This window comes from Beta vulgaris, chromosome 6 (assembly GCF_026745355.1).
Source record: "Beta vulgaris subsp. vulgaris cultivar EL10 chromosome 6, EL10.2, whole genome shotgun sequence".
Classification (NCBI taxonomy): domain Eukaryota; kingdom Viridiplantae; phylum Streptophyta; class Magnoliopsida; order Caryophyllales; family Amaranthaceae; genus Beta; species Beta vulgaris.
The window spans coordinates 11,703,850-11,764,284 of record NC_079207.1 but is presented as its reverse complement, the minus strand read 5'-3'; the positions used below and the strand labels follow the sequence as shown (position 1 = coordinate 11,764,284).

General features: G+C 36.2%; 6 protein-coding genes and 1 long non-coding RNA gene across 9 annotated transcripts; 4 read left to right on the top strand and 3 right to left on the bottom strand.

Annotated features, from left to right (window-relative positions):
* The first annotated feature begins 1,538 nt into the window (after positions 1 to 1,538).
* Positions 1,539 to 12,225, top strand: LOC104895717 (protein CELLULOSE SYNTHASE INTERACTIVE 1). 2 transcript variants are annotated; one of them, XM_010682289.4, is made up of 8 exons: positions 1,539 to 1,857; positions 2,281 to 2,459; positions 3,367 to 3,440; positions 4,021 to 7,069; positions 7,268 to 9,812; positions 10,027 to 10,481; positions 11,454 to 11,570; positions 11,662 to 12,225. In XM_010682289.4, the coding sequence occupies exons 2-8, from the start codon at positions 2,457 to 2,459 to the stop codon at positions 11,800 to 11,802; spliced, it is 6,384 nt and encodes a 2,127-aa protein (XP_010680591.2). In that variant the 5' UTR covers positions 1,539 to 1,857; positions 2,281 to 2,456; the 3' UTR covers positions 11,803 to 12,225. The 2 variants fall into 2 exon arrangements, with proteins under 2 accessions (XP_010680591.2, XP_048502491.1); XM_048646534.2 differs by having other exon boundaries at positions 2,276 to 2,459.
* Positions 12,226 to 15,683: 3,458 nt separating this feature from the next.
* On the top strand, positions 15,684 to 22,819 carry LOC104895716 (aspartic proteinase-like protein 1). Of its 2 annotated transcripts, none has more exons than XM_010682287.4 (10): positions 15,684 to 16,121; positions 17,177 to 17,315; positions 17,892 to 18,127; positions 18,247 to 18,477; positions 18,594 to 18,735; positions 18,820 to 18,890; positions 18,985 to 19,084; positions 21,694 to 21,757; positions 21,846 to 21,917; positions 22,307 to 22,819. In XM_010682287.4, exons 1-10 carry the CDS (start codon positions 15,838 to 15,840, stop codon positions 22,564 to 22,566), a joined length of 1,599 nt encoding a protein of 532 aa, XP_010680589.2. In that variant the 5' UTR covers positions 15,684 to 15,837; the 3' UTR covers positions 22,567 to 22,819. The 2 variants fall into 2 exon arrangements, with proteins under 2 accessions (XP_010680589.2, XP_010680590.2); XM_010682288.4 differs by having other exon boundaries at positions 15,983 to 16,121; positions 17,858 to 18,127.
* A 3,631-nt stretch (positions 22,820 to 26,450) lies between these two features.
* Positions 26,451 to 27,952, top strand: LOC104895715 (heavy metal-associated isoprenylated plant protein 23). The gene is made up of 2 exons (XM_010682286.4): positions 26,451 to 27,408; positions 27,531 to 27,952. The coding sequence occupies exons 1-2, from the start codon at positions 27,249 to 27,251 to the stop codon at positions 27,836 to 27,838; spliced, it is 468 nt and encodes a 155-aa protein (XP_010680588.2). The 5' UTR covers positions 26,451 to 27,248; the 3' UTR covers positions 27,839 to 27,952.
* Positions 27,953 to 28,138: 186 nt separating this feature from the next.
* Positions 28,139 to 30,773, bottom strand: LOC104895714 (photosynthetic NDH subunit of lumenal location 4, chloroplastic). The gene is made up of 6 exons (XM_010682284.4): positions 30,298 to 30,773; positions 30,093 to 30,185; positions 29,790 to 29,850; positions 29,556 to 29,624; positions 29,286 to 29,430; positions 28,139 to 28,511 (listed from the first exon to the last, which is right to left on the bottom strand). Exons 1-5 carry the CDS (start codon positions 30,682 to 30,684, stop codon positions 29,345 to 29,347), a joined length of 696 nt encoding a protein of 231 aa, XP_010680586.2. The 5' UTR covers positions 30,685 to 30,773; the 3' UTR covers positions 28,139 to 28,511; positions 29,286 to 29,344.
* Positions 30,774 to 33,178: 2,405 nt separating this feature from the next.
* LOC104895713 (agamous-like MADS-box protein AGL104) lies at positions 33,179 to 37,080 on the top strand. Its single transcript, XM_010682283.4, has 11 exons — positions 33,179 to 33,378; positions 33,478 to 33,531; positions 33,649 to 33,667; positions 34,099 to 34,160; positions 34,313 to 34,340; positions 34,420 to 34,481; positions 34,777 to 34,876; positions 35,303 to 35,353; positions 35,707 to 35,831; positions 35,940 to 36,243; positions 36,696 to 37,080. The coding sequence occupies exons 1-11, from the start codon at positions 33,194 to 33,196 to the stop codon at positions 36,924 to 36,926; spliced, it is 1,221 nt and encodes a 406-aa protein (XP_010680585.2). The 5' UTR covers positions 33,179 to 33,193; the 3' UTR covers positions 36,927 to 37,080.
* Positions 37,081 to 40,146: 3,066 nt separating this feature from the next.
* LOC104895712 (L-ascorbate oxidase) lies at positions 40,147 to 42,738 on the bottom strand. Its single transcript, XM_010682282.4, has 5 exons — positions 42,393 to 42,738; positions 42,148 to 42,240; positions 41,816 to 42,028; positions 41,491 to 41,679; positions 40,147 to 41,374 (listed from the first exon to the last, which is right to left on the bottom strand). Exons 1-5 carry the CDS (start codon positions 42,663 to 42,665, stop codon positions 40,403 to 40,405), a joined length of 1,740 nt encoding a protein of 579 aa, XP_010680584.3. The 5' UTR covers positions 42,666 to 42,738; the 3' UTR covers positions 40,147 to 40,402.
* Positions 42,739 to 44,639: 1,901 nt separating this feature from the next.
* LOC125498391 (uncharacterized) lies at positions 44,640 to 47,703 on the bottom strand. Its single transcript, XR_007275382.2, has 3 exons — positions 47,054 to 47,703; positions 46,845 to 46,949; positions 44,640 to 44,864 (listed from the first exon to the last, which is right to left on the bottom strand). It is a non-coding gene; the product is annotated as an uncharacterized LOC125498391 (long non-coding RNA).
* Positions 47,704 to 60,435: the final 12,732 nt, after the last annotated feature.

The following is a 60,435-nucleotide window of genomic DNA, read 5'->3' as shown; positions in this document are numbered from 1 at the left end:
GAACTGAACTGAACTGAATTGAACTGAACTGAAAATAAGCTGGGGAGAACAGGCCCTGAGTGAGATGTGAAGAGATGAAGACAAACATACAAGGCCTCCTTAAAACTTATGGCATCGTTGTGTTAATTATAAAGTTGAACTCTAAATAGAAAGCATAAATTGTAAAAATATTATCAATATATATCATAAAATAGACATCATTATCAATTATCATACTTTGTCCAAAAAAAACTACGTTTTGAATAATATGACTACAACAAACATTTAATTTGAGACTTTTGGACCCTTTAAAAGGTGGGACCTGTATTGTTGGTCGCTTTGCACGCCCTATTAGACGGCCCTGGAGAAATAGAGAGTGAATCAAATTTTTCGAGACCTAAACTCACATGACCCAACAACTTAGCAAGGCAATGATATCAATTTTAATTTTGATTTCTTTTTTAAATTGAGCTTATTTTTAAGAAAAATAATGGTGATTTACACAACTTCGATGACCACATATACCTTCGCCGAGTGTCTTCTTTCATTTTTACCTAAAATATTAGATAATGGTAAATGTGACTATTGACATTGAACGATAACAAATATACTCGTTTGGTTACCGTTGGAACTTGATTTCATGAGAAATCTTATTTCATGGGAAGTAAATTTTCTTGTCTATTTCCTAGGAAGTGGCTTTGGATGTTTGGTTGAACATAAGAGAATTTCTAATCATCAAAGGAGGGGGGGGGGGGAGGGTTGGTGATTAATTTCCTACACTTCATAGGAATTTCTATTTTATTGGAAATTCTATTTTATTGGAAATTCTATTTCCCATGAATTTCCTATTTCATGCATACCAAACAACTATCCTATTTTGTACTTCATGGGAAATTCAAATTCCAGTGAAATTTGAGGTGAACCAAACAACCTCTTAGTAATAAAAGGAAATGGTCTATGTAGTGTTAACGGATAGAGTATGTGGGATTACAATCATTAATTGAATGTATTAATAGGAAATGTAAAAAGGTATAGATGGAAAATGTATGACTTATTTTTTATTGTTAACAAGTACAATCTATAAGGAAAACATAAAATTTGAACACATATTATAAAATAATAATAACAATAATAATAATGACAATAACAATAAAAAATATGCTTTAAACAAAAATATGCATCACTTGACTTTTTAATTTTGTATACAATATAAGTATTTGATATTAAATGTTGATAGCCGATTCGATAACAAAGGACGATTCGGCTTACTTTTAGCTTTCATGTAAAATTTAAGTACAAAATTTCATATATTTTAATCATTATATATGCATTTGTAATTGACGAAGTTATTAATGACCAAAATAGATCAAAAAAGTTCCAAACCATAGTTTTTAAAATTAATTAACATCTACCAATAAAATCGAAAATTCACTAAAAGGTGTTAAAAACCCCAAAAATTTTTGCTTACTCCAAATATAGTAGAAAGAAACAAGATAATCCGGCTGTCTTAATAGAAAAAGCGCAGACATTCGAGTCTGTCGGTGGCGTTTCTGAAAAACTGAAAACTCTTCTGTCAGTCCCACTCCTTCCTTCCTCCTCACTCGTATACAAATATACAATTATCAAAATTATGCATGTCTTCTACAATTACATATAATCCTAATTTAACTTCTCTTTAATTTGGAGTAATAAATATCATTATAACAATTTCTACACTCATAAATCAGAATCTTCTCTTTCTCTTTCACTTTCTCTCTCCTCTTTTCGCCGATAATCTCTCTCTACTCAATTCATTCATTTCACTTCTTCATTACGCAATCACTTTTATTAGTTGATGCTTCAAACATCTACTCTCTCATTTTCTCACTCTCTCTCCAGGTTTACTCTTCTTTCTCTCTCCTCTACATTTTTATTTTTGTATTCATTTGATTTTCCTCCTAATTTCTGCTGATCTGCGTATTTTACTATTATTTGAATCTTCGTTGTTTTGTTTTTTATTTTTTCATTTTTTTTTGAATTGATCTATGCTAGAATTCGTCTTCAGCTTGTTGCTGCATTTTTTTTTGCATGTAATGATGTATAATTTCATTTAATTTAGTAATTTTTTGGTAGTGATTTTCTCGCTTTACTCGATCTGTTTAAGTCTGCTTCAGATTTGCAGTTGTTGTATTGATTTATGCGGAATTTTGCTTTTTATGCATTTTTTAGTGTTATTTTGCTCAAATTAGCAAAGTATGTCGTGAAATGAAATCTGAAAAGATGAAGATCTGACATTGATAGCTATATCGTTGGTTAGTACAGTAAGCTGTGATGCTTCTAGGCTGATTAGAGATCCAGCATCTGGAGAGAGAAAGCTGATTTGAACAATCTGCGTCTATATATTTATTTAAAAGTCTGTAAAGCTGGCGGCCGCGACTGCGTGGAGGTTTGCTACTAGCAATGGCAATGGCAATGGCAATGGCCATGCGACTAATGATATGGTAATGCTCCATCCTTGGTTTATTTGTCATATATATCTTTCTTTTAGCTGCTATCTTTTTTGTTATTGGCCGCTGTGAAAATAAGAAGTTTGTTTGCAGATCCATTGTGAATTTTTATCTTGTTATGTATGTGTGATTTTGTGAAATTCATTATGGCACTCTTCTGCTTTTGATCCACATTCGTGATATGTTGCTGGCTTGCATGATTTTGTTTTAAGCAACAATCGTCTTGTGAGTTCTGTACCTCTTGGATTTAAGGTGCTAGTTACAATGAAGAGTATGCTTCAGGATACCGTTAGCTGCATTGTTGTTACATACTACATATATGTATTACTCTGTGTGTGTGTACTACATGAACCTTATCATGGCTCTCGCCTGCATTTCAACACCTTGGAATTTTGAGGCTATTTTTGTGGCTAGCTTCCTTAGTTTGGTTATATTTGTGATATAATGTGACTATCTCTAGATGGAACTTTGGAGAGAATTGGATATTTGGTTGGGGACAAGCAATGAGGCTTGTAAATTGTAGTGTGAGTATACGCTGGGTTGAGTTATAACTTACAAAGATTGAATTAAGCATGAAATTTTCGGTTGCCTTACTTTGATAATGAAGATTGAAGAATCATTAAATATAGTGGTTATTGAAAATATGAAAGTCACAAATCAGTTCCAGTCGAATTTACTAGCAAGGACAGCTTAACATGTTCTAAAATTGTGGCAAAAGTTTGAGGTCTTAGGCGGTGATATCTTATCCTTTATCTCTATATTGGTTGCATTAGTCTAATTTTTCTAAACTTTTACTATGAATAATTAGCCATGCCCTTTGGGCTGTGAGTGAATGTACCCCCTTGGCCCTTTGTAGTTTATCACGATGACTATCGTCACGTAATCTTTCTGATTTTTGCAGGAAAGAAATATGGATGGAAAACTCCAAGACTCAGAACCTCCCTCTCCATTATCTGTTGCTAAAATGGGGTTAAGGTCAGTAGCATTGTTTGTGTATTCTTAAGTTTTGTGTACTTTGGCATTGTTCACCAATATAGGAAGGAAAAAAGGTAGCATTTGCCACCTTAATGCTTGCCAATCCCTGGACAGTGGGACCATGACTCTTGCTTTTTGTTCATGTTAGTAACTGTACATTACGTGCTTGAGTGAAGCACCTGCACACCGTTCTCGCAAATGGTATCTGTAAGATGCAGTTATATGATAGATCTTTCTCCAACACAAATATAGTGCTGCGGAAAGCAACTCATGCTTTTTATTTTTTCTTTGATGTCCTACGACTATATGAGCTGTGCACAGAACAACTGCCTGTAGCTATATTTCAAGCAGTTAGAATGACTAGAGAAGTTGATCTCGAGTTTGTTTTCACGAGAGGTTCACTTCTTTTTGTGTAGTCTCATTTGATTTTGTTTGCATGTTTGACTTGAGTAGACTTAACTGAACCGTTTGTCAACCTTGTCTCCCTGACCTACTGTCTCTGCAACTATAAGAGACACATACAATTTTAGGAAGAACTGAACTATATAACATGTCTAAGTTCCTTTAGTTGAATGTGCAGAGACCGTACAAGCAGCATGGAGGATCCAGATGGGACACTAGCTAGTGTTGCTCAATGCATTGAGCAGTTGAGGCAAAATTCTTCATCATTTCAAGAGAAAGAGTTTTCTTTAAGGCAGTTGCTGGAACTCATTGAAACACGTGAAAATGCTTTGAGTGCTGTAGGGTCTCACTCACAGGCTGTTCCGGTGCTTGTTTCACTTTTGAGGTCAGGGTCACTGGTGGTCAAAATACAAGCAGCACGTGTATTAGGATCTCTCTGTAAGGAGAATGAACTCAGAGTGAAAGTTTTGCTAGGTGGTTGCATACCTCCTCTTCTTGGTCTGCTCCGGTCAAGCTCATCTGATGGTCAGGTTGCTGCTGCAAAGGCTTTATATGCAGTTTCTCAAGGAGATGCGAGGGATCATGTTGGTTCGAAAATTTTCTCCACTGAAGGTGTTGTGCCAGTCCTATGGGGACAGCTAGAGCGAGGGCGTGAAGCTGGGAAACTGGTTGATGAATTAATCACAGGAGCATTGAAAAATCTTTGTGGAAGCACAGAGGGATTTTGGCCAGCAACAGTACGAGCTGGAGGAGTGGATATACTTGTGAAATTACTGACCACGGGACAGCCTGGTACTCAAGCAAATGTATGTTTTCTCCTTGCTTGTATGATCATGGAGGATGCATCTATATGCCCTACCGTTTTGGCTGGTGAAGCAGTCAAACAGCTACTAAAGTTGTTAGGATCTGGTAATGAAGCAGCCGTCAGAGCAGAAGCAGCGGGTGCTCTTAAATCTCTTTCTGCTCAGTGCAAAGAGGCAAGGAAAGAGATAGCCAACTATAATGGCATTCCAGCTCTCATAAATGCTACAATTGCTCCTTCAAAAGAATTTATGCAAGGGGAGCATGCCCAAGCCTTGCAGGAAAATGCTATGTGTGCTCTGGCGAACATATCAGGTGGTTTGTCTTCTGTTATATCCAGCCTTGGAAAAAGCCTTGAATCTTGTACTTCACCGTCACAGGTTGCTGATACTTTAGGAGCTCTAGCTTCTGCACTTATGATATATGATCAGGAAGCTGAGTCTACAAAAGTCTCTGAACCACACTCTGTTGAGCAGACATTAATCAAGCTGTTCAAACCTCACTTGCCATTTCTCGTCCAAGAGCGAACTATCGAGGCGCTTGCTAGCTTGTATGGGAATCCTGTACTCTCTAAAAAGCTTGCTAATGCTGATTCTAAGCGCTTGCTGGTTGGTTTGATCACAATGGCTACAAATGAGGCTCAGGATGAGCTGGTAAAGTCTCTTTTGACAATCTGTGATGACGAAGCTAGTCTCTGGCACGCACTTCAAGGGCGTGATGGTGTCCAGCTATTAATATCACTTCTGGGATTGTCGTCAGAGCAGCAACAAGAATGTGCTGTTGCCTTGCTTTCTCTTCTTTCAAATGAGAATGATGAGAGTAAATGGGCCATTACTGCAGCTGGTGGAATACCTCCACTGGTCCAGATACTGGAGACTGGTTCTGCTAAAGCCAAAGAAGACTCTGCAACTATATTGGGAAACCTGTGTAATCACAGTGAAGATATACGAGCATGTGTTGAAAGTGCTGATGCTGTTCCTGCACTCTTGTGGTTATTGAAGAACGGGAGCTCAAACGGGAAGGAGATTGCAGCCAAAACATTGCATCACCTTATTCATAAATCTGATACTGCTACCATCAGCCAACTCACTGCACTTCTAACCAGTGATCTTCCTGAATCTAAAATTTACGTTCTGGATGCTTTGAAAAGTATGTTGTCTGTGGTACCCCTCAGTGATATTTTACGGGAGGGTAGTGCTGCAAATGATGCTATTGAAACAATGGTTAAGATATTGGGCTCTTCAAAAGAAGAAACCCAGGCAAAGTCTGCCTCCACACTTGCTGGAATCTTTCATCTCAGGAGAGACTTGCGTGAGAGCAGTATTGCAGTAAAAACTCTCTGGTCAGTCACAAGGCTCCTGAATTCAGAATCAGAAAAAATTCTAGTGGCAACATCATGTTGTCTTGCTGCTATTTTCCTTTCAGTAAGGGAAAACCCTGATATCAGTTCCATTGCTAGAGATGTTTTGCCTCGGTTACTTGCTCTTGCAAGTTCTTCTGTTCTTGAGGTTGCAGAGCAGGCTACATGTGCAGTAGCAAACCTTCTATTGGAAGATGAACTTTCTGAAAAAGCTTTACCTGAAGAAGTTATTTTACCAGCCACAAGGGTTTTGCGTGAGGGCACACTTTCTGGAAAGACTCACGCAGCAGCTGCTGTTGCCCGTCTTCTGCGTCGACGTCTGATTGATGATGCTCTATATGACTGTGTGAATCGTGCTGGTACTGTTCTTTCTTTGGTTTCTTTCTTGGGCTTGGCCAACGATGGATCCCTTGCCACATCAGAAGCCTTGGATGCACTTGCCTATTTGTCAAGGTCTGGGGTTCCAGGCGGGAAGGTCAGACCAGCATGGGCAGTACTAGCAGAATCTCCAAGCCACCTCACCCCAATAGTTTCATGCATAACTGATACTGCACCAGCATTGCAGGATAAAGCCATTGAAATATTATCGAGGCTTTGCCGTGATCAGTTAGTTGCACTAGGGGAAATCATTTGTGGTTCCGCAGGCTGTATTGAGTCTATTGCTAGAAGAGTTATTGGTTCTAGGGACACAAATGTCTCAATTGGAGGTGCTGCGCTCATTTCTTGTGCAGCCAGAGTTAGTCATCAGAGAGTGGTGGAGGATTTAAATGAGTCAAAATTGTCTAGTTATCTTATACAGGCTTTGGTGAAAGTAATTACTATCTCTCAGACTTATCTGGAAGACGAAGAGGTTAATGAGCAGGAGGCCATGCGCGTTTGCATTCAGTGGGTTACGGAAGAGGGGAGGAGTGGAGAAGCTACTCCTGGCACAAAGGTCATCTGTGGTGCCAATATTGCTGTGTGGTTGTTGTCTACACTTGCTTCCCATGATGAGAAAAGCAAACTGGTTATTATGGATGCTGGAGGGGTTGATGTTCTCACAGATAAAATTTCACTGTATACACAGGTAACACCTTTACCCGGTCTTAACTGGGAACATTGTGCAGGTTTCTTTAGTTTTCATTGGGTTGGACTTCATATCATGTTCATTTGTATGCTATTTTCTTTTTTGGATTCTTTTTCCTTGGGGGGGTGTTGGTAAACTTTTTTTAAGGGCTTGTCATATGAGGTCCTTGATATATCCTTTGTTTTATGAATCTTGCAGTCTGACTTTATTGAAGATAGTAGCCTATGGACTTATGCTTTACTGCTGGCAATTCTGTTTCAAGATAGAGATATCATACGAGCACATGCAACCATGAAATCCATTCCGGTTCTTGCAAATTTGCTGAGGTCAGAAGAGCCAGCAAACAGATATTTTGCAGCACAAGCATTGGCCAGTCTAGTCTGTAATGGTAGCAGGGGAACTCTTTTATCTGTTGCAAACTCTGGTGCAGCTGGCGGGCTTATTACTTTGCTTGGTTGTGCTGATGAAGATATATATGATCTCTTGAAGTTGTCTGAGGAGTTCTCTCTGGTTCCTAATCCAGATCAAGTGACTCTTGAGAGATTGTTTAGAGTTGATGACATTAGAGTTGGAGCTATGTCGCGGAAGGCAATACCTGCCCTTGTTGATCTCCTCAAACCAATTCCTGATCGTCCAGGGGCACCATTCCTTTCTCTTGGACTTCTCACCCAACTTGCAAAAGACTGTCCCTCGAACAAGATGATGATGGTAGAGTCAGGAGCACTAGAGGCAGTGACCAAATATCTTTCACTTGGCCCTCAAGATGCAACTGAGGAAGCTGCTACAGATCTGTTGGGAATTTTGTTTAGCAGTGCTGAGATATGTCGGCATGAATCTGCATTTGGTTCAGTGACCCAGCTTGTAGCCGTCTTGCGCTTAGGCGGAAGAGGGGCTAGATATAGTGCAGCCAAAGCACTGGAGAGCTTATTTTCTGCAGACCATGTGCGAAATGCAGAAACAGCTAGACAAGCTGTGCAGCCATTGGTGGAGGTTCTAAATACAGGCTCGGAGAAAGAACAACATGCTGCCATTGCAGCTCTGATCAGACTGTTGAGTGAGAATCCTTCACGAGCCCTAGGCGTGGCTGATATTGAAATGATTGCAGTTGATGTTCTGTGCAAAATTCTGTCGTCAAAATGTTCAATGGAGCTGAAGGGTGATGCTGCTGAGTTATGCTCTGTTCTCTTTGCAAATACAAGAATCAGATCTACAGTAGCTGCAGAACGATGTGTTGAGCCTTTGGTCTCTCTCCTTGTTACAGAATTCACCCCTGCTCAGCATTCAGTTGTCCGTGCTCTGGATAAACTCTTAGATGATGAGAAATTGGCTGAACTAGTTTCTGCTCATGGTGCAGTCATTCCTCTTGTTGGCCTTCTATATAGCAGGAATTACCTACTTCACGAATCCGTTTCAAGAGCTTTGGTCAAGTTGGGAAAAGATAGACCTGCTTGCAAGACGGAAATGGTGAAAGCTGGGGTCATTGAAAGCATACTTGATATACTCCATGAAGCACCTAATTTTCTCTCTGCCGCATTTGCAGAATTGCTCCGTATATTGACAAATAACGCTACAATTGCCAAAAGCGCATCAGCAGCTAAAGTGGTTGAACCACTTTTCATGTTGCTGTCACGATCAGACCTTGGCCCGGATGGCCAACATAGTGCTTTACAGGTTCTTGTTAATATTTTAGAGCATCCACATTGTCGTGCTGACCACAATTTGACCTCTCATCAGTCTATTGAACCTGTTATACCGTTATTGGACTCTAATGTTCCAGCTGTACAGCAGCTGGCTGCTGAGCTTTTGTCCCATTTATTGTTGGAGGAGAACCTGCAGAAGGATCCATTAACGCAACAAGTTATTGCCCCACTTGTAAAAGCTCTCGGATCTGGGACACACATTTTACAACAGAGAGGTATTAAGGCTCTTGTTGGTATTGCACTTATTTGGCCAAATGAAATTGCGAAAGAAGGTGGTGTTATTGAGCTATCCAAGGTGATATTGCAAGTTGATCCTTCACTTCCTCATGCTCTATGGGAATCTGCAGCCTCTGTTTTGTCTTGTATACTGCAATTCAGTTCAGAATTTTATTTAGAAGTTCCCATTGCGGTGCTTGTAAGATTGCTTCATTCTGGTTCAGAAAGTACTGTAACTGGAGCATTGAATGCTCTGCTGGTGTTGGAAAGTGATGATTCAACCAGTGCTGAGGCAATGGCTGAAAGTGGTGCCATTGAGGCTCTATTGGAACTTCTTAGATGTCATCAATGCGAGGACACTTCTGCAAGATTGCTGGAAGTGTTGCTAAATAATGTAAAAATCAGGGAGTCAAAAGCTAGTCGATCTGCTATCTTACCATTGTCTCAATACCTTTTAGACCCTCAAACACAGGGTCAGCAGGCAAGATTGCTGGCTACTCTAGCGTTGGGTGATCTATTCCAGAATGAGGCCCTAGCTCGTTCTGCTGATGCTGTTTCAGCTTGTCGCGCCCTGGTTAATTTGCTTGAAGATCAGCCCACTGAGGAAATGAAAGTGGTTGCAATCTGTGCTCTTCAGAACCTTGTAACATGCAGTCGAGCAAATAAACGAGCAGTTGCAGAAGCCGGTGGGGTTCAGGTTATACTTGATCTGATTGGTTCCAGTGATCCAGAAACTTCAATGCAGGCAGCAATGTTTATTAAGCTTCTCTTCTCCAACAATACAATCCAGGAGTACGCTTCTAGTGAAACTGTCAGGGCTATAACTGGTATACTACTTTAACTCGAGCTTATGGTAAACTTTGCTATTCTGATAGGCTCTTAGTGAGACTACTTCCCTAAAACTTAAGAGTAATTTAGTTTTTCTTACTGGTGCACACTGTGAAAAGTGTGTCTTGAGGTGATGTTTTAACATTCGAGTGAATCAGCATCCCTCTTTTTCAGCATCGTCCATTTGTTTAGAAAAGTGGTTTGTTTTTGCAGCTGCTATTGAAAAGGATTTGTGGGCCAGTGGGACCGTGAATGAGGAGTATCTTAAAGCCCTAAATGCACTTTTTGGCAACTTCCCTCGTTTAAGAGCCACTGAACCTGCTACTCTCAGTATACCTCACCTTGTGACTTCTCTCAAGACAGGCTCAGAGGCAACTCAAGAAGCTGCCTTAGATGCTTTGTTTCTATTGAGACAAGCTTGGTCTGCATGCCCTGCTGAAGTATCTCGTGCTCAATCTATAGCTGCTGCAGATGCAATTCCGTTGCTGCAGTATTTGATCCAATCTGGCCCACCTCGTTTTCAAGAGAAGGCAGAATTTCTATTGCAATGTTTACCCGGAACTTTAACTGTAATAATCAAGCGTGGAAACAATATGAGGCAATCAGTTGGAAACCCAAGTGTATTTTGCAAGCTTACATTAGGGAATACGACAGCCAGACAGACAAAGGTAAGATTCTACTTGATTATTCTCTGAACTTTTTATTTTTTCCTTAGTCATTACTTTTGCAAGGCATTTACTGGCTTGCTGTTTAATAAAACAAGCACCCATAAATTTTACCCCCTTTGAGATTTGTGACTCACAGCACCGTGATTCCAATTTCTTGAAGGGGAACACCCAGATGGGAGGGAATATAAGACAAATGAATATTGGTTATCTGATAAAGTCCATAACTATAAGAAGCTGAACATCTTCAATTGTTCGCTCAATTCTGTTTAAAGCTGATATGAACCTTGTTTTTCTCCTCCATTTGATTCCTTTTCTCCTCTTCCTACCTCATCCATGATCCAACAGAATAGAGTGCGAGTCGACAGCTAGGTTTGATATCAAGTCCCTCTAACTACCAAAGTTTTGAGGGGAACACATCTTTCTGAGCCATTTTTTGTTTGCATATCATCATTTCCTTTCTTTAGTGATTGTCGATCTATTTTTTCTTGATTATGGCATTATAGATGTTTTATATTTTTGCATCTTTCTATTGCACTTCACCAGAGATTTTAAAGAATGTGATTTTTACTTTATGTAAAATTATGAGCTTCTTGTCACCAAGGAATATAATTTGCCAAAGAAGATGCACATTGCAAAAATATAGCAGGCTATGACAATTGCACTACATAAACTTGCATTCTTCAACATATTGGATCACTTTATGAATACAAACAAATTAGGCAAATCATTGTTACATGGAAGGTAGAATGTTCCTGAACGTGGTACGGAAACAAAACGCGGAAGGCAGCCTCTAGAGTAAACCAGATGGACTCCTAGACCACGTACCACATACCACGTTCTGGGACGTGTCCCCTGGAACGTGGCCACGTACCACGTTCCTGGTATCAATGAGCCAAATCATTAGATTCATTAAGCCCAACTATGTGCTTTCCTAGTTCAAGTTTCTATCTTTAACCCTGCTTGTTATATCAGGTTGTGTCTACTGGTCCTGCTCCAGAATGGGATGAGAGCTTTACATGGTCCTTCGAGAGTCCTCCTAAGGGCCAGAAACTACATATTTCATGCAAGAACAAGAGCAAAGTGGGAAAGGTAAGGAACCTCTTCAAGAGGAGATAGAGTAGAACATAATTTGAATCATGATTGTATAGCCTCTAATCTCAAATCCCCTTGATTTTTGCAGAGTTCATTTGGTAAGGTGACGATTCAGATTGACCGAGTAGTAATGCTCGGAGCAGTTGCCGGGGAGTACACGCTGCTGCCGGAAAGCAAGAGTGGTCCTTCAAGAAATCTGGAAATAGAATTCCAGTGGTCTAACAAATAGCAGAATAAGTGAATTTTCAAGCAGGAGAAGAAAGTTTTTGCTTGAGAGTTACAAAGAAAATGTAATCTATCAATGCAAGGGCTGGGGATATAGGACTTGCATATATTGTTGTGACTAGCTCATTCGCGGGGGAATTCCTCTTGCTACCTTATATTATTATTGTCGCTCATCTTTTTGCCCTTATTATTTTTTTAAATATTAATTATATCTTTTAAGTGTTGTTCGTGATCTTGTACATAGTGTTGCTGAGATTACATTTGTAGTATACATGTGTTTTGTTTGTAGTATACACGTGTTCCTAAACATATAATTGATTCGTGCATTCTTTTGTAATCTGGTCTCAAAGACACTGTTAATAATGTAACAATTTTTGGTTTAGCGGATTTCTATTCTATGCAACAGTATTTGATTATAGTTTGCCTTCTATCTATGGTTGTCAATTAATTATAATTGTATTAGCTCTCCTCATATTCTTTCTTTTCTCATGAGTGAAGGGGGATTCCACTGAAAATTAGGGATTTATACCCACAATTTTCCCAAATTGGCGTTGTTAAGAGTCGAACACTCGGTCATGAGGTTGGGAGACGGGAGTTTCAATCATTGGGCTCCCACATAATTCTCTTCTTTTAGTTCTTCATGAAGTTGATCTTTACTCTTTTCCTCGTATTCTTGTCTCTTTCCTATTTTTGTATGATAACTCATTATTAAACATTAGTTGGAATGTTTTTTTTCACACTATTATGATTTATGTACAAGAATAAACATAATCTTGTAGGATGTTAGGTTTGTTCTATTATATATTTATAATATTATTTTTTTTATAATTTTTATTTATAAATAACTTAAGATATTAATGGTTAAACTTGTATCTTAGACTTTATGAAAACTCTATATTTAACAATCAAACTAAAACTGGGTTGTTAACTGTCGTTTTGTTTTTTCCTACTAACGTCTTGTATTTTTGTATAAGAATACAACGGCCTTTCCTTCTCTTTCCCCTTCATTCCCCATTCCATCACTCATTCCCTTTCCATCCCCCCTCTATTCCTCCCCACCTCTTCCATTCCCTTTCGTCTTTCACACTCTCTCTCTCATTCCTTCCATTTATTCTATTGAAGGACTACGAGATTTTAAAAAATTTCAACAAGTAATTATATATATAAATAATTCTGACAACTTCACATTTTTCAACGACTTCAAGTTTTTTTTACCATCTCGTTATATTATGGGAAAATGCTAATGTAATTAAAAAAATTTCGAAAAAAACTGGTAGAGTGTTTAAACACGACGCTTCGAAAAACTTATTTTAGCCCATTTTAGTTAGCTTCATTAAAACATCTCAGATTAGAGTAAAATTTACCAGAAATCGACTTGAAAATGCCGAAAAAGCGCCCAGGCGTCCAACCACATGAACAAGCATTTTCTAGGTAAGCTTGTTCAACATTTATTAATGATTGTGCATTCTCTATGTAAGGTTGTGCACCATGGTCAATTCAGTTGTGTTATGTGTATCAAGGTCACTATTGGTTTTCGGTAACCTCAGATTGATTATGCAACAAAGCAGTTACGTGTGCAACAAGGTTACTATGGTTGTGCAACAAGCTCATAATAGTTGTGCATCAATGGCATTTTGGTTGTGCACGAAGGTCAGTATGGTTGTGCACCAAGTCCAAATTAGTTATGCGACAAGGTCGGTTGGGTTATGCATTAAGGTCATTATGATTGTGTAGCAAACTCAGATCAGTTGTACAACAAGAACATTTTGGTTGTGCAACAAAATCAGTTCAGTTGTGCAACAAGGTCGCTATGATTGTGCAACAATGAACAAACTGGTTATGCAACAAGGACATCCGAAAATTTTAGTCGCCAAAAGGACAAAGCTACTACTTTGGAATTTTTTCTTTGAATAATGCAAAAGTGGGTTTTAATTCCCAAAATATGCCCAAAAAAATTAAAATTTCCCGCGTACCGTCCACGTAGGACGGCACGCGAGAAAATTGTTTTTTTTTGTTTTAACCCACGGAAACCGCTACTCAAAGTAGCGGTTTAATTTTAAAATAAACCGCTACTCTGAGTAGCGGTTTATAAATATAAACCGCTACTCTGAGTAGCGGTTTACCTGCGCAAAATATGGTAAGCAGATATCAGTTTTCATAATAAACCGCTACTCGGAGTAGCGGTTTTACCTAAGTTGAAAAAAAAAAATTTCTCGGCACTTGTAAACCGCTACTGCAAGTAGCGGTTTTACTAAAAAAAAAAAATCTCGCGTGCCGTCCTACGTGAACGGTACGCAGGGAATTATATATTTTTTGGACATATTTTGGAAATTAAAACCCACTTTTATACTATCCAAGGAAAAAATTCTACTACTTTGTTGTTTGATACCAAATTGCGATGGTTTGATATTTAGCCTTTTTCTATAATATTCAGATTATTTAACAGCTTACTTTATCTAAAGCTGACAATTTCTTTTCAAAATTGAGCAAGCAAACAAACAAAGAAAAAACCCCACTTACCAAAGTTACCATAGCATAAGTGCATGAGTAACTCATAAATTTGCCATGATTTGAAATGAACCGAGGAAAATGACAATTCCTAGCTTGCCCTTTCCATTATTATATATATAAAATGAATCCAACACCTGTACAATAGTCAATAGAGAGAGTGAGAAAAGAGAAAGACAGAAAAAGAAAGTCATTTTGGAATTGGCAATGACGATACACATGGACGGTCGGAGCGTAATTAGCGTAAGGCGTGATTTCATTTTCTCTCTCCTCTGTCGACTATCGTTCAAGTTTAACTAAACAAACAACCACACTTTATTATTACTCCTACTCCTACCCATTTCATTTTCACTATACACAAATTATTAGAATAGTAGTATTTGGATCTCGATATTGTTTCAGGTTGGTAGTATTTTCCAAATTTAATATGTATTTTTTTTCATTTTCACTAAAATAGATTAAGAAAAACTCAACATTTAAAAGTTACAAATATAATAATGTGGATATTCAAAGCATAATTAAAAGTTAGTTGAGATGGTAATTGTGTCATGTATAATAGCAAATGGTCACGTGTTTAAATCTTATTGTAGTGTGTATACATCATTATCATGCACGTTTTTTAATATATTTGTATAGATTAAGGCTATGTTCAGTTCACCTTATTTTTGCTTATTTCAGATCTAATTAGATCAGATCAGATTAGATCAGATCAGAAAAAATAAGTTCAGATCAGATCAGTTCAGATCATGCTTATATTTAAAAATCATTATATCTTTCATTACATATTAGTAAAAATTATAATAATTGAATATTAATAAAGTACTCACTGAGACGAATCAAACAAGACCCCACATGATTATATTTTTTCTTATATATTGAGAAAAATCTAAAAGATAAGATCGTGTAATCAGAAAAAATAAGTTCAGATCAGATCAGATCAGAAAAAATAAGTTCAGATCAGATCAGAAAATTTCAGGTGAACTAAATATAGCCTAAACGAATTCAAGATTGAATTTTTATAACAAGTCTAATCCATTCATTCTAATTTACCAATAATATCCTAATCATTCCTTTTCATCTCTTTTTTTTTTTTATTATCGAACTACAATATATAATTTCAAAAAAATAACTAGGTAGTTTTACCGAACGGTTTAAATTAGTCACTAAATAAATTAAACTAGTCATTGAATGAATTAAAAAATATCATTACTGAATAGATTAACTTGATCACAAAATAAATTAACTTTATCCCTAAATAGATTAAACTAGTCATTATATTATTTTTAATTTTGAATTTGGATCGTGCCTAATTCAAAATTAAAATTAGACCGTCCTTACTACAAGACCGAATCTAGAGAGAGAAAATCAACCAACACTTTTTATGACCTTTCACTCTCTCTCACTCACTTCACTCAACTAGTCACTACCTCTTTTCTTCTCTAATCTCTATTGTATCAAATTTCTTCGATCTTCAGAACCCCTACAAATACGATCTTAAATTGTCGATTTTTTCTTCGATTATCGCCTGAAAATGGCGAGGAAATTAGCGGTTTTGATATGGATGTTAATCATGTTAATGATGATTAGTGACATCAGTACGATGTATACATCGAGATTAATTCACCGATTTTCCGACGAGTTGCGAGCATTTTCCGGCGAAAAATCGTCGCCGGAAATGAACAGTAAAGAATATTTTCAGAGGATGTTGATCGGCGATTTTGAAAGGCAGAAGATGAAGATCACTCATCAACAACGTCAATTACTTTTTCCTTCTCAAGGTAGCCAAACACGGTCTTATGGCAATGACCTTGGCTGGTATGTGTTTTTGCTTTTTTTTTTTTTAATTTCTGCAAATTTTGTATAAATTGTAGATACCTATTTTTTAAAAAATTTCTGCAAATTGTGTAATAATTGTAGATGGACTGAGTTTTTTTTTTAAATTTCCCGCAAATTGTGTAGTAATTGTAGATGGACTAAGATATATGATTTTATTTGTTTGTATCATGGAAATATTTGCGGTGATAAACGGTTAACTATATACTACTTTTAGTATAAGAGTATAATTTTTCTTAAATTAGTTGAAATTATTGAGTTGCTGTTAATTGAATTTATTCGAACTTATCTGGACTTATTCGAACTTATAGAACTCAATATATGTTTTTCCTAATTAGTGAAAAGTTGAACAAAACACTACTTCTGAGTGTAATATGTATATGGGAGTTTTTGCTTCAATCTGAAGTAAATTCTACTCTATTCGTCTGCGAATTATTCGCACGATTTCTCAATCTCTACACTTAATGTTATTAATAGACCTTTTGATTAATGGTTAGGTTAAGTCATCACCAGACTTTCTCTTGGGAAGTACAATTATTAACAACTGCTGATTTTGAGTAATGTGAACTTTTTCGAATATCTTAAAGTAGTATTCTATATGACAATTTTTGCGGATAGTTGAAGTATGAGCATAATAATTGAATTTTTCTGGATTTATAGATTAAATTTGTAGTCTTTACATTCAGGATTAGTTCTCACATTGTTCTGGCCCCTTAAGATAAGGCTATGGCAGATATTCATTGACTAGAAGGTTTTTTGTGGATATAGGGTATTATTATTAAGAGTTTACGACACTACCTTTTATCACTTGATGAAAGTAAGGACATTTGGGGGCTTATGATCATGAATCCTTACACTTTTCAAGGATTGTAAGTCTGTGACAATGTTTTTTCTGGACATTTCAAACGAGTATTTATGACACGATTTTTCTGATAGAGGGAGTGTAATGAATGGGAGTATCTACATTAATTTGTAGCAATTAAATGGAAAATTTTGCTGTATGTTATGTAATTGTAATTGGGAGCTTAATATTGCAGGTTACACTATACTTGGATCGATATAGGAACACCAAATGTATCTTTTCTGGTTGCGTTGGATGTTGGGAGTGATTTGCTCTGGGTTCCTTGTGATTGTGTCCAATGTGCTTCTCTCTCCGCCGCTCACTATAGCAGTTTGGTATGCTGTTCTTCCTTATGCCTGTGTTCTTTTGTTGTTAAATCCTTCACTTGTATGTTTTAATACCTATATTACTATATACTAATCTTGTTGGGTCTTGTTATATTATGAGACCTTCACCTCTTTTCATTGCATAGCTTGTCTCTTTTTTAGGAATTGTGTCCTCTTTGTAATTGCTACCACATGTAGTACTCCTCTTTGGCCATATAAAAGAAGATCACTCCTTTTCTAAGCCACAGTAACTTCTGAACTTGTGGACTTTGTTAGAACTTTTTTGTCCCTTCTCCACATTGATGAAATATTTATCACTTTACCCAAAGAGCTGAGAGGTGGTGTTTGGGAGGAAATATGAAATAACTCGTTTTTAGTATGAGTGAAAAGACCAATAATTAGCATGGAGTATGGCTTGCTCTTTTTATTTACTTATGTAGGTTCTTCGTCTTTCACTATTATGATTTATTTCTTAGAGTGGGCTTTGTGTGCATTATATCTGCTAATACTTGTAACAGTGTTAGCACTTATTTCCAGTGATTGATTGGCAGGTGCTCCTTGGTCTATGGGGCATCTATTATGCAGGATAAGAATCTCAATGAGTACAGCCCAGATGACTCAAACACCAGTAAGCTTCTGACTTGCAGCCATCGGCTATGCACACAGCAAGCAAACTGTAAAACTTCCGCGCAGTCATGCCCTTACAATGTCCAGTACTTTTCTGAGGATACATCAAGTTCGGGTCAGCTTGTTGAAGATGTATTACATCTCTCATCGAGCAGTAACAATTCTTCAATTGCAAAAGCTCCAGTTATTTTTGGGTATGCTAATTGACTTCAGGCATTATATGTTTTCAGTACTGCTCTCTATATGAAGGGACTTCCTGTTATGTCCAGATTATTTCGAAGTTGTAATTTTGTGCTGTTGAATCTTTGTACAGGTGTGGTAAGAAGCAAAGTGGTGTTTATCTGGATGGGGGGGTTGCTCCTGATGGTCTGATGGGTTTAGGCCTTGGGGACATATCAGTTCCAAGTCTTCTAGCAAAATCTGGATGGATTAAAGACTCTTTCTCATTGTGCTTTAATGAAAATGGTTCTGGGAGAATATTTTTTGGTGACCAAGGACTCACTACCCATCAGTGGACTCCAATTCTGCCATTACAGGGAAAGTAGTATGTTTCTTTACTTGTTGATTAAAATTACACTCACCCTATTAGACTGAAATCTTGTTGGACTTATACTCATCCATCTGTTGGTGATGGCTCTCCGTTTTGACGAATTCATTCAGCTCAACTTATCTTGTCGGAGTAGATGCTGTTTGTATTGGGAAGAGTACTTGTCTCAAACAAACAAGTTTCCGTGCAGTTGTTGACAGTGGGACATCATTTACTTTTATACCAAATGATGTCTATAGAAAAGTTACCCAGGAGGTACTTATTGTCTGTCACTTGTGATTTTTAACTCTAGTTTCGATGATCTGGAATCTGGCACTAAACCAACACTTTTCTTGATAGTTTGACAGAGAAGTTAAAGCTGCTAGAGTGAGTTACGATGGATATCCATGGGACTATTGCTACGAGTCGAGGTTATTGCTGTGTTTCCTTTGCCTTTTTTTTATTGGATTCTGAGTTTATCCTTTGCACCTTTTGACAAATCTAAGTTGTCTCTTGTTGAAACAGTGAAGAGGAGCCGCTAAATTTTCCTTCAGTGGAGCTGATGCTGCCATCTAACGAGAGTTTTGTGGTCCAATATCCATTTTTCCCTGTCACTGGGGATAAGGTTGGTAGAACACTTAACGAATAGAAACCCCCACACCTCCCCACCCCCTTCTCGGTCACATAACAATATCTTTTTCTTTATGCCATCCTCACTATCCTTGGATAGGAAATTGGGCTATTTATTCTCTTATGGGTTAATTGGTTTCAGTAGTTAGTTGATAAAATTAGGCTGCTGGTGCAGTTGTTTCATCAATGAGGGAGGTAGTGCATTTCAAATTGCTATACTAGGGGTTAAGTGTCATATTTCAGACCGGAATCGGAGCATAGTATAATATTTAGTAACAGATTAGTATATTTATTTCCAAGTTCCTACTTTTGAAGCTGAGTTAGATCTGGTTTCTGATGTTGGGATTATGTAATTGTGTCTTATATATGATGCACTCTTGCAAGTATCTACACATTATCTTCAAGATTTCTTAGAAGTCTGTTGTTTTATGAGGTTGAATAATGATGGTCAATACTCAATATGTCTTAAAGTACTCCTCCCGTCTCTTATTTGTTTACCTACTTCTTTGAGCACATAGTTTTAGGAGAAATAACATGTGGGCCGTAAAGAAAAAGTATTAATTTATTGTGGGTCAAGAGAGAAAAGGATAGTGACAAATAGAAAATTGCTGCTTTATGTAAAAGATAATAATATAAAACTAGGGGTCCATTCCAAAAATGGTTGAAAGAAGAAGTAGATTATCTAATAAGAGTCAACCCAAAAGGAAAGTGGGTAAACTAGTAAGAGACGGATGGAGTATATAACAGAACATAATTTAATTTTATCGGCTATAAATTTTTTGCTCTACTCTCTATGTTTTAACTTTTCACAGTTCCTATCTCACACCTTTGACTATTAATATCTTTAATTATGTACTACTATAAATAAAATTATAAAGTTGATGTTGTAAGAAATCTAACAAGCACATATGGGGATGTTTTTTCGGATTCTTTTTTGATTGAAGAGGACTTTCTTCTCATATATAAATAAAATTATGAAAAGATTTGTTTTTTTAGAAAAAAATGACCACAAACTCAGAATTGGTGCGAAGAACTAGAAAAAAGAGGAGTTTTATTTTGTTTAATGTTTCAATAAATTTTGAAGAAATTTGATGCTCAATGTTTAACTTTGAAGATTACACATGCCTCATTATGTAGAGGTTGTAGTTTTTATATAAGAAGAATGGTTTCTGTGGTTTTACTTTTATGAATAGTGTAAAGTATTAAAACGATAGCTAAAATACCATTATATAAGCAGGGATGTGGTGCCCTGTCAGGCTGTCACCATGGATGTATGATGAGGAAGCCCTGTAGATTAGTTGATTTAGCTCTGCGGAATTTCGCAACTAAATGTTGACACATTTTCATCTGCTCCTGCCTCCCTAAAAGCATGTTTTTAGTTTTATTAAGATTGAATAAAATAATTTTAACAGATTATTCTGAATTAGTTATGTGTAAAAGATGATGTCATGCCAATAATTTCGATGTAGAACAAGGAAAAATTGTCATAAAAAGTTGCTTTTGTGAAGTAGGTTTGTCGTTGGGCTTTCATTCAACACATATGGCAGAGCCCATATGAAAGTCTTTCATCTCTTGTTAGCTGTTTATAGTCAGAGTTCGTGCCATGTAGAATAGACAAAATGAGAATCAAAGAAAGGCTTGTATCATTTAGTTACCTAATTTTATTTACTAATGCTGGTTATTCTTGCTCTTGAAGGAACATATTAGATGCTTACATATTCTTGTCTTGAATGCAGTAATTTTCGTTTAGTTTCTTCTTTTAACTTTTAGTGAAGATGCAGCACGCTTAGTTGACTACTGTCTAGGTTTGAGTGAGAATTCTTTTTAATCTGAACTAGAGCTATTTCTTTTGCGGCCCGTTTGGTAGTTGGTTATAAATGGTGGTAATGAGAATGAATTTGTGTGTAAATTTGTGAAGAATATCATTGTCCATTTCCATGGTAATGCTAAGTTATCCTAAAGTGTTCACTTTTTTTATCTTGAATTTTCATTCCCATCCAATAACACCTTGTAGGTGGTAATGAGTGGTAATGAAAATTGCTTCCCCTTGGAGACAAAAACACAAGTTAAGGAGTGAGATTGCTTGCTCATGGAGAAAAAATGCCTCCACATGGAGATTTAAGGGTGATTCTCTAATAAAATTACACTTAAAATTTATTTCCATTACTGCAATTTATTAACGACTACCAAAAGGGTCGTTGGGGTAATGTAGGCTAAGTTGGTGAAATGTCTTCTCGATTCGTTCAATATATAAAAAGACGTTGACCATGATGGTCTTTTCAGCCCCTTCACCATGTGTTCAACTGCAGTAAGAAGACCTTTGTTAATTGATGTAGCTGTGCTATAATTTAGTAAAGCAGTCATCAAATATATCCAGCTATCAGTATCTTTGTAGTAGTGCTCCATTTATGAAGCATCCCTTTATTTGTGATCTTTTGGCAATGGTTTATGTTGTATCGCGGCTATGTAATTCTTGTTAGATATTAGATCAAGAGAGGACATGGATTCTTTCAGATCACTTTATTAATATTGTTGCTATTAATTGAAATATCTATTAAAATTGATGGCCTTTCTAAAATATTGTGCCTGCTGTGTGTGCTGCAGGGGAATAATCTGGGTTACTGTCTAGCCATAGAGCCTGCTGATGGAGACATTGCATTTATAGGCCGTAAGTGGGCGCCTGTTTGTTTTCTTATTTACTTTTGCATGCATCTCATAATTGATTTTCTTATGAAAAGTGAAAAATTGTTGCACAGAAAACTTCATGACAGGATATCGCATGGTGTTTGATAGGGAGAATCTGAAACTTGGCTGGTCCCGTTCCGATTGTAAGTATTCAGCCTTGGATGTTCTATTTCTAATCGTGCCAGGCAAACTATACGAGTCAAAGTTTTGGTTTTGGTTTGCAACTTCAATCACATCTTAAAATCAAAGTACTTTCAATATGGCTAGCGTGTACCAAGTAAGTGTTGGCCCAGTGGTGATGGGGACTGGCTTTGGTAGGACGGACTCGTGTTCGAATCCCCGCAACACCCTTGGGAGAGGAATGGAACCTAACCACCCCGAACTTGGCCTCGATTCGGATGTAGCCCGAAGGGTTAACCGGGTGCAAACACCAAAAAAAAATAAAAAAAATATGGCTAGCGTGTTATCTTTTCTATTGGCAAACTTCAGCAAACTGTTCAAGAATTTAATCATGCCCTTGCTGTATCTGTAGGTCAAGATCTAAGTAATCAGAATAAAACGCCATCACCACCATCAGCAGGGGATAAACCACCAAATGCATTGCCTTCTAATGAACAACAGAGCATCCCTGGTGCAGAGGCCGTGCCTCCTGCCATCGCTGGAAGGGCACCAAAAGCCTCGGCAGCCTCTACCATGCACGTTGCATCTTCATTTTGGATGTTGCTTACCTTGATTGCGTCCTTTCATCTGCTACGGTATTTTGAACCAGTAATTACCCTAGACCTGATGTAAATACTGTCATTGCATTTATATCCATCCAATGCCTTTACTTTTTTTCCCTGCAAGTCATTGGATACATAGCATACCCCTTATTCCCTCGCCCGCTACCTAGGTCTTCTGTAATTCCTAATTAAAGTCATGTATATATAGTTAGATTTTCTTTTTTCTAGATGGAGTTCTTGCTAGCTCCATTTTTTATGAACTTATTATTCATAGGATATCGAAATTTCCTTTGGAGTATATAATGAGCCTTTTCTGCGGATTATGGAAATGTGTTATTTTTGAATTTTATTGCAAATTAAATGGTTTCAGTTGTCACTTCTGCTCAACGTAAAAAAACTAGAGTCCTTATCTAGTAAGAGCAGCCGAGCAGGTAGCTCATCAGGTAACAGGGCTAATTATTTTGAGTGCCAGATAGAGCCATGAAGCCTAAAGCTAGTGTTTGCTGTTGTCCAACCTATAAGAATCTAATTTTACCTAACCTATTAAGTTATGAAACTAATGTCATTTTCATTTTACAAATTTTGTCTTTGAACTTTTATGTTTGGTAGAAGGGAAACATACTCCTAGAAAAACAAATTTCCGATTTTCCATTATATGTTTTGTAAAATTGTAAAAGTAGATTTTTCGGGGTGGAAAATGGTTTTAATGCCTTTTCTATTTCTCATGTAAGGATCTTATACGTAGCTATATTCTCTAATATTGTTAGTTAGAGTTGACTTCTTCTTCTTAGTTATCTTTTAGATATCTTATCATGTAAACAACTGTACTCCTATTCTTTAGCTTATAAAAATACTTATCTCTCTAGGTTGTTGTAATCTCTGCTTATTTAAGCAACTCACTTTACTCGATATAATTCACTTGAAATTATAAACTCTATAATGGTAGGGTATTTGTTTTTGAAGAGAGCACAGTGGCTAAGGGAGTGGCTTGGGTTGACATGGTGGCGCAGAGGTGGGAGGCGGACGACCACGGTAGTGGGCGACATTAACCGAGGTCGGGAAAGTGGGAAGGGTAGGCTGAAGGGAGGTCGTGGCTTCCTTGTTGATAAGCTTCTCATGGAGTTCATCAAAGGAGATGGGAGTATCGCGCGCGTTTACCGCATCGATAACAAATTTGTATTGCTCGTAGTCAAGGCCGAGCAAGACTTTATCAATGACAACTTCATGATCCATAAGTTTCCCCATGGCGGCGAGATGATCAGTGCATTGTTTGATGGCTTGCATATAGGCAGTGATCGATTGAGTGGTGTGGGAGATTTGGTTAAGTTTGGTTTTGATTTGTTTGAGGTGGCCGCGGGAGGGGTTGGCATAGGTTTTGGAGAGAACACTCCAAGCCTCTTTGGAAGTAGCGGTTTGAGACACAAGAGGAACGATGTCCTGGGAAAGGGTGCCAACAATGGTGCCAAAGACGAGACGGTCTTGACGAAACCATGGGAGGGCAGCGGGATTGGGGATGGAGGTGCCATAATCAGTGGTAATGGAAGCAAGAGGAGAAGGATGAGTGTCATCCACAAACTTCCAAAGATCATAGCCAAGAAAGGTGGCTTGAAGTTGGGTCTGCCACGCAACGTAGTTGGTGGACGCGAGTTTGATGGAGTTGTGAACTTGAATAATGGTGAAAGGTTTGGTAGGATCAGTAGGGTTGGGAATGAGAGAATTGTCGTTGGCCATTGAAAAGGAAGAAGAGAAAGAGGTGGTGGGAGGATCGATTTATGAGGATACCATATAGAGTTTATAATTTCAAGTGAATTATATTGAGTAAAGTGAGTTGCTTAAATAAGCAGAGATTATAACAACCTAGAGAGATAAGTATTCGTACAAGCTAAAGAATAGGAGTACAATTGTTTACATGATAAGATATCTAAAAGATAACTAAGAAGAAGAAGTCAACTCTAACTAACAATACGGGAAATATAGCTCATTTGATTGATGGATGGGATATCACTATTGATATTGAACATGTATGGTTTGACTCTTTCTCCCAAAATGTTTTAGCTTTGACGGAAATTAATATGCTTTAATAATATTCACGCTTTTCTCTTAAAAAAAAACACGTTTTCGTTTTATTATCACATTATTTTCCTTTTTTTTTTATCTTTCTCTCTGATCTTTTTTCATCCACCTTCTCTTCTCTCCTTGCATTTTCTTAATTTCTCCAACTTTTTTTACATCGAACCAAGCGAAAAAATAATAATTTATAGTTGTATATATCTTTTGAAAAATATCTTTTCTCCCAACCAAAAAAAACTTATTTAAGAGTGCTCTGTGATCTTATATAGTCTATACATTAAGTTTGTAACAGCTCTATCTTTTTTTTTTTTGAAAGAGAAATTTCATTAATTGAAGGCCAAACGGCATCTACAATAGATATTAAAGAAAAACAAGATACAATTAAACAAGATTAAATCAAATTCGTCTTCAAAGAAACTATAATGAACCAAATCGAGCAATACAGCGCAGCCCCTTGTATTTGCTGAATCAAACAGCTATTGATGAGGAAGTCTATCATTCTGACATAGTTTGGGAAGAACATTCTTGATCGAACCATGTTAACCGTATCCGAGATTCCAATACCTTCATGTTGAGTCTCGAACTTCAACCAATAAGAACAATTTCTCATATCTAAAAACAAAAAAACTACACTCACAACTCCCATAGGGGAGAAGGAGATCTCCACAACGGAGACTAAAAACCCCATAACAGGGTTTGAAGATATCTCATAAAGAGATACTAATTTATTCAACAAAACAAGAAAATGAAATAAAAACTGAAAATAAAAGCGGAAAAGGGCTTACCATGGATGAAAGCATCCATGGCAGCCCCTAACGGATGAAAAAGGGGTAGAGGAGGCTAGGGTTTTAGAGAGAAAAAAAAAGAGAGGGTTAGGGTTTTTTTTTAGAGATGCCGACTAGTGCCCTTGTAACAGCTCTATCTTAAGTGTTAAGAAATTAGCTTTTATGAAAAACACCCATTGTAGAGGGCCCCACATGTTAGACCATCCAACCAATAAGTGGACAACCTAGTGAGGGATGTGGCCAGCTCGTGATAATCTCAGTCGTTGGATGGTCTCCACGTGTTCTTTTTTATTGTTTTGATGATGATCTTCGTTCTCTCATCATTTGGCTTATTTTCTAACATGACTACGTGAATACATGACAACACCTTATTTCGTGACACCTTCTCAAGATTCATACATTATAACATATATTGCTTTGTGATTTGTATCGCCCACCTTATTTTTTCATTCTTTTTTGGTGTGATTGATATTTGCAAATTAATCATGTTCGTATTATGAAAAGACTTAGTGTGTTTTTTTTTGTAAAAGTTGAAAGATCCAAGTAAAAGAGCACGTTTGCATCTTGTTCTGCTTTTATTTGTTTCTTTTACCTGAAGAAAAGCTTTTAGATGGACATATGGTTTGTTTCTAATGGTGTAACTTTGTATTAAGAAGGATAATAATTGATGAAAGATCGTTAATTTGCTGTCGATGGTTAAATTAACTAAATTTTATTCGTGAGTAAAGAGTCACATAGGGTAGTGTTAACAATATCCGATTTTAAGAATTAGGCACCACTCATATAGGATTTTACCAATTAAAGCTCGGTGATATCCAAATTAGTTAAATAATTACGATTCATAAGAATCAGATATCCATTGGACTAAAAAAGGTGTTAGTTACATAAATGTAGCCAAATGTATTATACTTGTCCTTTAGGTCAAAAATTAAAAGACTATTTAGTTATTATATATATATATATATATATATATATATATAATATCGGATGATATTGGTAAAAAGCTTGTTGACATCTACCAAATTTGTATCACAACTTCTAGAACAACTATCTAATTGTTATTTTTAAAATTCAAAACAAGCAATACAAATGTTCTCTGTTTCGCTTTAGTACCCCTATCTTTTGTTCAAAAATACTTTTTTTTTACGGGTTCGTAATACTTTGTTTAGAATGAGAGGTAAATATTGATCACATTATGTTGTATTGACATATCTAAGTGTCAAATTATATGAAATACAAAATGAAGAGTTAGTTAAGTAGATAAGATAACATGGGGTAATCCAATATGGTAAAAATGCCACTCTTTCCACTTCATTTTATTTCAGTTGCCTGTGTATTAAGTATCTACTACTGCAATTACATGTTTCTTACTACTCTTAATGCCATTAATTCTCCCTTTAAACAAAAGAACTTTCCTAATCCTGTGTGAACATTCTAACAACCTAAGTTTTTTGCTAAAAAGAAAAAGCCATTCGAGGAAAGCTAGTGAAGAAAGAACAGATAAAAAGGTAAAGTTTCTATGTACATATTGTACCAAAAAGGGAAAGAAAGGAGATCACAGTTTCTTTATTTCAAAAAGCGGCCTAGCAGAGTTTTTTAAGTGTTTGTTAGTATTAAACTAGCTATAGGATTCCTATTTCCTACTGAGCAAAGAAAGGAATATAGTTTGTTGGAGAGAAGTTTCCTTTAAAGCCTAACAACTCATGTCATCTTAGCTATATATAACTTACCTGCTTCCCTCTCATTATACATATGTTTTCATCATCAACTTCTTAACACCTACAACATAATATTGCATATCTTTGGGAGACAATATTATCACCTAAAACACTAGATTATCGCGTACAGAAGATCACATTTTGTAAGAACTGAACGTTTCTAATCGAGCTTTAGAGATATGGGAGTTGGAGGCACATTAGAGTATTTTTCAGAAATGATGGGTGGTGGACATATGCACAAGAAGAAGAGGAAGCAGTTTCAAACTGTGGAGCTTAAAGTTAGAATGGATTGTGATGGATGTGAGCTTAAAGTCAAGAAAGCTCTATCCTCTCTTTCTGGTAAGTCTTTCTAACCTTCTGCTAATCATTTGTTTCAGACTTACAGTAGATTTCTTGTCAATTATCATACCTTCTGACATAAATATCTAGCAAAATTTGATAAAGGAAATATGATTTTGCAGGGGTGAAGTCAGTGGAGATAAACAGGAAACAGCAAAAGGTGACAGTTTCAGGGTATGTGGAGGCGAATAAGGTCCTGAAGAAGGCAAAAGCCACAGGGAAGAAGGCGGAGATATGGCCGTATGTGCCTTACAATTTGGTATCACAGCCTTATGCTACAGCTGCTTATGATAAGAAAGCTCCTCCTGGTCATGTCAGGAAGGTGGATTTCATGGAAAACCCGAACACTGCTACTGTCACCCGATATGATCAGGACCCTCTTGTTTCCATGTTTAGTGATGATAACCCAAATGCTTGTTCTATAATGTAGATCAATTCTGTTTTTTATTCCAGTTTTGACCTTGTCTCTTTAGATTGTTATATACTACTCAACTATGTATTCATGATAAGTTTAGTTTGAAATATACTCCTATTAAATAGAAAAGACTCTTCTGTGTACACTCAGCTCACCTTTTTCCGTTTCTTTCTTGGGCTAATGGCAATTACACTCATCCGTCACCTAAGATTACTTTCATCTTGTACCTCTGAAAGTCAGAAATTCTAATTTGGTAATATGTTCAGAACTATTTTACACATGAAAATTCTCATGACTTTTTCTGTAAACATCAGATTGGTAAGATATAGATGTACTATCTTTAATACACATTAAGCCGCAGCAAAAAGTTATACTACACAATACACATTATTTTGAGAAAAAAATGTGATATACTAGTACGATCTGAAGATACAAACTCAGCAGCAGGACGTAACACACTCAGGTTAGTTTTGGTGCAGATGAATGGAGATTTGGCCTCACTGCTCCATTTTAATTGAAGCAAAATAAAAGATATGTCTGCATCATAGGTAAGTTGCATTATATGACTATAGTCACTATACAAAGATATGTATGGAAATTCGCGAACAATGTTTCGTAAGCATATCTTGAAACTCCATCTTGTGTAACCTTTGGAGCAGCGGGAAGCTGCTGTTCAAGTACCTCTACTCTGTTACAATAAAAAGAAACCAGTTGGGTGGATTTAGCAGAGACATAGTCAGTGAGAAATAATACTTGAAGCTTATGGTTGCTCCCATTTCAGGGCTGTGTTTAAAGAATAGATTGACAGATAATCCTAAGTTATCAGTAATCAGAATTTTACTATTCATATCCTATTGTCCATCTTTTATTAATGATGGAAATATATGCAAATGGAGGACATACGTTTCTTTGAAGATCAAGGTCTTGTTTTTAGTTTACTTTTTGCCATTTTCTGGTTGGTATTTGGCTCTGTATGAGTTCAAACAACAAAAACAATATGTTTTGATAAAATGGCTTTCCAGCTAAAATTGGCTTTTCGGCCAAAATGAAAAAGCTACATGGATTAGTTATCTTCATTGGCTTTTAGTTGTTTTGCCTTAGATCTGTCCAATTTATAACATAAATAGCTAACAACTACCAATTGATTCTATAAAGCAATTTGTTATAGACTATTGACGGAGCTAATGCAAACAACTGATATTACCAGCATGTCAAACAAGCCAAGTAAACCAGTCAATAGCGAACAACTGATTGCCAAGGAAGACCTTACTAGACTCATATAAGCAAGTAATATTTTTCAGGATTATGCCAAAAGAAACATATTTCATGCTAGATCTAGTGAGGCACTCAAAATTAGCTCCCCTAAGGACATCCACTGGTACAGTATCATATGACTGGCTTAGCATGATACACATATTCCATAATAACTCAAGGAATTGAGAGCGAGGAGTGAGTAACTCACTTGGGCAGAATTCTCTTGAGAAATCTAACCAAAGAAAATCATACGAGTAGTAAGGAAGATCATGTCAACTTCCTATTTCCGGAGTAAATTCCCATGAAATTAATGTCATATAGCAAAGTTGAATTGGCTGGAATGTTGCAATCACCTACACAAGTAATTAGCTCAATAATATTAATCAAAAGCTTGTCATTGCCAAAGAGAACAAGTTTTTAGGCAAATATTTTTCGAATGGTATCTCTGTCAATGAACACCTAGTGTTTTTTGCTCTACCTGAAAAACAACCAGCTGCTTCTGGTCCATATGCTAACTCTGGAGGAATGCGAAGCTTTCGTTTCCCGCCTGCATAGAAAACAAATATCTGAACTTAAGGCCAATTTTGGAGCACTACAAAGCATACAATGTAAACTAGTAGAGAGAAAGTTATCTGCTTGGATTGTAAAAGGCTTATTGTTTCGGTTTTAGAAGGGAAAGCGCAATAGTCCTATCAGAACTTATCTTACATACCAATTTGCATAGGGGGTACCCCATCTCCGCCAAAAATCCCTTGATCCAATCCCCTAATAACCTGAGAATTGAAATGAAAGGCAAATTTTCTCAATAAATTAAAATATCTTACATGGTTGATCAAATTTCAGTAGTACTGTACCACATGTGATTCCCTTTTAATTGTTACATTTTGCTTATTGAGGTGAAATTTTAAAAACTTGAACATGTATTTTACTGATAAATATGACAAGATTATCAAAGGTCTGCATAAAACAGTGAAAATTAAACCAAGTGTAAGCGTAGAGGGAGAACAGAACATACTTTGCCTACACCAATGCGCATAGTGAGAGGTCTACCACGTTTATAGCTGCTGTCAAAGACAGTCTCATCAGCAAACCTCGCCGTATAGTGCACCTAATCAGATCCATGTATAAACCAAACATAAGTTTTGAGTTAAAAACTTAATCCAGGATAGAAAGATTGATGGAACTACAAAGAATTAAACAACGATGATGGGATGTAGTACATTGATAAGGGTGTTGTAAGGGGCTGGAACACCCGAGCCAACAACAAGATCACAATAAGCTAAGCCAGAGCGAACTACATTGAGCTCACAACTTGGCTCAGCAGTAGTGGCATAGTATTCAATTCTTGTAGCATCTGCTTCTAATGGAGAACCAAACGCCATTGAAGAAGCTGCCATAAGGCCTATGATTCCGAGCTCTACTATCTTTCGCCGCCCTTTTTTAGTCGAATTGTCTAAGTTGTTAGAAGGTGGAAGACTAACAACTGTGTTAGACTTGCAAGAGGTTGGTTTAAGAGTTCGGAGTTGTAGCTGACAGGGCCTTTTGGTAGAGCTTGAATTGGCAATGGCTGTCAGTGCTGCTGTTGCTGCAGTTGCACATACTGCCATTGTTTTTTGCTTTCTCTGTTCGTTTTGTTGTTGTTCTTCTTCTTTGCTGGTTTAAGAGAATGGGTTTACACATACACATTCTTCCTTATCCAAAAGACATGGTAATAGGCAAATAGTATATCTGATGGAAATTTGTTTAGTATGTAGTTAAAACTTTCAAGTTATTAGAGGTTGTGTTCTGTTATTTTGGTTGGTAATTCTTGTTCTTTTTACCCCTACCATCCGTACTTTGGTAGTTTCTCTATGTCTTTTTTTGGGTATGGAAGGTTGTTTCTCTAATGTTGCTAAAAGTATTACCACCTCTTATTTTTGTAAAAGTCTTATATGGACCTGGTCTACAATAAATTACTGTGAACTTAATGCTAATTCATGTGATTTATGGAAAAAAAAGTCAATATATAATATATAGATATAAGAAATGAGTAGGTATAGATTCTAAAGTTTGACGATGTGAAAAAAAAAGATTACTATGTCACAAAATGAAAATTTCATCACGATAATTAATGTAATAAAAAGTGACAATATTAAAAAAAAAACAGTCACTATATTAGAAAGTACCTGTATACTATAACTTCAGATTTTTAAAAGGTTATTATATGGAAAAAAAAAAGATCACTATATTAGATAAGTGATTTTAGTCCACAATAATATTAGCTTGGACCAGGTTCAAGCAAGACTATTTCCTGATTTTTTTAATTGAAGTATTTAATTATTTTAATATATTTACCAAAAAGATAAATATTGCATAAAAAACAAAAGAAATATGAAGGTTGGATTGCCTTTCTGTGTTACTAGTTTTTATATGCACGTGATGCGTGCGAAGATACGTAGAAAATTAATTTCTTTTAGGAGATGGAGAAAATTAAATTAATTATTAATTATTTCTAATAAATTTGGAATATTTGAATAGTTGATGGTTTTCTTTTTATAATATTTTTTTATTTTTTATATTAATCAAGTAGTTTCTTTTTTTATTTTTTTCATTAAAGTAAGTAGTTAGAATAGAAATATTATGAAGGTAAAATAGGGTTTCTAATATTTTGGTGTTCTACCCCTCTTTCCATATAAAATAGAGATAAGCCAAACATTATATCATTAGGCCAGACCAACGCAAAGCACAACCCAATCCAACGTAGTACACAATTCCGTGGCCCGTGTTTGGGCCAAGAGTTGTGAGATACTATGACCTTTCTTATTAATTTCATTAATGATTATATTAGTAATTATTATTCTGATAAGAATTTTGCTTTACAAGAGAAATATTATAAATCTATTCATTGAACAATTAAAGTCACTTTCACCAGTTTATTATAACTTTTTTTTGAAACAATACTAACTTTTTCTATGACCTAAGTAAAAAATTTGTTCTAATTCAAATTTTTAACGAGCATAATTCAAAGAATTTCTTCTTACTTAAAAAAAAAAAGAAAAATTTTCCTTGGATATGACATGATTATATTAATTTTCGGCTGTCTAATTTCTATATAAAATTAAACAAATTCAAGTCTACATTATTCTAACAAATTCATTCTCTCTCACTCTAACCCAATACTATTCGTATATTCCTATCTCGCACTAACCTAGTCGTCCATTCTCTTCTCATTTATTGAATCTTAAATTACACCAAACAATATTTAAAAATAACCTGACAATCATATGGAATGAATTAAGCTAATCACAAAATGTTAATCACTAAACAAATTAAAAAAATTAATTATTAAATGAATCAAACTAGTTACTATATTCATAATAGTGGTCTATTTCTTTATAATATATGAAATTTGAACTATTTCCTAATCTTAAATTAAAAGTATACCATCTTTTATAAAACTAGACCTGATCAAAACAGCTCGGCTCGATTTTTTTGTGGATTTTGGGAAGATTTTTTTGGCTCGTGGTCGGGTCCAACCAGATTTTTTTGCTTTGGGCAAGTCACAAAAATAACTTTTTAGTCTATTTTTTTTGTCCAGCTCAATTTTGGCCCAAATAACCCGCTCATTTTGGTCAAAAAATAGCGGCTTCGGCCACAAATTTTTGGCCCGAAATTGGACCCAGCCCGATCAAGGAGCAATTTTTTTTTGCCCAAACCCGGCCCAGCACATGATGACCTCTCTCTATATAGAAGTAGAACCAATCCAGATTCCAGCATAGAAGCACAAGAGTCGCAAAAACGCGGGACTAATTGATATCGTCCCAATACCGTTGGAAAACTTGTGACAAGCGTATTATGCCGTATAGAATGGTTTCCCACATCCCCCGCCATGACAGTTAATTTTACAACAAACAATGCAAAAATGCAATTTATGCAAAATCAATCAAATAAATTGAATTTTTGGACTCTTAATCTTCCTCATCGTAAATCCTTAGCTTTCTCCTTTTTCTTCGCATCTCTCTTTTCTCTTGTCCCTTTATTTTCTCTTCCTTCTCCATCTTCTTCCCCACTTCCTCTGCTTCATTCATCTATCATTAATTCTTTTGATTTTTTGTATTAACAATCATAATTTATATTATGGGTCGTGTTAAACTTCAAATCAAAAGGATTGAAAATAATACAAATCGTCAAGTTACATTCTCTAAGAGAAGAAATGGACTCATTAAAAAGGCTTATGAACTCTCTATCTTATGTGACATTGATATTGCACTTATTATGTTTTCTCCTTCTGGACGTCTTAGCCATTTTTCTGGCAAAAAAAGGTTCCTCAATTTTTTCTTCATAAATTTTGCTTTATAGTATACATATATATATACATAAATATTGATTGAATCTTGTTTTTTTGAATGTTTTTGGTGTAGAATTGAGGATGTATTAACTCGTTACATTAATCTTCCAGACCATGACAGGGGAAAGTAAGGATTTTTCATAAGTTTTATATAAATCTACTTCATATTGCATGGAATTATATGCTATACTTATTACTGACATTTTTAGTGGATCTTTTTATTTCCTCCAACAACAATTTGCAGCTTCGTTCATAATAGAGAGGTATGATATTCTAACATTCTTTTTGGTTATTATTATGTTAACAATGAGATCAATACAAATTTGTAAAATAAACTAGCAGTGCAATAAAAATTGTTTTTCCAAAAACCCTGTGTAAATCCTCCTTAAATGGGTTGTTTAGTTGTTACGGAGACTATCTGTCAGATAACTAACTCAACCAAAAGTTTAAGCTGATAGTTGGAGTTCCAAGAATAGTTTAATACTCTATAAGGGGGTGGATGAGATTTGAACCCGTGACCTTTATGTCACGCTGGCTCCGATACCATGTCAAAAGACTAACTCGACCAAAAACTTAAGCGGATAGTTGGAATCCCAAGAATAGTTTAATACTGTATCACTATCTTCTATTCATAACTCATAAGCTAGCAAAGGGTAAAGAGTCTCATATAATTTATTTTCGTATGTTTATATAGTACTTACTTGGCACTTTAAAAAAACTCAAGACGGAGAATGACATTGCTCTTCAACTTGCCAAGTACGTATCTCTTTTTCATGCTTATTTATATGCACGCACGCGCACACACACATACAATTAATCATGTAGCACTACATTATTGGTTTTGCTGGTATGCGACAGTGTTCTTTTTACTTGCAATAATTTGATGGGCAATATGATCTTTAATGCAGCCCAGCAGGATCTAACTCAAATTTAGAGGTGGGTATCTGTTATTTATCTTCCATCAGAAAGAGCAAATAGATTCACAAATTTAACTTTTTGTTGTATCATTTGTCAGGATCTTCAACAAGAAGTGAATAACTTGCAACACCAGCTTCAGATGGCTGAGGATCAACTAAGGTCTTAAACTTTGTTTACAGGACACAATTTTTTAGTGAATTAAATTCTTGATCAAGTGATAGAGCTATGGTACTCTAGTAATTTGCAAATTGAAAAGGATTTAAGTAACAGAATGTTGCATTGTATATGACTAATATGAGTATAAGAAATAGGGATAGTGTGCAGGATTAATTTGAATTTGAGCAACTATATATTCTCCTTTTAATAGGGCTCTAAATTACATCTGATTAATCCAGGATTTATGAAATGATACTTCCATAATTGTAACTTGTTTATTGGTAACAATGTTGATCAGGATTTATGAGCCAGATCCCATGGCCTTCACATCAGTGGGAGAACTTGAATCGTGTGAGAAGAATCTGATGGATGCTTTATCACACGTCTCACAACGAAAGGTATCGCGGATACATAGAGTTTAGTCCTGTCAATAATTTGAAATGCTTTGATGTCAAATGTATAGGATCTTTTTGTTTGATTGCACATTTTAATTTGGACTTTTTGTTAGTTAGCATGGCATATTAAGGTACCTTTTAAGAAGATTTAGTCTTGTAACATGCTTCCAAATAAGTAAATTTCAGAAGTTACTAACTCATAGAAAGTCCATTTGAGAAAATGTTACCTCACACAAAAAGAAACTACCTAATTGTAGTTGAGGTAATTCTTGAAATATACATCTATATTAGTATGTTAGAGCCTTACAAATTACTGCATACCTCATGAGTGTACATTTTCCCTTTCAGTAATGTTAGACGGCAGAACTTATTACTGAACTGCAATAGCTAATGATTCTGAATTAAGCAGCTTAATTCATCTCCTTGCAGAAATATTTGCTGAGCAATCATATGTCGAGTTATGACCCTTCAGGCGTCCAGGTAAAATGCAAGCATCTGTTGCACTTTTATGCTAACGTTGCACTATATCTTGGTTTTAAGAGTTAGATGGCTCAAACCTGTCAACTATGTGATATGCAAATTTATAATTGTGATAAGCAAAGTTTGATAATTGCGATATAGGTGTACTTAATAAGGTTATACCGTGGTATATTGGGGACTCTGTAATTAGGTTGAGACCTTGATATCATAGTGAAACATTTTTTCGGGTTATTTAAGGCAATGATATACAAATGTTGCAAAGCATATGATGCATTACTTATTGATAATAATTGGAATTTCAAGTGCATCTAATTCCTTGGCTTAGTATGTTGCTCGTTGTATAAAATTGCAAGATTTTCTTGGACACAAGTGAAGGGATGCCAACGTCGTTTGAAGACATGGGTTGGTTGCCAGAAAATGGTCAGAACCAAGGCCAAATTTTCACCAGTTCTGATCCTTCTAATACTATTACTATGAGGTAAAAGACTTTCTTAAAGTTTCCTTGGAACATCAGTAAAATTTTCTTTGGGATACATGTAAATGATGAGTATGCTCTTGCTCTATCTTGAATTGGTACAAATTGTAGGCCAAACCATCCCTCAGCAACACCAGTAACGACAACTCTATACGAAACATTGACTCATGGACAAGGGGGGAACGCCCTAAACGTTGCCATGGATCATAAAAACAATCAGATGGGAAGCGCAACAGCTGCTCATCATCAACAACAGCACCAACAACCGCACCAACAACAACACCAACAACATCATCCTCATGATCAAACAAGTGGGGCTATGGGACTCTCATCGTGGCATCAAACTTATACTTCAAATGAGCTTCTCAATGTTTTGATGCAATCAAATAATAACTCATTCTCTTCTCTAATCAAGGTTAATGATCTCTTCAATTTCTTAATACTTAGGATTTGTTCTTTTCACCTTATAAAGAAGTTTAGGTTTAAAGAACAACTAAACCAAGTTGATCGATTTCAGAGCCAATAAGTTCATATTAGCTCAAATAATAAGATTTTTTGTGTCAGATCATATGTTAGTTGCACAAAAAACATTAAAAGTTAAGCAAACTGCATGGAAATTTACTAGGTACTAAAAGGGTGATTCTTGTATATTCTGTTACTTTCGAGGAACAAGCCCCCCTTCCCCTCGACTCTCGAGAGGGGTTTGATCTTCATCCCTTGTAGGAGAAATTCTCAAGTTCCCTCCTCCATCTGCAAGGGATGTCATCTTACTATAAAATAAATATTTGGTTTATGTCATGAGTGGCGAATATTGTTAACATGGAGTTATATAGGACTTGTTAAATTGAATGAATTTGTTGTTTGCAGCATGAGTTGGGAGAAGGACCTGGTGGTGTTGGAGGAGCAACATCCGGAATGGTTAGAGGACAAGCAGAAGCGATTCCAGCAACCACGGGATGTGGAGGAGTAGGAGTCGGAGTCGAAGTAGGAGTAGTAGGAGGGCTTGTGCAATGTAGTGAAAATGTTGCTACTGCTGATCATTCCACTACTTCTGCATCAAATTTTGACAATGAAATTTCACAACTGAATATGCAATGACACACTATCTCTTAACTTTGTGATCCCCTATAGTATTGCTATTATTGTAACTTGGCTCTCTAAGTAATTAAGAGAACATTGTGAAAGTCATGGAAGTAATGTTCTAAGGCCAATTATAGTGTAAGGGTTGTTAATCAAATGTATCCTTATCCTATTTTACCGTGTCTAAATGAGTATCAGCACAAATTTAAAGCTATATCCAAGAAAAAAATGAAGTTTACATGGCGATTGACGCGGGTTTGCATATTGCAACCAATCAAGCCCAACTTGGGTTGTTTTGAGGGACAATCGTACAAGGGTCAAGGCCCATAAACATATAGTACTCAACTTTTGGAAAAACATCAATAAAGGAAGACAATAGCAAAAATATTATCATAATATTAACTTTGGCTTGATGGTTTGTCTTTACATGTACTAGTGTAGGAGACGTGTTTGAAACCCATAAGCATCAAAAGTTTGCTTTTGTTGAGAGAACAGTGGAATGGTAAATTCCACTGTTAAGCATAGTGAAGTTCACATTTACCTGACATACATTTAGTACATCTCTCCTCGGATCCATTCACTAGATGCTCCACTGAAGAAATCGGATCCGAGGACGACTCTTTACTACCTAAATTGACGTCGATAAACTTGGCGCTTCTAGAGGGAGGCGAAGGGGGGCTGGTGTTAAGGGGGTACACGAAGGAGGGAAGGGTAGGAAACGGGCGAGGGGCAGTACGGAAAAGAGGGTATGCGAAGGGGGGAGGGGAAAGGGGCAGCAGCAGCGAAGGAAGGAGGCGAAGGGTGGGGTGGGGGTTGTCGGCTTGCGGGAATGAGTGGGGGAATTGCAAAAGGGATGTGTTGGGGGGTTGTAGGGGTGGACTGTTGTGGAGGGGTGGTGGGAGTGCAGAGGGTTGGCAGGGGTTAGGCTGGGGTGAGACAAAAAAAATATGTTGAAAGATGATATTTAACGGAAAACCTCATTAATGTCACGTCTGGTAACAATATACTAACTAAGAGGTCACGTTTTGAATAAACTTTTGAGATTGGTTACCAAATATAATCTCTATTATATAAGCCAAGGGAGGAGGTGTGGTGTCCTTTTTTGAAGTGACTAAAATACCCTTAATGATCTAATTAATGGAATGAAAAAAAATTACAAAAGCAAATCATTTAAAAATTTTCATTCCAACTTGCCATTTAAAAGAAGTTTAAAATAGTATATGCATCAAATACTTCAATCAAAAATTAAATGGACAAAATATTTATACCTTATTAAAAAAAAGATGACATACATAACGTGCACATGAAAAGTCTGAACATTCACTACCTTTGATACTCTTTAATTCTTTAATTCAGTTAAACCAACTCATTATTTTTGTTCTTTCTGTTCAATATTCATTCACAAAAAATTAATGTTAACAATCACTCACAACCTTTTTATTTTTTTGCATTAGCGAATTAATATATCTAAATTCATCTAACTGTTGAATTTTTCACATTTAAGTTTAATCATAAATAAAATACGAATGAAGTATCTAATAGAATAACAAATTTTGAAATTAACGCACGCATCGCGTGCATATGAAGGCTAGTTTTCTATAGTAAAGGGTTACCAATGAGAATTTTCCTTCCTAATTTGATTTGTCCTACATACTCTTTGCACTTTTTTGTTTTTTTTTTAATCTTTCTGTATTTCAAACATGATCCACCACTCTCTCTCCTCCAAATAAAATAACCACTCTAGTACCTCATATCCTATATACCTTTTACATTTACATACGTCTAAATTTTATTTAAAAATTATCAACTTTAATAATTTTTGCTTATAATTTGATAATGAGGTTCAAAGTATTGAATTGACAACAACTATGCCTACATATATGGGTCAATTAGAAAAATAAAGGAATTACTACTTAGTGACAAAGTTTTAGCAAACTCTAGCTCCACCACTATATATATAAAAGGCCCTAAATTATTGTTTCACCTCAAGCCTATAAAACATCAAAAACGGCCCTACAACCAATATACTTCCTCCCAAGAAGTACTGCACTTTTGAGGTTATGTTGTGATTTATATAGTATACTCCATACCTTTCATTTATTTGCTTCATTTTATTTCGTCATTTCGACACAAGATTTTAGGAGATGCATGTGAAAGTGTTAGGAAGACTGCAACTTTATTAGTAGATGATGCAAATAAAGGTAAAGAAGAAATAGCTTGGTAAATGGAAAAAAACGGTTTTCTCACCAAATGCCCCCGAATTTTTACAAAATTCACCGGATACCCTCGCACTTTTGAAAATATATTGGGTACCCCTTAGCTTTACGATAATGCACCCCAATACCCTTAATGACTAACGTCATTAACCGCCGTTAGTCATCAACCCTAATTTTCTATTTTAAAACCCTAATTAATACCTAATCCTAACCCCTACCTCTAACCCTAAACCTAACCCTAACCACCAGCCCACTAACCCTCCCCCAGCCTCCCCCCACTCCGAGTATCCCCCTTCCCCCACCCCCGTCGATATCCCCACCCCCCAACATGGCAGCCCCCACTCCCTCGTAGCCTACGCAGTCCTGAAGCCCCCACCCTCGCAGCTGCAGCCCCTACCTACGCAGTCGCCACCCTCGCAGCCCACGCTGCCGCACAACCACCCTCCCCTCGTCAGTTCTGTAGTTTCTCCCTGTTCTCATCTTCGTTGTTATTCGTCACTGCAGAGCTACCGAGGATAGGTGTTTTTCGTGGAAGTGAACAATCCAGAAGCGAAAATTAGCGGGGAGGGGGATTCGACGGGGTTGGGGTGTTGCGGGAGGGTCGACGGGGGTGGGGGGAGCTGCGGGAGGGTGGGGGAGGGGGAGCTACTGGTGTGGGGATGGTGGGAGGGTGGTGTGATGGTGGGGGAGGGTTAGGTTTAGGGTTTAGGTTTAGGGGTTAGGATTAGGGTTAAGGTTAGGTTTAGGGGTTAGGTTTAGTGTTAGTGTTTAGAATTAGGGTTAAAATCAGATAATTAAGTTTAATGATTAGTGGCAGTTAACACCGTTAGTCGTTAAGGGTATTTGGGAATATTATGTTGAAACTGAGAGGTAACCCTTGTATTTTCAAAAATGCGAGGGTACCCGGTGAATTTCGTGAAAACTCGGGGATATTTGGTGAAAAAACTGGAAAAAAAAAAAGTAGAAACGGGAACACATATCAGCAAAATGAATATAGCAAAATAACTTTGAATACACATTCGTAGAAACAGTAACAAATAAGCCTTCTTGTATTGATTCTTTGTTAGCTTTGAATAATTTTAGTTACCCTCATGGGCTTTCTTTACACAAAAAAAAAAAAAAAAAAGCGCAAGTAACTTACAGTCCTATGTATCTATGTACTTACACATGTGATCATTGATCAGTAGAAAAATCATAAAAAAAATGTCAAAGAGGGACAAAAAATGTGGAAAAATGATGATGTATACAAGCAAATTAAGTAAAATTAGCTAACAAAAACTATGGATTGATGAGATTTTTGGTGAGTCCACAACCCATGATCGAAGTAGGCAATTTGCCAACTCTTTCAATTCCTTCTTCAAAAACAATCCCCATACCCATCGAGAAATGAGAATCTATATGGCAATGGAACAACCAAACACCCGGATTATTAGCCTGGAATCGTATAGCAGTCCACCCATATGGATGTAATGGTACTGTATTCTTCAGTATTGGATTAACCAAATTGTACTTCTTTGGGTCATTGAAAGGGTTAAACTTGCCTGTTCCATAGCCTAATACCCAAAAATCATGCCCATGCAAATGCCACGGGTGAGTATCGCTGGTATTTGGGCTGAGCATGTTTGCATTTTGCAACACTATGTCGATTGTGGTGTTAAACTTAAGCCGGTAGAGGCCGTTGCTGGAGGTGGCATTCGCATTTGGTGGCGGGATGTTAATGTCGTAGTTTTGCCAATCATAGCCATTAGGAGGCGGTCTTTGATCGAACACTCGGTGTAGTTTGTTTCTAAGCTTTTTCTCCTTGAGAGTCACCAAGTATGGGGTGGTTGGCAAGGTGAAGGAAACGTTGTTGATGGCCCATTTTATGTGTCCGTTGATCCTATTTTGAGTGTTGAGAAGTACAATCACACGGTCTGGGGTCGCGGGTGGGGTTTCAATGAACCCCTCCCGCGCCTTAATAGCTAAGCTTTGGGCTACCCTTGGTGCAGTATTGTTCCATATGGGGCCTGTGGTGGGGAATGTGGGTGGACTTTGCTCCGGTGGGTTGGGAGAGTAATTGAAGATTGCTAGGCCTGTTGGTGTTGAAGGCCTTCGTCCCACAACATTACTTGTCGCCCAATAGTTCCTTGAAGGATCTTGGTTGGCCTTAACTAAGACAGAATATGTCTCCCCTGAGTAGATGAATAAGTTTTGTACTTCGAATGGCTCAACGTAATGCCCATCAGCTTCAACTACCGTCATGTTATGCCCCTGATTAACGATAAAAATGTTATTAGTTGGACATTCCTTCCTGATGTAGTACTGTTATTCTTTAGTATTTCGCAAAACATAAAATAAATGTCAACTTTGTATGAAGTAATGCTTACCTCAATCTCAAAATTGAGTGCAGACAGAGAGGTTAAACTACCAATTCTCAAACGATATGTTTTCCCAGGGCTGACAGTCAAGACAAAAGGGGTGCATTCAGGGTTCGTGGCGTTACAGATACCGGGTTCAGAGGCAGGAATAGTGTCCGAGGAGCAGTTGAACCGACCTCTTCCTTGTATTAGAAGTGACTAGATCAAATCAAACCAAACATGTAAAGAAATTGAATTAGTCAATTGAATTATAAATATGACTAAACAGTATTAGTATGAAGCTAGTTAAAAAAAGCTAGTATTTCATATTATGAACATGATAAATGAATAGTACCTCAGGTTCTCCAACCCAGACAAATGGTATGGAAGCCAATCCTACAGCGTGTTCAAAGGCACTCTTATGATACCAATCTGTAAGCATGATACTACGATCAAAGTCGTAAGTGAAGGGCTCGGATTCTCCAACTGGAAGAGATACATGAATCATGCCATTCAATCCTTCTTCTCTCTGCATTCCATAGTGGGCATGGTACAAGTATGTGCCCGGCTGCTCATTTATGTACACAAACACAATTACACAAAACTATGTTCAATTTATGGACCTTAAATATAAATACACTTTTAAGAAAGAAGTGATGACTGATGAATGTTGTAGTAAAATCTTACCCTGTCAACAACAAACTTGTAAACAAAAGTGTCTCCTGGAATAACAGGACATTGACTAACACCTTCAGTTCCATCAGACCACGGTGTTCCAATCTGTATGTCATGAAATATAAAAATGAGCACATACATAAAAACACAAAGTGTCGAACAAAATACTTCCTCCGTTCTTTGTATGTCACAGCTTTTTAATTGGAGCGTTTTATTTATTTCAAAACAGATGAGGTAGACGTAGAATATATACTAACCTGTCGGATACCATGCCAATGGATGGCAAGATTCTCAGTTAACAAGCCATTAGTAACTTCAACCACAACAGTATCACCTTGCTCGGCAGTAATAGTTGGTCCAGGGGACATACCATTGATAGTAATAGCTAATTTCCTATAACAATCAGGAGACTTAAATTCATATTTTACATCCCATTTATAATATCGAGTTTTCGCCTCGATACTACATGACATTAAACTCAATACTATCATAAAAATAAGAAGTGTCCTCTTACAACTCTCACTTGCCATAAGTCGCAAAATTTGCCCTCTTTGACAATAAATCTTTTAGTAAAGAGTAGGTTTTTAGATCTCATAAATGTTTTGAATTAGTATATATCGTAGTATGGATATGATATATATATGTATATTTGTAGGTGGATGATGTTATATTGATAGCTGGATAAATAATAAATGCGTACATCTTGCATTTTCGACGTTGCTTCAGAAGGGCAGGAGTTGTTGGCAGTCAAATTGTCAAACATGTCTTTTACAGTCTATTGATTCAAGTGGGAAATTTTGAAATAAAAAAGTAACGTTGAACCCGCGTTTTTGATTTTCTAGATACTTAAATTACAGTCGAAGTTGATTATTTATACTATTCGCCAATTATATGTTTGACTAGATGTCTAGATGTAGACTGGAAAAGTAGATTTGAACAGAATACAATATACAACTATACAAGTCCATAACTCCATAGACCATGGCCTTTTCTCTTTTTTTTTTCTAGAGGGTACAAGTTGTTAGCTTTAAAGTTAACTACTAAAGTGACATTTCTTCTGACTTCATCAATATTTCTTTTTTTTGTTTTTTTTGGCAATGCAAATAAATGTTGTCATGGATATTTTTCAGATTTTTTTTTTCATGATCCACTGTCATAGTAGTTGAGAAAGAGAAAAATCTTTTGTACTATCCATTTGTACCATTATTATTATTTAATTTTATTCGTTGATGTTAATTATTCTTTGTCTTATTTTTTTTTATGAGAATTTTGTTTGAATTTAATAATGTGGATCAATAATTTTGATTATATATAATGGTATAAAAAAGTGGGACAGAAATCACAGAATATTTAACTTCTTGAAAATGTCGTCAACTCATTTTAAGTCTATTAGAGAGGTGAATTCATAAGAATTTGGAGTGAGATTAGAGTTTTTTACGAGGATATATCAGGGTAATAGAGCATTTTGTGGGGATATATCTTATTAGTTTTTTTTTTGTGGGATATATCAACCTAAATTTAAGTTCTAGAGGTACCGAAAATACTATTTCTGACGAGAAAGTCAAATTTTCGGCCTTGGACTTATTATTTGTATACCGTGTGATATTCAATTGCTTCTATTACATTCATTTTCCTCCAACTTCCTCATTGTCATTTTTGTGGCTCACTCGCGAGTTCGTACCAAGTCAAAGGCCGAAAATTTGACTTTCTCGCCAGAAAGAGTGTTTTTGGTACCTTTTAACGAAACTTAAACTTAGGTTGGTATATCCCCACAAAAAAAAAACTAGTGAGATATATCCCCACAAGATACCCTATTACCTTGGTATATCCTCGTAAAAAAACTCATGAAACTATGATAGGTTTCATCATCAAGAAACCATCTTATGTAAGTTTTTTTTTAAAAGCTACTACCACTACTACATAACTAAGCTATAGCAACGCTTCAATAGCGTTGCTATAAGGTATAAAAACGTTGCAAAAGATCAAATGCAACGCTTTAAAAGTATTTCAATAAGTCCTGTTGCATTAGGTCTAATGCAACGCTTACAAGGGCTATTGCAACGCTTCATAGAAACGTTGCATGATTTCCAATCAACTTTTTGAATGCAACGTTTTTTAACCTCCTATTGCAAACGCTTTTAAGATTATTACGTTAACAATGACAACGTTTTGCTCATCAAATGCAACGCTTCTAAATTTATTATAAACACAAGTGCAACACTTTTTCATCTATATGTAACACTTCTACATAGTTTATAAATCACAAGTGCAACACTTTTTCAGCTATATGCAACACTTTGAAGTTTTTAAACAGTGACAATTGCAACGTTATCTTTGTTTATATGCAACACTTTTCTTCAAATATTCAAATCATATGCCCGCAACATTTTCTTAACCATATGCAACACTTTTTAATATAGTTGCAACGCCGAATCAATTACCTTCTAATTAAACGAATTCCCTGTAATTCCATTACTAAAAGCTACTAATGCATTAAAAATGGCTTTGAAAAAGTCATATATTATAGCAGAAGTCGACATCAAATATGTAAAAGTACTAGTTTCTGTACAAAATTACAAAATGATTATCTAGCCAGTTTGCTAGCTAAAAAGTTTTTAAACCAAAAATAATGTTCAACACAAAATAGAAGCCAATTCTTCATTCTTGATTCAACGAGAAATATATAAATATCAAAATGCTTCCAATTCGGACTTTGAAAAGCTTTGTACCTGTCACAAAGAAAAATTTGATTGTTAATAATATGTTGTAAATAGTTTAAGTTGATTCAATATTCATGCTCAATTATTTGTGGAGAATTCATGCTCAATTATAGATAAATTTTATTTGTCAAAAGTGAGATGAATATTTAAGAAATAAAAAAATGGAAAGAAGAGAAAAGAAAACAGAAGTTTCCTAGTAAAGCCAAAAAATAAGGAAGTGGTCAATGCTCCTTCCTAAATCCACTCTCAACCAAATAAAATCTTCTACTTTCTTTGCTCTCAAGAGACCATCTTTTGCCTTACTCAGGTGCTTTTTTTAATTATGTTCTATGTGTCTATCATCAAGGAATTCTGAAAGTTGAAGATTACTCAGGTTCTATGTGTCTACCTTCATCAAGGTGGTCAGGGTTGTGGAAATCTGACAGTTGAAAAACTAACTTACACTTCATATTCAAGTCTTGGGAGTCTCTAATCTCATAGCTCAAATAGTTACTTATGTCATGATACAAGTATGATTAGACTATAAATCTTGGATAATTTGGGTTGACTGATACTTAATTTCCTCCAACCATACAACTTACCTCTTTATAAGATGCACATATTTACTAATATTCTCAGTTTTCTTCTTTCTTCCTCTTGAAGCATGAAAACCATATAGTAAATTTTATATATAGGTACTTACTAATATTATTGGAAGATAAACACATTGCTGTCATTCTGCAATATCTTTGTTTTGTCAGCTGAAAATGGGCATCACAGGAGAGCTAGTGAGGAGTGTCTTCTCCAAGAGCAGATCTTTTAAGACTCATGAAACCAATGTAGTAAGTCATCTTTTCCCTAAAATTCGCCTACAATCAATGCCACTTACTTTTGTCTATTAATCTCCCTACTCAATAAGGAATATGAACACATTATTCAGGTGTAATTATAACTTGTAAATTGAGCCAAATCTTTTTTTTTTCATCATGATATTTACTCAGAAGGTACTCTTATTAAGAGTCTAAGTGGGAGCTCAGTGGTAGAGCGCTCCCACCTCAGGGTTTGATTTTCATGTAATGGAGTATAATATGGCTTGGATCAGGGTTGCTCTCAACATTTTAGCTTCTCTTACTTGAATATGAAGCCCACTATTATTACTTCTTAGCTCTGTAGTACAGTAGAACTTAACACAAGCATAGGCTGTAATTTCAACCATGACCAGAGCAGTAGAGCTGTCATACAAGACTACAAGAGAAAGTGCATTTCAAGAAAATTCTACAGCTTTGAATACTTAATAGTTATTAGTAGAAAAAAAAATCCAAGTCCCAGATGAACTCAAGATAAAAGCTTCTTAGACTTTTTGAACCATCCTTAATTTTCCCCCAAATTTCTTCCAAAAATCTCCTGTTATAAATTATAACAGTTAAGAATACACGACATAAACATCCAAGTCCCAGATGAACACAAGATAAAAGCTGCAGCATAACATAACATCTAACCCATAAATTAGTACTAAAATTAATTTCCAAAGAGCAGCTGATGTAAGGACATTCCCATTTAATCACTCTATTCAAGAATCAATACTGCAATTAACATCACTAAACCAATTGCCAAATCCTAATATTTTTAATTCACTACATTTGTATTTCATTTTTTTCGTGGTGGAAGTAGTCTAGCAAGTGGCAAAAAAAATCGATACTTGAAATACAATTGCTGCCAAAATTGATCTGAAAACCAAGTTGCTGATTGTTTCATTATTATCCTTGAAGATGGTCGCTTTCAGATTGAAACATGTATATAATAGAGTAGCATACAGACTTATTGAGATCAAGAAAATCATTGAACAAAAAAAGTCAGGGGAAGCTTCAATTTTCTGGGCTAAAATTTTTGATTGAAATATAGCCCAGTAACTTTCCGTATGTAAAAGATGAAGGTGATGAAATTGATGAGCATAATTCTCAAATCAGAAAAAAAAAATCAAACATAATAAGATAAAAAACGAACACTTACAAATTTTAGGGTAAAATTCGCCCAAATTTCGTGAAACCCTTGCTGAAAATTCCCCCAAATTTCGTGAACCCTAGCTCAAAATTCGCCAAAATGCCTTTTTCCTTTCTGAAATTCGTCACAGCGAGTAGCAGATTAGTATATACGAATAAAGAAATTAGATTATGAAGAAATCCGAGTTAGAATTGAATAAGGATGAAGTAGTTGCAGACCCTAACTAATCTTCTCGGAAGTTTGAAAGAAACTAAGAAATTGCAACAATGGCAGTTGAATAAGTTGTTTTGTTCATTTTTGAGAAATCTTCAATGGCGGATGTTCGAGAAATCTTCAATGGCGGTTGTTTGAGAAATCTTCACTGGTTGAGGAATGAAGTTTATGTTTTTCTTTTTGAAAGGATGACTGAATTTGTTTAGGGGGAAAATTGGGGACGTGGCTTTACTTTAGGATAGCCCGCTTCTTTTTTTTTTTTTTTTGTTTTATTTCCTACAATGCAACGTTTTTCATAAAGTGTTGCGTGTAAACGTTGCTTAAATCAGTAGCATGCAACACTTTGGCTAAAACGTTGCTTAAAATGTTGCATTAGATTGTAATATGCAACGTTTCGATTAAAAGTGTTGCAACTTTATACTATTTGTTAAATAATGCAACACAAAAAAAAGTGTTGCAACCATATTGTTGCAATAGCCCAGTTATGTAGTAGTGTACCTTTTAAAATAAATCTCTTTCAAAATACTACTTTCTTTGTTTTTTTTTATCATTTTCACTTTCTTGCATGCATATTCTAATGCAGGTATTTGAATTTAAATATTTTCATTATGTATTAGTAATAATTATAATGGTGGAATATTAATAAAGTATTAATTGAGACCAATAAAATAGGACCCGATATGACTATAATTTTTTTTTAGAAATTGAGAAGATTCTTTGTAATTACGAATAGTGTGAAGATTATATAAGTGAAAAAGATGAAAAAAAAAAGAGTTAGTGTTAGGTAACGATTTTTGTTAAATTTGAATGTTTAATTCTGCCAATGACTTACGCATGGTACAATAATCATGTGACCTTCAACACCTTTGAAGCTCGAATGGGAGGTACTTGTCCCATGAACAACCTATGAACAAGCTACGTACGACCCAACTGTAGCAAAATCTCAGTAATGATGTCACAAATGGTAAAGGAAGAAGGTCATATACCTACCATGTGCAAGTCAATGGCCAAATAGAAGGCCAAACTATAGTTTTATAATAAAAAAAATTTAAAAACAATTTTTTTAAAAAAAATTCAAAGGTAGTTCTAGAAAATGTTCCTCTTTCTTGTGAAACATTTGAAATATTTTATAATTAACTAATACTTTCTCCATTTTTTAATAAGTGGCACGTTTTTGTTTTAGAAAAATATCATAATAAGTGACATGTAACTCAAATTAGTAAAATATATTTCACATTTATTACATCTTTATCATTATTTAATTATTTCACCTACTCACTTTATACAATACTCAAATTTAATTGGTTATATAAATGGTCCCAACTTTTTCTCTGTAAGTTCCTTAGTATTCCCCCACTTTCTCTTTGTGTCACTTATTAAAAAACGAAGGGAGTACCTTCCTAAAATTAATGTATGCTTTCCTACAATCAAATGTCATATGATGTGATAGTAGTTGACAATTCTATATATAAACATGATACTTCCTCTATTTTTGTAGTTGTAATTTGTAATATATTTACTCGTTGATTTGACAATATTAAACTTTGACTATTAATATTATGGATTTTTCACCGGGTATTTTTAAGGTTTTACAAAATTCATGAGATATTCATGCAGTTTTAAAAATTCATCGGGTATTCCTTAAGTTTACATATAATGTACACCCTCAATAACTTATTGTTGTTGATTATATTAACTTAAAGGGAAAAGCTATATGCAGCCCTAAGGGCTGTATATAAGAAGCTAAAAATGGAAATAAGTTGCATTAATAATAGACCATTTATTATAGCGGTTGATGCAAAAATTTTCCATAAATTCACAACTTATTTCCGTTTTAAGTAGTGTATTTATGTCTTATATACAACCCTAAGGGCTGCATATAACATAACCCTAACTTTAATGACTCAAAATTAGTTGTATCCTATCCTAATTCACCTAATATTTAATATTATTCCCAACAAAGTCTAATTTAAAAGCAAACAAAATCGCCTAATAGGTACTTAGGCCACATACTATTGAAACTATTTTGATTGTGAAAAAAGGCAATTTATGTAATTATGGAAGGACATTTCTAGCATAATGTGGGTTAATATGTGAATCAAGTTCATCTTTAAGCGATTTCAGGTCATTTAAGTTAACAATAAGTTATTGAGGTTGTATGATACATTATACGAAAACTTAGGGCTTCCTTGATAAAATTTTGAAACGGCAGGGGTACTTCATGAATTTCGCAAAAATTCGGGGGTATCTGAGAAAAAATCCGTTAATATTATTATTAATTATAAAACGAGTATAGTAACAAAGTACACATTAATATGAGTCCACAAATAATTTTACATACTCCCCTCAAAAAAAAAAAAATTTACATACGAGTACTTCTATTTGTTTTTATGTATTAGTTTTAAAAACATATCAATGTTACATATGAAAAGTTTCAAAAGTTAAAACAATATACTCCCTCTGTTTCTTTTTAATCTACACATTTTCTTTTTTGGTTGGTTTCTTTTTAATCTTCATAATGTTGGTTTTTCAATTTATTATTTTAGTCAAAAGTCGAAAAGGTTTTGAAATCTATGTTATGTGTCATTGAGAGCACCCAACGTCATAGGTAGAGCTAAACTGTGTATCTCGATTAGTCGATTTGTTTCTTAGCTTGTATCAGAATTAATAATCGGTGTTGTTGATGACAAATTTATCTATGTTGCTAACATTAAAGCTACTACTACAAGTTGAATTTGATTTCAGATATAATTCAATTGGAAATACTACAATAAAAGCTTATACTCACAAGTGGAAAAAAACATCAAGTTCTCTGTTTAAAAATGGTACAAATGCTCTGTATTTGACCCGTAGCATCCGCCATACTTACATTTGAGCATTTTTCAGAGGCTCCGATTTTCCTAAAACCGAAGTATTTGACAATTTTTTAATGCTCGAAATATATCAAGTACTTCGGTTTTAGAAGGAATCGGAAAACTTGAGAATCAAATGCTTTGATTCTTAACTGACAACTGAAGCATTTGTTAATTTTTTTTTTAACATAGACGCTGTTGTTGATGTACGACAGCAAGCGTACAGCAACAAGTCACTCACACAGTTGACCATATCACACCCAATTCACAAACAAAAAAGAATCACTTAAGCCAATTCTTCACATAACTTGTGAAACGTGTGACTTGCGATCAGCGCGAGTGGTGCGCCCGCACCAAATAAAGGTGCGCCCGCACCAAGTCAGGTGCGCCCGCACCAGGGAGGGGTGCGCCCGCACACTCGTCACGACGGATTTTCAGTTGAAGAGGCAGAAGGTTGGTGCTCCCGCACATTTGGCAGGTGCGCCCGCACCAGGAGTTGGTGCGCCCGCACCAAAATGTGGTGCGCCCGCACCTATCGAGGATTCGGCTTTTTCCCGGTTTTCTGTTTCTCGTTTAATGAAGGGTTTAAATAGTGCCCTAATTGTGCGCTTTGTTTTCTACCACAAATTAGAGGGAGAGATTAGAGAGAAACACAATAGAGGAGATTAGAGATAGTCTTTGAGATTCAATTGAATTGAATCTTGTCTATTGTACTTGTAATCATCTCGTTCATAGTGAAACAATCTTTTCCCCTGCCTTGAGGACGTAGCTATCAAATTGATAGTGAACCTCGTTAAATCTTGTGTGTTCTTTATTCGCTTTCTTGAGTTTATTGCTTTGATAATCGCTTCCGTTGCAACAAACTTGGTATCTAGAGCTTGAGATTAAAATAGCGTTAGGGTTTTGGGAAGATGAATACGATGAACTCAAAGATTGATAAGTTTACGGGGAGGAACAGTTTTGGGCTATGGCAGATAAAGATGCGCGCTTTGTTGAAGCAACAAGGCATCTGGAAACCTCTTGTCAAGAGTGACAAGAGTGGAGCGGCTGGAGGCCCTAGCGAGGCCGAATTAGAGGCGATGGAGGAGAAGGCTCACTCCACGATTTTGCTGTGCTTGGCAGACGATGTGATCACAGAGGTTGCAGATGAGATCACTGCGGCAGGTCTGTGGGCGAAGTTGGAGAGTCTCTACATGACGAAGTCACTCACCAACAAGTTGCTTTTGAAGCAACGGCTGTTTGCCTTGCGTATGCAAGGAGGTACGTCTCTAAGAGATCATTTAGATCAACTTAATACTATTTTACTTGATTTGCGTAATATAGATGTTAAGATTGAGGATGAAGATGCTGCTTTGATTTTGCTTGTTTCACTTCCACATTCATATGAGAACTTTGTTGAGTCATTTGTTGTTGGGAGAGAGACTGTGACCCTAGAGGAGGTGAAGTCAGCACTTTTTACTAGGGAGTTGCGCCAGAAGGCGGCAACGACTGAGAGTGGTGGAGATTCAGGGGCTGGGTTGGTGGTGAACTCGGCTAAGGGGAAGGGTCCTAAGAAGAAGAAAAATTCTAAGGGTAAAGAGACCAATCCTAGGAATGTCTGTCACTATTGCAAAGAACCTGGCCATTGGAAGAATAAATGTCCCAAGAATCCTAAAGCTTCCAATGCTAACATTGCACAACAGGATACGAAATATGACTCCGAAGAGGACCTGCATTAGCTGCTGTTGATATGCCTAGTCCGTCTGATCGTTGGATTTTAGATTCGGGGTGTTCTTACCATATGTGTCCAAATCGTGATTGGTTTACTTCTTATGAGTCTTGTGATGGTGGTAATGTTACTATGGGTAATGATGCTGCTTGTAAGGTTGTAGGGAGGGGTTCCATCAAGATAAGGACTTTGGGGGTGAGATTCGTACTTGATGAATGTTAGACATGTTCCACAGTTAAAGAAAAATCTAATTTCTCTGGGTGTCTTAGATGAAGGAGGTTTACTTTTTCTGGCACGGATGGGGAACTATGTGTGTGGAAAGGTTCGAAGTTGGTACTTAAGAGCACTAAGTTGGGTACTCTGTATGTGTTGCAAGGTACTACTCTGACTGGTTCTGCTAATGTTGCATCTACAAGTTCTGAGGAGATGACTAAGTTGTGGCATAGACGACTTGGGCATATGGGTGAGCGAGGGATGCAGATATTATCCAAGATGAACCTTCTTTGTGGCCACAAGGTGAAGAACCTTGAGTTTTGTGAGCACTGTGTGTTGGGTAAGCAACACAGGACTAAGTTTGGGAAGGGGCTGCACATAACTAAGGCGACGCTGGATTATATTCACTCAGATTGCTGGGGGCCTGCTCGGGTAGAAGGTATAGGAGGATTCAGTTATTTTGTGACTTTTATTGATGATTTCTCCAGGTACTGTTGGCTTTATTGTTTAAAGCATAAGGGAGAGGCTTTTAAGACTTTTGTGCAATGGAAAGTCTTAGTGGAAAATCAGACAGGAAAGAAGGTTAAGAGGCTACGTACGGATAATGGTTTAGAATTTGTTAATGATGAGTTCAATGAGCTTTGCAGGGACGCAGGGATAGTGAGACATCGCACTGTCAGGAAAACACCACAGCAGAATGGTGTTGCAGAGCGCATGAACCAGACTTTGCTAGAGAGAGTTCGATGCATGCTTTCTAATGCAGGGTTGACTAGGAAGTACTGGAGTGAAGCCGTGAAAACGGCATGTTATCTGATAAACCGTGGTCCTCATACAGGTATTGACTGCAAGGTACCTTATGAGGTATGGTCTGGGAGAAGTGCTGAGTATTCTGGTTTGCGTGTTTTTGGTTGTATGGTCTATTATCATGTGAATGAGGGTAAACTTGAACCAAGGGCTAAGAAGGGTTGTTTTTTGGGGTATGGAGATGGTGTGAAGGGTTACAGGATTTGGTCCCCATCAGAAGGGCGTGTTATACTTAGTAGAGATGTTACTTTTGATGAAAACACTATGTTTGTATCTGCTAACAAACCTGCAGGTGATACTGATGAGAGCACAGATGAAGGATCTGAGCAAGTAGTTGCTCCAGACCCTACTCCACAGGTTCGAACTCAGGGGAAGGATAATGAGGCTCCAGTGAGTTCTCCCATTGTGGAGACTAGTCAGAGGGATGTAGCTGTTGTTGATGAAACAGCTGATGTTGAGTCTGATCATGAGGAAACTGTTGTTGAAGGTCAGAAACGACCTAGGAAGAAGACGCAGAGACTGATTGAACAGATAGAGGGCAGGAATGTTCCTGGCCGAAACTGCTGTGTAGAGGAGATGATTGGTTATGCATTACATGTAGCTGAAGATATTGAGTCACCTGAGCCAATGTCCTACAAGGAAGCAGTTTCTAGTAACGAATCAGCTAAGTGGTTAGTTGCTATGAGTGAGGAGATGGAGTCTCTTCACAAGAACCAGACATGGGAACTAGTGAGGATACCACAGGGTCGTAAGGTGGTTGGTTGCAAGTGGGTTTTCAAGAGGAAAGAGGAACTTCAGAGGGTGAAAGTGTCAGATATAAAGCCAGGCTAGTTGCAAAAGGGTTCAGTCAGAGGGAAGGGGTCGACTACAATGAGATTTTCTCGCCAGTGGTTCGTCATACTTCTATTAGAGTGTTATTAGCAATGGTAGCACATTTTGATCTGGAACTTGAGCAGTTAGATGTGAAAACAGCTTTCCTACATGGGGAGTTGGAGGAGGATATTCTGATGAGTCAACCAGAGGGGTTCGTTGTTCCAGGAAAAGAGAAGTTTGCTTGCAGTCTGAAGAAGTCCTTGTATGGACTTAAGCAGTCACCTAGACAGTGGTACAAGAGGTTTGACAGCTTCATGGTTGAGCATGGTTTTGACAGGAGTCCATATGATTGCTGTGTTTATCATAGCAAGGTGGAGGACGGTTCATATATTTACTTATTGTTATATGTTGATGACATGCTTATTGCAGCAAAGAAGAAGTCAGACGTGTTGAAGTTGAAGAAGCTTCTGAGTTCCGAGTTTGACATGAAAGATTTGGGAGCAGCAAAGAAGATTCTTGGCATGGAGATCTATAGGGATCATGGACGGAAGAAACTTTTCCTTTCTCAGAAAAGTTATATCTTGAAGGTACTTGACAGGTTTGGTATGAGTACTGCGAAATCTATTGATACTCCTGCTGCTGCAAATGCTCGTCTTTCTGTTGTGCTTTCTCCTCAATCTGATGAGGAAAAAGAGTATATGTCTAAGGTTCCGTATGCTAGTGCTGTTGGTAGTCTGATGTATGCTATGGTTTGCACTAGGCCAGACTTAGCACATGCTGTTAGTGTTGTGAGCAGGTTTATGACTCAACCAGGGAAGGAACACTGGCAGGCAGTGAAGCGGATTTTCCCTACTTGAGAGGAACGGCAGATGTGGGTCTCATTTATGGGAATGATACTGAGTGTTTGGTGACCGGATATTCTGATTCGGACTATGCAGGTGATATAGACACTAGAAGATCGATGACTGGGTATGTATACACTCTAGGAGGTTCTGTGGTTAGTTGGAAGGCTACTTTGCAGTCTTCAGTGACTTTGTCTACTACGGAGGCTGAGTACATGGCTTTGACTGCTGCAGCAAAGGAGGGTATATGGTTACGTGGTTTGGTTAGTGATCTGGGTCTTCACCATGATCGTGCTATTGTGTATTGTGATAGCTTGAGTGCTATTTGTCTTGCTAAGGATCAAGGTGCACCATGATAGGACTAAACACATTGATGTAAGGTACCATTTTCTGAGGAGTGAGAAGAGGATAGTGGTGAAGAAAGTTGGGACTGCAGACAACCCAGCTGATATGTTCACCAAGCCAGTTCCAGTTCGCAAGTTCAAACATTGCTTGGATTTGTTGAACGTTGATAGTCACATTTGATCTTGTGAGAGGTTGTGCCTCAAGGTGGAGGCAATCCCGGCCCCGGGATAAAGTGGGCAAGCCCGGCATCGGGTTAAAGATTCAACTGCAGGAGGGGAAAGTGTATCTCGAGTACTGTTGAAGAGATACATGTTTGGTTGATTGTTTTGAGGTGGAGTTTTTGTGAAACGTGTGACTTGCGATCAGCGCGAGTGGTGCGCCCGCACCAAATAAAGGTGCGCCCGCACCAAGTCAGGTGCGCCCGCACCAGGGAGGGGTGCGCCCGCACACTCGTCACGACGGATTTTCAGTTGAAGAGGCAGAAGGTTTGGTGCTCCCGCACATTTGGCAGGTGCGCCCGCACCAGGAGTTGGTGCGCCCGCACCAAAATGTGGTGCGCCCGCACCTATCGGGGATTCGGCTTTTTCCCGGTTTTCTGTTTCTCGTTTAATGAAGGGTTTAAATAGTGCCCTAATTGTGCGCTTTGTTTTCTACCACAAATTAGAGAGAGAGATTAGAGAGAAACACAATAGAGGAGATTAGAGATAGTCTTTGAGATTCAATTGAATTGAATCTTGCCTATTTTACTTGTAATCATCTCGTTCATAGTGAAACAATCTTTTCCCCTGCCTTGAGGACGTAGCTATCAAATTGATAGTGAACCTCGTTAAATCTTGTGTGTTCTTTATTCGCTTTCTTGAGTTTATTGCTTTGATAATCGCTTCCGTTGCAACATAACTGTTTGCTTACGAGCCTGTTTGGCAAAATTAGCGGTTCTAGTAGTTGCTAGCTGCTACAATAGTTGTAATTATTGGGGTAACTGGTAACCGTCCACTAGTAGCTGTTAGAGATTAGTGTTTAAAGTAATTGTTTAATTAGGAGTGTTTGGCAAAAGTAGTTGTTGAGATTGTAAAATACAATAAATGACATTCATTATATAGTGTTTATTCGCTAACTGCTACTTATAAATCTCAAACGTTACTTGTATTAACGTTCTACCACCGCTACCCATAATCTACTCCAACCAATACCCGCTAATACAACCACTATCTCACCAAACACTCATAATTTTCTTAAATAGCGTTTTGACCTTATCCCTGCTACCCGCGACCTAAAATGCTATTGCCAAACAGGACCGTAAACAAAAATTTATAGTTATCTTCAACAAACAAGTTTATCTTGTCATTCACACTTACAAGTTTTCCACAGTTCTAATTAAAGGCATAATAGTCAGTTCTTTTAGACAATAAAACACCTAGCAAGTTCATCCCTCCATCCTTTTAACCAAGCACCTCACTCGATTTCTAGAGTTCTACAAGAAAGCTGGTTTTTCACTGCAACAACATATTATATGAACACATCTTACTAGCTAGTCTCATTAAGCTAGTTTTCCTCTTCAAGAACATTGAAGCTTAAGAAAAACACGTATATCAAATTTCAAGTATGGCACGAAAGAAGCAGAGAACCAGAATGATTATTGATTCACAATACAACCTTGACATATAACAGTCAATATTATGGGTCAAGATCATAGAAATTAAAAACACAAAAAACGATAAAAAAAAACGATAAGTTATAGTATATATTATGCCTTTCCATTTCTTTCTTTCACATAGATGCCAATGTAAGGTTAAATTTTGACAAAACATCAATATTGGTGGTAACTGGTGATTATGAGTGGTTCTTGGTAACTTGAGTGTTTATAGGATTAACGAGTGTTATCAAATATCAAGTGATTTTAGTATAGATGTTTCTAGCATTGATCATCTCATATTGTCCAAGTCTCAGTGTAAATTCGTTGTTCTGGGTTTTTATGTCAAATATTCTGGTGTCATTTATTGTTGCTTCTCTGAGTTATGGTAGCATGATTATTCATGTTTAACTAGTCCCGGGTAATATGCTCCGGATCATTTACTAATGTGCATTTGAAGTCTTAAAAAATAGAAATATTATCTTGTCTTTAAATGATTTCTCCCCCCAAAATAAAAGACTAAGTATTATATTGTAGTTGGTTAGTGTTTTAACATATTAAATGAGAGATCAGGAATTCGAGTCTTGAAACACACATTTTTATTGATTGTTTAATGTCTCATTTGATTGTGTGGAGGAGAGGAGAATACATGTGGCAGCATGGCGCAATTCAAAATCCTTGTATCCTTAAAAGTTGTTCAAAACATACAATTATTAGATCCTGGACCAAGGTGTAGGATGAGCATCCTACACCAGCTCCAAAACGCAAGGGAAGAAGAACGAAACACACCATTTAACATGCAAAAAAGTAATTGATTTGACAACTAATGTACATTCTCATTACATCCAGTGTACATGTCAAAAATACAAAAAGTAACTGATTTGACAGTTACTGTTCACCATTTAATAACTGATTTGATGTCAACCGCCATCATTTCCCCCCATATACTATTCACCACTTCTCTCTTTTCCACACTCAACCTCCTTGTACATTCTTGGCTTCGTGGTTGTTCATTAACAAAATTAAAATGTACAATGACAGCCCCCCAGCTGAAAGTAACCCAATTCCTGAAACTGATGTCAAGTAAGTAATTTGCAATCTTTGTACACTGGGTGTGTTGATGTTTGTTCACTAATAAAATTCAATATGTACAAATACTGTCTCATACCGAAATTCACCACTTCTCTCTTTTCCACACTCAACCTCCTTGTACATTCTTGGCTTCGTGGTTGTTCATTAATAAAATCAAAATGTACAATGAAAACCCCCAAATGAAAGTAACCCAATTCATGAAGCTGATGTCAAGTGAGTAATTTGCAATTTTTGTACACTGGTTGTGTTGATGTTTGTTCACTAATGAAATTTAATATGTACAATTACAGTCCCATATCGAAATATGTCAAGTGAGTAATTTCCAATCTTTATACACTGGTGTATTTGATGTTTGTTCACTAATGAAATTCAATATGTACAATTACAGTCTCATACCGAAATTCAATAAAATCACAATGTACACTGATGGTCATTGCTTTGATAACTGAAAATCCCCAAATGTACACTCGTATATTATTGTACACCAAACCATATGTATTTGTATATTAAAAAAAAAAAATTCACGTGATGAAAGAGAAAGAGTTGGCCCACTTTCAAAAATATTGTCAAAAGTCAGCCACATGGGCAAGGTGTAGGATGCTCATCCTACACCTCGATGTAGGAACTAATTTGTGAAAACATATACAATTATATCCCCTTTAGTTTAAAGTTAAGGGGATTACTCTTTTGTCTTCATAGTTTCTATATCAAACTTCCAATCTTGTGCTCGTAAGTGCTTCAATCGACCTCCTTTCATATTTTGGGCCTTGTAGACCTATTTTTGATATTTTTTTTCAAAATTAAGAATTATTGGGGGCCTCCATGGATAAATGAGGCATTAAGATTTAAGACTTTTAACATTCAAGATTTGGACATTACTTGCCTAAGACGTGAAGAGAAGGCCAACTTCTATCAATTTCGTTCTCAAATACAGATGACTGTCTATCTATTCATCACAAAAAGTCATTACAAAATTCATACTCATTTCGGACCATCTTGGATAAAAAAAAGGATAATTTGTGGGTAGATTGCATCATAATTATCCGTTGTTTAACATTTAAAATGTTAAAATCGGACATGCAGTTTAAGAAAAATATTAATGATGATAAACAAACAAATTAGTATTTATAATTTTGATTTTGATAACTCAAATTTTCCCTTAAACCAACGCCTAAATTATTTTTCATAAAATTTTTCCATTTACCATCTCTAATCTCTTAAATTGTGTGCTTATTTTAAATTGTGCTTCCAAAAGCAAAAGTCAAGGTCTTTTTTTTTTTTTAAAGTAAGTCAAGGTCTTGCTTTGTCTTTAGTTTGTTGATTGAATTATTCCTGTCTTAATTCTTATCAAGATCATGTTTTGAGGCGTAATTCTTATCAAGATCATAAATTGATCTTTCTAAAAGTCGTCGTCTTTTTCCGGGATTTATATCATATCTCAATCAAAATAAATCTTTCATGCAAATTGCGGAAGCAACATAATATTAATCTTAAATACTGAAGTCAAGGTCTTCCTCTTTGTTAACTTCCATCAACCCTTAGATTAAAGCTACAGATAATAATTGATATATTTTAAAATTGCTTCTATTGCTATATGCAACATTCTACAATCTACATACAAGTAACTTTTAATTTAAGTTTGTATGTCTAAAGTCAACAGATAATCATATGGTGTTAGTTGATAAGTTTAGGGAACTAGCAACTATTATCGATATGGTGTTAGTTGATAATTATTGAAAAGCATATACTGTAAGTTGCTTATTCAGCACCAGAAATAAAAGTTTCTGATTGCGTAGGAATTTATTTTATCATTTTATATCCATCCATCTCTGTAAATTTGTGGTTGGAACTAGCCACCACTCTGTTTTTGTCAGTTGTCAGGAAAACAGAGTATCGGTAGTTAAAGATACTATGTAATATGTACAATAATATATTAAGAGAATTAACTTCAAGTTCAAACTTCAGATTAGAACCTGCCTCAGATCAACCCGACTTGGACTAGATATTTTGGGAGTCTGGGAGGAAAGGATCGATAAGAGAAGTTCCTACTCGAGTACTCGAAATGTCTTAGTGGAGATTGATCGAACCCCTAACCCTAAGGTTAGAATTTATAGATGCAATCTTTTCACTAGGCCAAACTTAACTTGTTGATAAATTGCATTTTATATAGGTGCGAACATAGTATTATGTACTTCTATTTATGCACAAAGGTTGCATACTCGAACCATTTTAGATTTATATGATATAATAACCATTACCATTGAAGTATATATAGTTGCCGGTGAGATTTCGACAGTTTAACATCGTGAAAGATAACGATTAACGAGGGTATTTGGTGCAAATTTTGCTTTGCATTTATGTGTACCTAGAAGTTGAATATTTCATATTGTTTTATTCTTGATTTATGAGATCCAAATAAGTAGAAAGGGCTTATTACATGAGTAGAAAATAGCCTATATATATATATATATATATATATATATATATATATATATATATATATATATATATATATATATATATATATATATATATATTTCTTATAGATTTATTTAATCCAGACTTATTTAGCCAAGTTTGTCGGAGAAAATATTAGAAAAAGAAAGAAAATCTCGTCCAATCGGGGCCGAGAGTAATTTCAGTGTTTGGAGAAAATCTTACGTTTGAGCTTCCGTCCGATCAGGCAACAACTCAAATTTCGGAAAGTTCCTTTTCGTAACTTCCATTAAGTTTGGCGAGATTTCAATCTTGATGAGAGAGGTTTGTCTTTCGCCCGATCAAGCAATGAGTCAAATCTGGAAAAGTCTCTTTTCATTCTTTTCTTAACTTCCACATTAAGTTTGAGGGGCTTTCAATCTTGATGAGAGAGGTTTGGGCTTCCACCCGGTCGAGCAACGACTCAAATTTGAAAAAGTTTCTTTTAGTTCTTTTTGTAACTTCCAGTACATTAAGTTTAGGGGGATTTCAATCTTGATGAGAAAGGTTACCTACGTTCATTGCTTGTTCAGTGTCTTCAATGTAGAGTTTTGAAGTATATGGTTGATGATATTTATCTTCCATATTCTCTTTTATCTTCTTCTTCTTCCTT

Coding starts and splice junctions, on each gene's coding strand:
- LOC104895717 (XM_010682289.4), top strand. Junction 7,070..7,267: donor AAATTTCACTGTATACACAG/GTAACACCTTTA, acceptor TGAATCTTGCAG/TCTGACTTTATTGAAGATAG. Junction 9,813..10,026: donor AACTGTCAGGGCTATAACTG/GTATACTACTTT, acceptor TTGTTTTTGCAG/CTGCTATTGAAAAGGATTTG.
- LOC104895716 (XM_010682287.4), top strand. CDS start 15,838: ATGGCGAGGAAATTAGCGGTTTTGATATGGATGTTAATCATGTTAATG. Junction 18,128..18,246: donor AAAGCTCCAGTTATTTTTGG/GTATGCTAATTG, acceptor ATCTTTGTACAG/GTGTGGTAAGAAGCAAAGTG. Junction 21,758..21,845: donor AGACATTGCATTTATAGGCC/GTAAGTGGGCGC, acceptor ATTGTTGCACAG/AAAACTTCATGACAGGATAT.
- LOC104895715 (XM_010682286.4), top strand. CDS start 27,249: ATGGGAGTTGGAGGCACATTAGAGTATTTTTCAGAAATGATGGGTGGT. Junction 27,409..27,530: donor AGCTCTATCCTCTCTTTCTG/GTAAGTCTTTCT, acceptor ATGATTTTGCAG/GGGTGAAGTCAGTGGAGATA.
- LOC104895714 (XM_010682284.4), bottom strand. CDS start 30,684: ATGGCAGTATGTGCAACTGCAGCAACAGCAGCACTGACAGCCATTGCC. Junction 29,851..30,092: donor TGCGCATTGGTGTAGGCAAA/GTATGTTCTGTT, acceptor TTCAATTCTCAG/GTTATTAGGGGATTGGATCA. Junction 29,625..29,789: donor GGTACCCCCTATGCAAATTG/GTATGTAAGATA, acceptor TTTTCTATGCAG/GCGGGAAACGAAAGCTTCGC.
- LOC104895713 (XM_010682283.4), top strand. CDS start 33,194: ATGGGTCGTGTTAAACTTCAAATCAAAAGGATTGAAAATAATACAAAT. Junction 34,161..34,312: donor ATTGCTCTTCAACTTGCCAA/GTACGTATCTCT, acceptor TCTTTAATGCAG/CCCAGCAGGATCTAACTCAA. Junction 34,877..35,302: donor CACACGTCTCACAACGAAAG/GTATCGCGGATA, acceptor ATCTCCTTGCAG/AAATATTTGCTGAGCAATCA.
- LOC104895712 (XM_010682282.4), bottom strand. CDS start 42,665: ATGGCAAGTGAGAGTTGTAAGAGGACACTTCTTATTTTTATGATAGTA. Junction 42,029..42,147: donor ACAAGTTTGTTGTTGACAGG/GTAAGATTTTAC, acceptor ATAAATGAGCAG/CCGGGCACATACTTGTACCA. Junction 41,680..41,815: donor TCTGGGTTGGAGAACCTGAG/GTACTATTCATT, acceptor GATTTGATCTAG/TCACTTCTAATACAAGGAAG.